Genomic DNA, 72,089 nt, shown 5'->3' with positions numbered 1-72,089 from the left:
CAACATGGTGAAATCCCATCTCTACTAAAAATACAAAAATTAGCTGGGAGTGGTGGCAGGCACAAGTAGTTCCAGTTACTCAGGAGGCTGAGGCAGGAGAATCACTTGAACCAGGGAGGTGGAGGTTGCATTGAGCCAAGATCGAGCCACTGCACTCCAGCCTAGGCAACAGAGTAAGACTCTGTCTCAAAAAAAAAAAAAAAAAAAAATCAGATGGAAATCTGACCCAGTATTATTTTTTGGTTAACTGATTTATTTTGTTTATTTTTTATATCAGTATTGGCTTGGATACTGAGACTTTCCGTTCAGGGTTCAGAATGCAAGAAGGTGCATTCTAGAAAAGCTTACGTTTTGACTTCTTCAAGAGACGTGGTAGCTATTAGAGAGATTTCATTATAATATTCCTTTTTCCTCCCACATATGCTTTTAAAACAATACAAAGAAAATATAAGATCAAAGCCAGAGTTGTTTAAGAGAAGTCCTCCACATCCCTGGTCCAGTTATACCCTGATTTTCACATTATTGCTTCCAGCTAATTGTAGTGTTTTCAGAAAGACAGTGTAGCAACATACTTGGTTGCAAGCAAAAGGAATAGATTCTGGTTAACTTACATAAAACGGGAATTTACAAAGGATGGTGAGAAGTATGACTTAGGAGGACTCACAGAATTAAAGGGAAAACTGAGAAATAGGACTGACTGAAGAAAATAAAGGAACCAAATCATTTTAGTATTCTAGTTTCAAGATTTACCTAACTATCTCACCAGGCTCTGCTGCCAGGATGGGCAAGTGCTACTCTCAAGATGTATGGGATGGAGGCTCCTTTGACATGGAGAAGTTTATGAAACTGCCTTTGCAAAAATTATAACTGAGACAATTATGACAGTGAAAGACATCTGACCTAACTGACTCCACCTTGCTTCTAACCTCCAAGTTGTCCTTGTTCACTCCTGGGCATAGGCTGAACTAACTTTCGGAGGAACTTAGTTTACAGTTTAATTTTGAAACAAAGACAATAACGGCCCTTTCCCAAAACAAATCCACTTCCTGCCTGGGGACTGGACTGCCTCTAAAGGACTAACAAGTTAGCCACAAGATTAGAAAATATGGTTTAGGAGTCATGCAGGTGGAGACAACAAGATTCTGAACCTCCCCAAATTGCTCCTGGGGATAAATTACTATTATAACACCTAAGATCAGTGCTTGAGATATTTTGCAGATCCTGTACTCGATGGTTCCGCTGGCATCATCCAGATCAATAAACTAGCTCTTCTGGTTTTGTGACCCCTACCCAGGTAGGAACTGACTCAGTGCAAAAACAGCTTCTACTCCCTAAAATTTCATCTCTTACCTGAGCAATCAGCACTTCCCATTTGCCAACCCCTTATGCAACAAATTATCCTTAAAAATCCTGATTCCTGAGTTTTGGGGGAGATTGATTTGAGCAATAATAAAACTCTGGTCTCCCATACAGCCGGCTCTGCATGAATTGTAATTCTCTATTGAAATTCCCCTGTCTTGATAAATTGGCTCTGCCTAGGCAGGGGGCAAGGAGAACTTGTTGGGTGGTTACATTTCCACCACTTATCAAGGGGATGGGGAGGAGCCTTCATTTATAGTCCTACTCAGACTACACACCTTGTGGGAGATATATGTCCGCTAAAGGGAATTGGCTTTCTGTTACTGAAAGAAGGGAGGATAATTCTGGATAATCATGAAAAAAGAACAATTATCCACTATACATCATTCCCAAATGCATTTTAAAGCTGGATATTTTATCTATCTATCTATCTATCTATCTATCTATCTATCTATCTATCTGTCTATTTTTGAGACAGAGTCTCACTCTTTTGCCCAGGCTGGAGGGCAGTGGCACTATCTCAGCTCACTGCAACCTCTACCTCCCCAGTTCAAGCAATTATTTTGCCTCAGCCTCCTTAGTAGCTGGGATTACAGGTGTGGGCCATGACGCCCAGCTAATTTTTGTATTTTTAGTAGAGACGGGGTTTCATCATATTGACCAGGCTGGTCTCAAATGCCTGACCTCAAGTGATCCACTAGCCTTGGCCTCCCAAAGTGCTGGAATTACAGACAGGAGCCACTGTACCTGGCCAAAGCAGGGGTATTTTAAATCAAAAAGCCTCTTAATGAGCCTATGACTGAGTTTAAAAGTCAAATGTTGACAAATCATGACTTAAAATTTTGTATTTGAATTATTGGGACTATTTGAGGAAATGCCACCATTTTTGTAGATTAGATTAAAAATAGGAGTGATTTCCCTGAAGAAAAATATCAGGTAGGGAGAAAGGATAGTAGTCATAATGGTGAACAAGTGGACCTTCTGGGCTTCCATACTAACCTACTTTGTAGTCAACACTGAGTAATTACATTTACCCAGGCTTGCAAATCATTAAAAAATAAATAAATAAAGGGCTTGCAAAAAATCTGCCTGGCCGGCAAAGTGTGTTTGGCTGTCATCCACATTTGTCAATACTCCTCTTGATCCTGATGGCTTCATGGACAATGTAAGAACGTACAAGTTTTGAGATATGTAGCAAGCGTATGCAAACCTCTCTCCAACATGTCTCCCTGAGACCCGGGTCCCCTACCAACACACACAGAGCACAAGCAGAAACTTCAAGGTGTAGGGAGAAGGAGGTGATCGTTTTCTCATGAGGCTTGACATATTTTTGTTCCACCCACAGCAGGTGGCAGGAGGTGCTTTTTGCAAATAAATTAACCTTTGTGCTCTTCAGGGTCAATAACACTTTTTCATTTTACTGGGGAATTTGAATTATTGACTAGCTTGTGATTTTACTCCCTAGAAGGTGAATTAGAGGAATTAATGTTTTTGGAGTTGTGTTTAAAAAAAACCCACAAAAACTCACTTACATCTTTATACCAAATAGTATTTTGGTAGTATTATTTTATTAACCCTGGCATCTATTTGCAGAATGAGATAGTGACCAAAATTTCTACTTATCTCACGATTTAGTGAGGCATAGGGAAGGTAAGTGATTTTCAATGTCACAGAGCAAACTGGTTTCAGCCCATTCATAGAATCTTCTAGCACAAGTTGGCCCAGGATAGGACGCATCAAGTGTCCTCTAGTTCAGCATCTATTTTCTCATAATTGCTAATTGCTAAGACTGTGGGTGCCAATCTTAGCTTCCAAACTGAGCACATGCCAACTTTTTAGGCCTGTTTTAACTAATTGTGCCTTTAAAATCAAACTTAAATATTTAGAGAACTCTGAAAAGGAGAGAATAAATGATTAGATATTTCAGTAATTTTTGAGAGCTTTGAAACCTATTTAACTCAAGAAAAATATTTTGGAAGGCCATATTTGAATTCTTCATTAAAACAAACAGCAGCAACAACCAAATACCTCTGCAAGTTGAAAAAGGCTGGTGACGCAGAATGCAAAGTGGGAGGCTTAGAATTCTCGATGAAAAATTCCAGCTCTGTCTCTTGCTAGCTGTGGACAAATTACATGTTTTCTGTTAAAGCTTCACTTTATGCATCTATAAAATGAGGAAAATATATATTGCAGGTTTTGTAGTGAAAATTAAATAATGTTAATGTATGCAAAGGACTTGAGAACTTCCCTGCATATACTATGGATTCAACAAATGTTAGCTATTAGAAAAGAGAATACAAATCTTGCCTACAGACTAAAATGACCTGGGACTTAATATCTGTTTGGTTTTTTACAGGAAGTAGATCTCCAAGTTCTTTTCCTTTTTGTGTGAAAAGGAAATTGGTTCAAAATAAATCTCTGGTTCCTCATACACTCTAAGACAACTCTGCAGGAAAGAGATTTTTTCCCTCCTTTCCAAGGTCAGATTATTTTCCTTTCCCCCCCAAACCCCTCCCCCAATACATACTCTCTTTTTTATATAAAAAATTTTGTTACTTTATAACTTTTCTCTATAGTGTGTGTTTTATGCCTTCTTTCCTCCCATGTAAGAAGGATGGTTTATTTGATGATACTTTTCATTCAAAGAAAATGCTAAGTCAAACAGCTAGAGGGTCTGAAGAGGTGACACTCCTCCTATCAGAATAGCCAATGGCTAATAACCATCACTCTACGTTTAAGTATAGATTATTATTATTATTGAGCATATTGTACCTTGGCTGTTTGCCCAGCATGTCCTTGCTAACTCAGGGTCACAAAAAAGAGTAATTCTCTGCCACAACTCAATAAGACATGAGATCTGCATGATTAAAATGTCCTTAGCATTTGGAATCCTGAAATAATGGCACTCCAAATTAAATTAAAAATGGGTTAGATTGCTTTCAGTGAATAATTGCCATTACCACACACCATTCTTCTTGCTCCCCTCCAAAGTCTTTATTGATTTCATTGTTGCTCAGATGCTGAAGATATCTGTCCTATTGTTTGGAGAAATTTAAGATCCTTGGGAGGACTTACCAAATTAGTGGAGAGAGGCTGAAGGAACAAAGAAAATGAAGTGTTTTACACACACACACACACACACACACACAGACACACACACACACTAAAGAGAGGTTGTTGCAGTGATACACACTTTCTCTGATAAAGCCAGAGCAGAATTCTTTGTTCAACCGCCCCTTTCTGGGTGAATGTGCTTAGTCAAGACATCAGGCCATTGGCCCTTGGACAACTCCCAGTCATTTGCCCAGCAGTGACTGCAGTGCCCACACAGACCACTTTGATAATTAAATTCCAGAAACTCCTGTTCTGAATCACCCAATAATTGACTACATTTGTATTTGGAAGTCGTTGCTGATGAGAATAAAGCAGCATGCAATAATGCTTTCAGTTTCACCATGGTTTTATTACCCTATTGGACCACAAGGGACCTGGTACATCCCGGGGGTGGGGGGGACGCTTTTCTATTTAATTAACCTGCAGACATTTAACCTAAACAGCAATAAATAATAGACAAATACTCCCGTTCCCCCTATTTGTCTCTTATGGAGAATTACTACTACTAATAACAAAATAATTGAAATCCAAAATAAAACCACACAGCCAGGGAGGTGGGTAGTTGATGGAGAGGGAAGAGAAGCTTTAGATGTCTAGTTGGGGACAAGCATATACTAGATATGGTGAAATAGTGTTTTCCTTTCCTTTAAGCTACTAACTTGGAGGCACAGAAGAGAGGGTATTGGATACTTTTGTGGGGAGCATTTCAGGAGTTCCAGGAAGGGACCCTGCTAGGCACAGCCTCCTTCTAACCAGCACACTGAGCCTTTAACCAGAAACAAAGCCATTCTTTCTACTGTGACCTAGAAGGCCTGGAATGTGAAGTCCTCCCAGGCACAAGAAGGAGGGGATGATGTAAACTTAACAATGAGAGGCAAAGGACTGATGTCACATCCTCTCCTGAGAGCCGATTTTGATGATGAAAAGAGGAAAGAAAGTCTTGGGCTTTGAAGAGTTGTGGGAAGAAAAACCGTCCGGCATTTTTTCATACTTTCAATTTTACCTAATACTGTTTTGCTTGTAAAACATCAACCTTTCATCCTTTGAAAGGAAGGCTACAAATACATGTATATGTATTAAGCATTTTTTGTATGCTAAGTTCTTTCCCACACAGTATCTCAGAACACTACTGCAAGATAGCATTCCTAATCCCCTTTTGCTGAAGAAGAAATTGAGGCTAGGATACATAAATTAACTTGTCCAAAAGATCAGCTGGCTTCTAGGTTGCAGAACAAGGACTGGAATAAAGGTCAGCCTGATTACAAAATTCAGATGCTTTTTACTCCTACCATGATAGCTCATAATACAGCTTGATCTAAACTTTGAGGATGATTATTTTCAAAATGCAAATCAAGTCAAAAATGTGTCATTAGGGCCAGGCGTGGTGGCTCATGCCTGTAATTTCAGCACTTTGGGAGGCCAAGGTGGGTGGATCATTTGAGGTCATGAGTTCGAGACCAGCCTGGCCAACATGGTAAAACCCCATCTCTTAAAAAAAGTGTCATTAACCTTGGAATATTTTGGTGAAAGGAGTCAGAAGGATTAAATTCATTTTTATAGATGAGACTGGAAAAGGATATGCAGGGACCAACCCAAGTTTCTACTGCAAAGCAGAAAGTATTACTTTCAATGGCAAAAACCTCCATTACTTTTGCAACAACCTAATAAGGATTTAGTGAATCTGAATGTTATGACCAGCTGCCTATTTGACCTCTTCTTTTGGGTTTCTCTTAGGCATTTAAACTCAATCCATGCACAACTGAACTCATCGTCTTTTATCAGCACATTACCTGTTCGCCTTTCCTGTTCTAATTTATTGCCTGTTGTATTTTTTTTTCTGATTTAATAGGCACTGTCATTCATCTTTAGTCACTCAAGATAGGAACCTAGAAACACTTCTACATTTCCCCCTCTACTGTACTGCCTTACTCTGCCCACCATGACTAATCAGTCCTGTTGTACATACTATCAAACTTTCTCGGAGTTTTCCTCTTCTCCATTACCAATGTCAACTCCTTGGTTGATGTCCTGGTCATTTCTCTTCTGTACTAGTGCTATAATAAACTAAACTGAACTGGCCACTGCATTCCACCCTCCCATGCTTCCCTATTTATGTTCAAATTAGTAACAGGTTGGTTTCTCTAAAACCTAAAAGTTAGGGATGAATGAATGAATCACAAAACAAAAATGAACAATTTAGAAAGAAATCTACTCTCAAACACATATAGTACAATAGCAACAAGTCAGCTAGAAAAAAATACAAGCCATGTGTACTACTTTAAACTGAAGTAAAATATATACACAGATATAAATCTTAACTATAAATTTCAGTGAGTTTTGTGAAAATGTACACCAATGTAAATAACACTCTTACCAAGATATAGAACATTTCCATTGTACTGGAAATTTCCTTATGCCTTTCCCTAATGACTAATGATTTTGAGCATTTTTTCCCATGCTTATTGGCTGTTTATATATCTGCTTTTGTGAATTATCTATTCATGTTTTTCACCTATTTTAAAATTTGGATATCTTTTATTTGTGGATTTATAGGAGTTTTTTGTTGTTGTTTATAAATTATGGGTGATAATTTTTCAGATACAATTAATATGATTATATTTTCCCAGACTTGCTTTTTCACTTACTTAATTGTGTTTTTTGAGGAGGAGAAAAATTTGAATTTTGATGGCTACTATTATTGCCATTATTTTCTTTTATTATCAGTGCTTTTGAGTCTTGTCTAAATTTTTGCTGACACCTGGATTCAGTGTTTCTCTTCTATTTTCTTCTAGAATACTATGTAATTAAGCCCTTTTGTTTAGTTCTAGAGGCTATTTTAACTGAATTTTGTGGAGAGTGAGAGGTAAGGATCACGTTTATTTTTCTTTCCTATAAATAGCCATCACCATTTGTTGAAATGATTTTCTTTCCCTATTGAATTGCCTTGGTGCCTTTGTTGAAAATCAGTTGACTTTATGTGTCTGTTTCTAAATTCTGCTCTGCTCTAGTGACCTATTTGTCTATCCTGATACCAGTTCCACACTATTGATTATTATACCTTCATAGTGAGTTTTGAAAACAGTACAGCTGTTCCAACTTTTCCAAAATTATTTTGGCTATTTTAAGTTTAAAAAAAAATTCAAATAATGAAAAAAAGAAAAATCAGTTGAGGTTTTGATTGATATTGAGTAGAATCTTTAAATTTGTTTGGGCAGAATTGACATCTTAACAATAGAGATTTTTCCAATCCATGAACATGGTATATTATTCCATTTTCAGAAGGTTTTATTAATTTTCTTATAGGTAGACGTCTTGTAGATCTTTAATTAGACTTATTATTACATTTTAAAATGCAGTTTTAAATAAATTTTAAAATAAAATTTTTACTTGTAATTGTTGCTAGTATATGGAAAAACACCGAGAATATTGTACATAATCATGTGAATATGTGAATATATGACGTTTTGCTTTTCTTTTCTTTCTAGTCACTGTGCCCTTTATTTCTTTTTCTTGCCTTAAGACTTCTAGTTCATTTGAATAGAAGTGGTGAGAATCTGCATTGCTTTCAATATTAAAGTCCAGCGATTCACCTTTGAGTGTGATAGTAGCTTTAGGCATTCTTTAGATGCCGTTTATCAGGTTGAACAAATTTCCCTTATATTTTTAGTTGACTGAAAGCTTTTATCATGAATGAGTGTTAAATTCTGTCAAATATTTTACTGCCTCTATTAAGATGAGCATATAGTTATTCTCTATTTTCCTGTTAATGTGGTGAATTATGTTGATTGATTCTTAAAATATTAAACCAGCCTTATATACCTGCACAAAATCTTACTTGACCATGATGTATTATTTGTTTTAGGTTCCACAGAATTTAATTTGCTCATATTTTACTAAGATGTTTTACTACCATATTCATTAGAGATATTAGTCTAAAATGCTCTGTACTTGTATTTAATGTTCTTTGATAAGTTTTGTGTCAGGGATATGTTGGCATCGTAAAATGAGCTGAGAATTGTTTATTCCTATAGGCATCTTTATTACTCATTACTCTCTATTGCCTTAGACAGATGTCTTTTATACATGTTTCTGTTTTTTTGTTTGTTTTGTGTGTGTGTGTCTGTGTGTGTGTATGTGACTCTAAGGCCTAGTGTTTCCCTAACCATCTGGGAAGTTTATTAAAACAAAAATTGATGGGACCCTTACCCAGAGTTTCTAATTCAGTAAGTCCAAGTAGAGGCCAATAATTTTCATTTTGAACAAGTTCTCAGGTGTTGCTGGCACTTGGCCTGTGAACCGAACTTTGAGAACCACTTTTCTGGGCATTAAAACATGCATTTTTAATTTATCAAAGAGTATGGAAATAGTAGTCTGAAGCAGAATAGCAGTTCCCTTCTTTAGACAGGGTGTGTATTTTCTGATCTGCCCACAGTCTCATGCCAGTTCATTTTACTCAATTATGTTGCATGTCTGATCCCTGTAGCTATTTGTATGTATGACTCCAGCATATGGGCAGAAAATTTTACACATACATGATGTCATAGTCCATTTTGTGTTGCCATAAAGGAAAACTTGAGGTTGTGTAATTTATAAAGAAAGAAGATTATTTGGCTCACAGTTCTGCAGACTGTAGAAGCAGCATAATCTGCATCTTGTGAGGACCTTGGCCTACTTCCACTCATGGTGGAAGGTGCGTGGAACCTATGTGTGCAGAAATCACATTGTGGGAGAGGAAGCAAGACAGAGAGAGAGAGAGAGAGAAACAGAGAGAGAGACAGAGAGGTGCCAGCCTCTTTTTTAACAACCAGCTCTCAGAGGAACACATATTCTAGAGGAATCCACCCCCAGGATTCAAACACCTCCCATTAGGCCCCACCTCCACCTCCAACACTGGGGATCAAATTTCAACATGAATCTTAGAGGAGACAAACATTCAAACAATAGCTGGAAGAATGCTCACAATGTTCAAAATGATACACTCTATCACTACCACATTCCCCATGATAATTTTATTCCATGAAAGCACTCAGTTTTCCTAAGCTCCTTCAGGGGATGTAACATCTCAGTAAGGAAATGAAATAAAGGGACATGGAGCAGAGATACAGAAGGGAGTTAAATCTGACCAGTGTACCCTGGTCTTCATGCAGGTGGAAGTTCATTAGTAAGTTGTCAGAGGCCTACCATGCTGTCTGCTTCCATTCTGATTCTGAGGTTGAGATGTGTTTATTATGCCTTTCAGCCAACAAATCTTGCTCTTCTTTAAAACTTTCTCAGATATTGCTATCCTGGAAATCCACTTTGGCCCAGCTCTGAATTTTATACCCATAGTTTTGCTTGAAAACTCAAAGAAATGAAAAACCATACTTGTTTTGCTTATTACTTACACAATAGGGAAATTGGTCTTTGTGTTTATAATCAAAACTTTGCTTTTAAAAAATTTATTTAGTATGTGTGTGCATGTGTGTTTGAAGGGACAATGATATTAATTAACATGTTTTATTACCAGGCACTCTGCCAAGCATTTCATATGAAATATTTTTTTATCTTTGACAACAATCCTTGTCGTTATGGACATTATTCTCTTTTTACAGAAGAATGAACGTTATTCTCTTTTTACAGATCAGAAAGGGAAGTGCAGAGAGGTTAAATATCTTGCCTGAGATCAAATGGCAAATAAATAGTGAAGTTGGAATTTCAATTATCTGCATTAAAAATACCTAAACCAAGTGCTAACCAGGTTGTGTCCTCTGATACTCTTAACAGTCCTGAGCAGCAGTGTCAAAATCTGCTACAGACTGTGCACCACACCATCCTCCCTGCCCCCCACCACTATAGTAGGCCCTCAGGTTGCACAATCCAGAGGTGTCTTTCACAACTGGAGTTGTGCAGCCTGGAGGCCCTGCTCACTCGATTATTCTCTGTGAAAAGGAACCTCTTAAAGTACATGCCTTTTTAGAGTAGATGTCAGCAAAACATGCGGAATGAACCACAAAATGTCACAATGAAATGTGCAAATCACATGGAAAGTGAATATCATCCGCTGTGCTGTTCTCTGTGTATTGACTTCACATCTGTTAGGCTCAGAAAGCAGGAAGAACTAGGACTTGAAAGAAAATCCCATTAGTATTCTCAGGGCCAAAAATCCCTGGAAAGGATTAGGTACAGAGACCAGGTAAACCTTGATGAATGTTGTCTCTTCTCAAGCAAGTTGACAAAACATTCAAGCTGGAAGGAGCCTAGGAAATATTTTTCTCTATCTCTCTCGTTTTACAGATAGGGAGACTGAAAGCCAAAGATAGGATCTGATTCCCAGCCACTAGGCTGGTGATGGCAGAGTTGAGACTTCCAGTCCAGCCCAGGTCTTGTAACTCTCCAATATAGTGCTTTGTGCATAGCTCTAGGGTGATTTGGCTGGGAAGAACTTGAGGGTCTGCTTGGAAGGTGACCCTACTCCACCTTCTGGCTGCAGAAGAAGGGAAGAGCAATGAATACAGAAAGGAGGAACTGGCAGTGGGAGAACAGTGATGATTCAATCACGAGCCAAAATACCAAGTTATTAAAAATAGAGCTAACTTTTTCCCTTCTATTACCACCCAAACTTTCATAGACATCTCCAAGCTGTCTTTAGGAACTGAAAGTCAAGGGAAACAGAGGATGCTATTTTATTTTATTAGTTACCTCTCATACTAATCTGATGATTAGTGATAGGAAGCAGAGAGATTAACATTGTAGGGATCCTGAGGAGGACCCACTGTCTGGTTTGTGTAACACTTCATTGTTTTGGTACTTTGACATGGCACCTGTCACTGGAAGCTCTTTTATGTGTAGTTCCCATTAGTGAAGAAAATGGGTTTGCAAAGGTGAACTGATTTTCCTAAGGTTGTAGAGTTACTGATTTCAGAGGTAAGACCTTGAACTTCTGTGCATTTTATTATTCTTTCTGTGGATATGCAAATCATATTTTATATATATATATATGCACACACACACATTTAAGGGAGACATCAGTGTGGGGAGGCAAATTTTGAGTGGTGGACAGAAGTGGGTTATTGCACCCATCGACAGATATAGGCTTACTAGCTGTGTGACTGACCAGTCACTCAGCTTTCCTGGGCTTTAGTTTTCTCATCTGCAAAATAATAACATAAATATCTGCCTCATGTACTAATATAAGAATTAAGTGGTCATCCTTACATTAAATAAAATGATTTACATGTAGCAAATGTTCAAGAAGTGTTATGATTTGTTCTCTGCATTGATAATCAAAATATTGAAGAGTAACAAAAATAAAAGATCTATAACTGGTTAAGTATACAAGATATTAACAGAAATACCTAACCATGACTGCAGTATGACCTATGATCAGACTTCTCTTTGGCATAATTATTTGTTTGCCTCCTTTTTTGATTTTTCAGATATTCCTATTGGCATACAATAGATAGAAATGGCTCTTTAATCTTCCCCAACCTCCTTATTTATCTAGAATTAGAAATCCTTTCGGTAAAACTTTGCCTATACTAATTTTGATATGCTAAGTGGGTATGTGTATGGTTCTAAATAGAATAGTTGAAAAGAATAAAGATTATAGATAGGACTTTATTCTAAGGGTACAGACTTTGGGAAACACTTATGTCAACCATGGTCTTAAGTTTTAGATATGGGACATAGAGATCAAACATAAATTCTACTTAAGAATAAGGATATCTCTTATGGCTTGCAACCACAGAAATGATCATAAGTGGAAGAATTTAATACATTGCCAAGAATGAATATAATGAGTTGGAACAAAGTTAGTAGTAGAAGACCTTTTGGCATGTCTTCCCAGCCCCTTTTCTGGGAACTGTTCACCTACCAAAATGGGTGGACTCTTGTAGCTATTTTTGTACTGACCAATAGTTACTTTACTGGTCATAGCTGATTGGAGCAGAGATAGACACTTGACCCAATTTGGGCCAATGAGATTCTCTGCTAGGAGTTTGGACCTAGTATGGTCATCAGTTACTTGGGGGTCTTTATGCTAGGAAGCAGTATGATTCTAGGGCTGTGCCAGTAATGTCTCACCATGTGCAAAAGGTATGAAAAGAGAGAAAAATAAAGTAGGCACATGGAGGGAAGTAGAGGCAAGGAGCCCTAGTGCCATAGAAAGATTTGCAATAGCTCCCTTTGTTCTTACTGATTCTACAGGCTCTGATTTCCTGTTTCCTAGAGACGAGGGTTGTTGGTTGTCGAGTTCTCTGTGGTACACATGGGTCCTTCCAACAAATTCTAACTTTCACACATCAGAGTCCATTACTTGTATCAAAGATCTCTTTAATAAGATAGGGTTTATGATGATTTAGTGGTAACGGTTATTATTCACCCACTCTGTATTAGAAATGTCTTATTGGGAAGGATGAATTTCTCATGCAGCCATCTGAGGAAGCAGGGCCTCAGCCAGAACAGAGCTACAACAATCTCTTTATTCAAGTTCACCCACTGTGTATTTCTGTTTTTCTCTCCATGTATGTGTATTCTCTCCAACTAAACTAGAACCTTCTTCTGGAAGATGACTCTTCCCACTCATCTTGTCATCCCCTGTAGCACCTGCACTGTGATTTTATTGAATTTGATGATAGTGTTTATGTAAAAAGAAATTAAAAAAGAAACTTTCTACTTCAATAATTTTCCATTTGGACAAAACTTCTTTTGCTTCAATTTAGGAAATAATCACATTTCTTTCTCTTGTTGTAACCAATCTCTCTTTGCAGCTTTGTGTCAATGAGGAGATAGGTTTATTTAGCCAGTAATTTCCACTGCAGAAAATCTTGGGCCCAGATTGCCCTGCAAAAGCAATATGTTCTGTTTTATTTTTATATTACATTATATTTATTTTAATTGCATTCTCCATCTGGTCAAAGATGGCATTAGGCACCGTAAATGGAGAAAAGAAACAAAGAGATATCTAACTATGATAATAACTGGGACTATTATTTTAAAAAATCATCTAGTCGCATTAGAACCTCCAGGCATGAAGCAAATTCCACAGCCCTCATAGGAGAGAGCTCTAGAAGGGCTGTAGAGAAGAAGAAAGATGAAGAGAAATGGACCAGATCATGACTTGCCATGTCCCCTCTGCAGCCCTCAGTGGACTCTTGTACCCAGCCCAGGCCTGGAATCAGTTCTAGGACAGCATAGGGCACAGAATGAAATGATACATGTAACTCCTAAGCTGTCTTGAGCACTTTCACTTTTTCCAAAGTAGTTGCAGAAGGACATTAATGCACAGTTTCAATCAAATGTTTTATTAATAAACTTTCAAAGAGACCCCCACGGGAGAGGTCATTTTCTTCTTATTTCAGGGAGATGTTTCTGCAAACCTCCACTAACAATTGGAGGTCTTCCAAATGAAGCTGATGTTATTTCAATGGCTTAGTATACCAGAAACCAGATCCTAAAATCAGATGCCTGCAGTGGAAGGCTAGGCACTCAGCATTCAGGCCAGGATGCTTTATGAAGGGTTATCAGGGATGCTGAATCGTCTGTTCCGGCTTTTAAATCTGAACAAATTATGAGACTTAAGAGGAGAGTTTACACATGAAAGTTTGCCAAAAACAAGTGGGTGGTGACATTCCCCGACTGTAATCTATTCCTCCTCCCACTTGCTGCAGTCTGTCACTTAGGATAGTTTATGTTTCAAAAAACAAAAACCCATTTGAAACTAGCTTAAGCAAATAATGGAATTTGTTGATTCACATACTGACGGCTTCAAGGTATTTGGCTTCAGGTATGGTTTGAGGCAGAGATTCACCATATTCTCAGGGGCCCCATGGATTTGAGAGGCTTTCATCCACTTTGGGTGTCAGATCTTTTCTTCAGGCTGGTCTCAGGCTGAGGTTCCAGAAATGGTTGTATGGCTCCAAACATCATATACATTCCCATGCTTATCAGAAGACAAGAAAGCATTTTTCCTTAGTTTTTACTAAGAGCTAGGAAGCATTTTCCCCCTGAAACTTCAGTGTCTTCTTGCCTTTTATTGGTTCAAATTAGATTATGTGCTCATTGTGAGGCCTGGGAAGGGGTAGATGGACTTTGCAGATCAGCTTTTGTCAATCAGAGGTCACCCCGGAACAAAGTCAGATCACTCCTATTGAGAGTGGGGCTTTTCCCCAAAGGAAATCTGGGGTGCTGTCATGATGAAAGAGGGAGAAATGGACATAGGCAATAAAATCCCAGGTATCCACCACAATATGCAGAACCATGATGGGCACCACCACCCACCCCTGCCCTAATGGGACCCTTTCATATAACAGCTTCTACTCTTGATACTAATTTCAACATATTTTACAGGATAATAAAAAGATAAATATAATAGAAAAGCGTAGAAAAGGACCACTGGGATCCATCAAGTGCATTTTCTCCTGAGTGGTCTGAGAGGACCAGTCTTTGAAGTGGCATGCTGGAAGAAGGAAGATGATGGAATAGTTAGAATGAAGAAAGCTGTGGTAGGCATGACCGGCACCCCACCCTCATTCTTTTCATCAGGCTACAGGGCCCTTCCCCAGCCACTGGAAGGCTGCTGGGGAGTTGCTAGTAACTGACCGCACTGCCTTGCTCACCTCCCTTCCTGTCCCCTAGTCAGTTATTGACTGAAAAGGCACAAAAATCCAGCCCCCTTCCCTCGAGCTGAGGCTGATCTGTGGTGCATTTGTCTTCCCTCCTGGGCCTCGAGCCAAGTCTAGACTTCACCTGAAACCACCTCCTGGCTCAACCCTTTCCCTTCCTTTTGCTCCCTTCACTCCTGTTCAGCCATTTCCTGAAAAGCACCCCCTCGATAAATCAGATCACCTGAATCTCTGCCTCAGGCTCTGGTTCTAGAGAACCCAACTTTAAACAGAGGCTCCTTGGTATAAAGAAAGAAAAATCAAAACATAAGCTAACAAATAAATGGAATAGAGGTCACAGCCTTCGTTCAAGGTGGATTTGATGAGTAGTGGATTATAAGAATCGGAAGATCCTTCAATTCAATAGGACTCTGTGGTTTCCCAGTAACAGACAGCCCTCTGACGTGACTGAATGCAAAAAGATGATGTGTTTCAAAGAATTAGGGTGCAGGCTGTGTGTGGTAGCTCACACCTATAGTCCCAGCACTCTGGGAGGCCAAGGCAGGCAGGTTGCCTGAGATTGGGAGTTCAAGACCAGCCTGGCCAACATAGTGAAACCCCATCTCTACTAAAAATACAAAAATTAGCTGGATGTGTTTGTGTATGCCTGTAATCCCAGTTACTCGGGATGCTGAGGCACAAGAATCGCTTGAACCCAGGAGGTGGAGTTTGCAGTGAGCCAAGATCATGCCACTGTACTCCAGCCTAGACAACAGAATAAGGCTGTCTCAAAAAAAAATAAAAAAAAAATAAGAGGTTGCCACAGAGACCTATGGGCTGTAGGCCAGGCCAGCCACAGTAGAAGATCATCCACATTCTCCTCCTCTCTGTCACCTCTGCACCTGCTTCACTGTTTTCTTCTCTACCCGCTAAGTCCCGTGGAGGAAACACAGTCATGATAAAGCTCTGAATATTTCACTATCTTCTGCTTGGGAGATTGAACTGGACTCCATCGTCCCACTTTTCGGTTCCAGTAGAAGGAATTTTTATTGGTTCCCTGTGTCAAATAAGCCCTGGACCAATCTATCTTAGCCAGTGTAGGGTAAATGCACCTGAGAGCTGTGAGTTAATCACGGCCTTAGAATGACCCTGGATAGCAGGCACATCTGGAAGTGTGCTCCAAGCTAGGGAATTAGAGACTGGCCAACCTGGAGATCGTTCCCTGTCTATAAGAAACATCTGAGCCCAGACTCATACTGGGAACACAGGCTTTATGGGGATTGTGGCCCTGAGTTTTGGGTTAAATGAAGGTTGCCAGTGGAGGTCATTTAGGGGAGGGTGTTAAGTGAAAATGCTATATAAACTGCATGCTGTTTGCAAATGGTTGCCCACTGGGCCATACGGATATCTTGTCCAGCACCAATCGCTGTAGGTAAGGCAGATATCCTGTCCAGCTCAATCACTGCCACTGGATTCTCTCCGCTGTATGTAAGCCTGTAATAGAAACCTGTCTTGTTTGCTGATTCTGAGTCTCTTCTTTATCCTCTTGAATGTGCCGCCTTCCTCATTGAGCTAAATAGGAGTTTGGCACAGCAGCCGGGAGCAAAGGTTTGGGGCAGATGCAGCATTGCACAAACACACCCGAGAAGCCTACTTTTAGGGCCATATGAAAACGAAAGACAGTTGTCCAAGAAAGGCTATCGGCAGGTAACACTGTGGGTGCCCACTATACTAGTGAAATAACATGCCCAGGGGAATGTTGCTTTATGAATTCTACCACCCTGAAAGTGATCTCTATCTTTGCCCAAGTCAAAACAGTTATTGATGAGGGCAGCATACTGATTAGATTCAGGGGACACTTCAAATGGGGAGGAATAGCTAATATGTGAGGTGACAGAAAAAGAACGCTGAAAATTTGGTAGGCTTTCCTAGTGCCCAAAAACAATAATATTATATACAATGAGATAAAGACTCTTTAATTAGGTTATCAATTGGCTTGGCAATAACAGCAGAGAAGAGCTCTGATTTGACAGTGATTCATTTTTTAAAATCTCAGAATTTTAGTTTACCATGAGCTGGTTGTGGCATGACTTGGCTTTAAATAAAGGATTTGCTATCCCAAGCTGCATTTACAAGTACAGTATCCAGATCGGATCAGAGTAGGGAGCAGGGAGTGTGGGAGAAGGTGGCTCCCTCTGTGATCTGCGCTTATTAGACCAAAGGTGCATTCAGCTCTAGGCACCATATTAAAGGCCTCAGAGATCTGAACTCAGGAATAAAGGAATGCATATTTGTTTAGCACCTGCTAATTACTAGATACTACAGAGAGATTTTAAAACACAGCCCCCAGGTTAGATGAGTTGTCTAGAAATTCAATTTTATGAAAAATGAAACTGTGACTGTTTTTCTGAGAGGAGAAAAGACCTCTAGAAGGAACAGGATAGCTGTGTTCAGATATATGAAAAGTTGTCATGTGGAGGAAAGAATAAGACTGGTCCGTGCTGTTCAAGAATGTAAAAGAAGCACACCAAATGTCTAATAGAGAGAAGCTAAGGCAGATTTATGCTGAATAAGAAAGAGTTTGCTAGCAATTAGAGATGTTCGGTGTGATGAAACTGGTTTGTTACCAAGTGATGAGTCTATGCTGCCTCTGGAAGTGTCCAAGAAGAGACAGAAGGTTAACAACCATCATACTAGCTTGCTATATGCCATGTTCCATGATACGTGCTTTATATACACTATGTCAAATGCTCACAATAATCTGGCAAGGCAGAAAAAAATACTGGCAGTATTTTACAAATGAGGGACCTGAGGTCTAGAGGGGTTACATCACTTGCTTAAGAGCTCATTACTTGTAAGTGGCACAGCCTGAATTCAAACCCATGTCTTTCTAGTTTCAAAGTAGTGATATAGCCAAGTAAATCCTGCCTTAGCAGGTATATTAGTCTGTTCTCATGCTGCTAATAAAGACATACCAGAGACTGGGTAATTTATAAAGGAAAGAGGATTAATTGACTCACAGTTCCACATGGCTGGGGAGGCTTCACAATCGTGCTGGAAGGTGAGGAGGAGCAAAGTCACATCTTACATGGCTGCAGGAAAGGGCACATGCAGGGGAACTGTCCTTTATAAAACCATCAGATCTCATGAGACTTATTCACTATCATGAGAACAGCACGGGAAAGACCCACCGCCATGATTCAATTACCTCTCACCAGGTCTCTCCCACCACACATAAGAATTATGGGAGCTACAATTGAAGATGAGATCTGGGGGGAGACCCACAGCCAAACCACATAAGAAGGAGGCTGGAGAAGAAAAATATTAAGGATTAGTATACTAATATTACTAGTTTACTGAGCCTCAATTTCTGCCCAGTAAAATCTCTGTATGGGTATAATTCTAAGTATATTTTTGGAAGAACAAACAAGATATTCTCCCTCTATGAAGTCAGAGTAAAGGAAAATAGATGCATCAGTAAGGATCTGCTAAATTGCAGAAATAAACAATCCTTGACTCTCAATGGCTTAACCCAATACTTCCTGCAGGGGTTGGCAGGGGAGTCTTCCCACCATAGTCAGGGAGCCTGGCTGGTGGAGGCTTTATCTCACCAAGTACTTACCTGATCACAGCAGCTGCAGACAGAAAGCATCTCAAACTATGCATTGGCTCTTAACACTTCTGCCTGGAGGTGATGCACAACCCTTCCGCTCACATTTCTTTGGACAACACCTGGTCACATCTAACTTCAAAGAAGCTGAAGAAGTACAATCAAATCATGAGACCAGAAATGGAAAGCCATACAGATTTGAGGCTACTTTAGTGATTTCCACAATCAAATTTTGATAACAGTCAATATTGAATTGATATTTAAATTATAACTATGATCATTAAGAATTTTTGAAGGAAAGGTTGGCAGAAAGATAGTGTGGAATGCATGGCCTGAAAATGAGGGGAATAATAAATTAGGTCTCATGATACCAAATCTTTTGAAGACAAGTCACGTTAGTGGTTTCCATTCTGTGTTGTGAAATGTCCCAGACACTTTTATAACAGGTAAGGGGTGAGGCTTCAGGCTCCTCTTCTTTAATCTCCTCAACTTCGTTCATCTGTTTTATTTGGTGTGTGCGGTCCATGTTAGTGTGTGTGGGTGTCTTTGATGAATTTTGGTTTCTCAGCACCCATTTCTCTCTTCTAACAGCTCCCAAATTTCCATTTGAAGAATTACACCCTTCATATTGTATAAAGCTTCAAGATGTCCTGATTACCAGCCACACAGGCTATTGGCTTCTATGAGAAGCCATCCAGGTACAGCCAAACATGTGACCCCAGCTTAATCAGATTCTCTCCCCTTGGATTTTTACCCTCAGACCAGTGACTACAATGGCAAAAGAAATGGTGAAAGTTCATTCATTCCCCCTTTGGAGCTCAGTATTAAATTATTTTCCAAGATATGGCTTATGTTTGAGCCCCAATCTAAGGAATCAAGCATTTGCCTGATGCTCAATTATCTGAATCCAGATAGTTCCTATTGACTATCTGGCAGGAGTGTTATATCATTAGCTGTATTTAAACTCATAAATATCAGCCATGAAGATTGAGGAGGTGGCGCCAGTGTGATACAAGTTATTCATGGAAAATGGTGTCACTGTTGTGCAGAAAGGGCACAACCCTAAAAAGTACCTTATTCAAAGTCAGTGTGTGAGACAATGTTCTTTCTCTTTATCACAGGGAGAATTACCTGTATATTCAAAGTCTCATGCTTACATCCTCCCTTTAAACATGTGCAAGCATTAGTATCTTCCAAGTGAATTTCCTTATGCTTTGGTTAGCTCATTAATTTCTCTTGCCTACAATCAAATAACCCTAAATGTATAAAGTTTTATCAAGATATGTTTTTGTTTTCTTGTTTGTTTTCTTGCAAAGAGTTCCATGCTAAAATATTAAAGTTTGGACCAAATGATTTTAGATGTTGCTCCTAGTCTTATGCTTTTAAGCTTAAAAAACAGCAGAAGAAAATGCTTTTTGCATATCTGGCAGCTGACTCAATGCAAATGTTACCACCAGCAGGAACCACAAAGAAACCTAGGTCAGTAATATGATCATGCAAAAGATGTCTCAATATCTTTCCCACCAATCTTTTTGCAGTGGCTTATGAAGTTTAACTCTTTCTTAATATCTAAACACTTAAGAGCTGCAGGCTTGCTGCATGTTCTGGAGCTGTGTGATATGGGTTTCCCTTGTAAACCTCACTGTGTACTTTTCTCTGTGATGAAGAATAGAAGCATTATGTACTTACTGACTTCGAATGAGGTGGTTTTTAGGATTGCACCTTTTCTGCACAACAATAACACCATTTTCGATCAATAATTTGTATCATCCTGGTACCACCTCTACAGTCTTCCTGGCTGATATTCCTGAGTTTAAATATGGCTAATGATATAACATTCCTGCCAGATGGTCAATAGGAAATACCTGGATTTAAATATTTGGGCATCAGGCAAACACTTGATTCCTTAGATTGGGACTCAAACAAAAAGCTATCTTTGGAAAACAATTTAATACAGGAATCATAAACATCATAATGAGATGAGAATAGACCATGCATTCTTCTCACTAGAATGGGTAGTTTGTATCTCATTAGGACTGCTGCATGTCTCAGAGTTCTAGCTGTGTGTTCTGTTTGGGATTTCTGTTATTACATAGGTTGCAGAGAGTTAACATGCATTTTCTCTGTGATCTATCCAATATCTGCTTATTTTGTTTACATCACCATAATGTTTACAGGTAATCTTGAAGATTTCATTGCCTCTAGGGAAAGTACTGCCTCTCACCTCTTGTACATTACTTTTCTGTGGGAATCTGAACATTCTGTGTCTTGCACTGCCCAGAGGGGTCTACATTCCACTCCTGCTTTCTGCTGAGTCCCCACGCTGAAAGCCCACCTGCTTCAGTAATTTTCCAGTATCCCCCTTCCTGTCCCCCTCCCTTGATTATTGATGAGCTTTCTTGAGCTGCCATCACCCCATTAAATAACCCAGTTCTGCGCTTAGCAAATGATTTCCCACCCTCTGCAAAATAGGCACTTCTCCCTGCTTACCCAGAAAGCAGTCTGGTCTCTGCTAGGAAGGCCTGGCCTCTTGGCAGAGGGCCATCAAAAGAACATCAACCCAGCAGTGAAAACCAGTATTTTTGTGTGTAAATGTTTCGTTTGTCTGCTTTGTTTTCTAGCTTTAAAAACATCACTTGGCCATCAAAAAAGCAGGCATATTTTGAGTGCTATCAGTAAGGCATAGAAACACTACTTCTGTGCATTCTTAACATGGATCATTCTTAGAATTAGGTAAGAGAGTTGAATAAAGAGAGTTTTGCAGAAGAAAGGATTTTCAGAGAATATAGACAAAGTTCCAGTGGAAGAGAGTTGAGGAAATCAGAAAGCAACTAGTTTTCTAAATTAAAGGGAAACCACATATAGACTCTGGATGAGTTCAAAGGCATTTAAAGGCTGGGCTTTTGTTCTTTAAGCATCATTTTCATTTGCACAGATTTCCAAAGCAATCCACCTGGCTGATTTTACTCTTCTGTCATCCATATGGAGGCCTCTGGCTAAGACCAAGGAGCTGTAAACAAAAAAATACAAATAAGAACGGTGTAAACAGAAGTCAGGCTTCCAAGCCAGGAATGTGTCTAGTAAATGATGTGACAATACTAAGGGGTCATTGTAGCACTTCTTGCTCTGATCTTATTGGGCTCTTTCATTTCTGTAAATGTGCCTGCGTAAACCAGCACCCCAGCCAACAGCCTCTTGCAGGGGAAAGACACCTGGCTAGCCTCCCTCTTATTCCTCCATCGCTTAGTCTGTCCCAAGATGTCACTGTCAGGTATTGGGAATTACATAGTTCATCTGCCCTGTCTGTGAATGGACTCCATGTGTACATCTCTTATGTGTGTTTCACATGCATGCTCTGGTCAACAGCCAGTGTTCTTTTTCTCCCTGTACCTCCCATCGCCATCATCCACACGTGGCCATTCCCCTCACTGCCTGGTATCTGGGGCCAGCCTTACCTCTCAGGGGAGAGACTGATTTGCTTTGCTCTTCACCCTGAACAAGGAGACCTTTCATTTAAAAAGGGAAGATGCTTTATTTCCCTGTGAATTAGAATAATGAAACATTTCTTGTAAACCTGGGAATTAAAATGCAGACAATACGAGTCCTTCAGTTTCTTTTATTGGTCTTCAGAGGTGAACCTGGGAGTAGTTGTAAATATGCATCAGGGTAGCTCCTGGTCTGATGGTATTGAAACTCCACTCACAGCAATGCTAAGTGTCATTGCCTGATTCGTCTCAAAGAGCTCCCTCTCACTTCTCCCCACCCTCTACCTCACTTCCAGCTCCCTACCCTGGTTACAGTGACTTTGAAACTAGTAAGAAGCATTTTGAGGTGACACTAGAGTAGCTGTGTGGTTTGGAATGCATTATAATGTTATGTCTCAATTACAATATTCTTTGGTTGATACAGAAGGCAGGCACAGCCAGGATCCAGCCTTAGGGCGCACTGCCACCTCCTGGAAAACCCTCTGTGTGCGGCGCCTGCTATCATCCTTCCTCCAGTGCCACCAACCAGAAAAAAAGCACTTGCTCATGGCCTTCTGTCTTTAGAACCCAAGATCTGGGCACACCTAGCCATCTTCTGCCCCTTCAAAGTGGAATGCACTAATTCCTGAAGGGAACGAAAAGGTATTGCATTGCCTTTTTTTTTTTTTTTTTGAGATGGAATCTCGCTCTGTAGACCAGACTGGAGTGGTGCAGTGGCATGATCTCGGCTTATTGCATGTTAGGTGAGACGTTGTCTCACTCTGTCACGAGGCTGGAGTGCAGTGGCTGCCATCTCAGCTCACTGCAACCTCTGCCTCCCTGGTTCAAGCAATTCTACTGCCTGAGCTTCCTGAGTAGCTGGGATTACAGGCACACACCACCATACCTGGCTAATTTTTTATATTTTTGGTAGCGATGGGGTTTCACCACGTTGGCCAGGCTGTTCTCCAATTCCTGACCTCAGGTGATCTGCCCACCTCAGCCTCCCAAAGTGCTGGGAGTACAGGCATGAGCCACCATGCCCGGTTGCATTGTCATCTTAATTAAAAATAAGTAACTAGGTTGGGAAGGCCACTGGTGCAGAGATCTGTGATCATTACTCTCACCTTCTGCTCCTGAGGCTGGTAACAGATGCTGCTTACTGTAAATGAGTGCCTGGCACCAGTAGGATCCTGCCCTCGGGATCTCTGGAAGAAATGCCCACATTATTTATACCATTATGCCTATTGTTCGATTATTGGAACACTAAGCATATGGAAGTTATTTATATTGCACTTCTCAAGGTCATCGCCAAGGTCTGATTGCAAAAATTCAAAAAATTGCAACCTGAGGCATAAATGGGCTAAGGACTTGGCCAAGGACTTGGGGCAGCGGTCACACGTATGGTCAGAGTGGAGGAATCCCTGAGTTCTTCAGCCCTATTGCTATGTGGTGATTGTTTGAGATCCCGCCTTACCGGCATATTGGGATCACTAATGAGATATTTTTGGAAAATACCAAAGACATAGAAAAGCACCTATAGGTTTCCATTTAGACTCACAGCAAATGAAAACCAGTGCACACAACTGTATCTTTGAGGCATACCCTTCCCTGCTGACTAGAGGAGGTTAGCTGTCAGGTTTTGACTAGAAAAGCAAAAATACATTTGGGGAGATATCAGGCTCATCATCATGAAAAAGAATGGGATAATAGATTTCTCTATCAGCAGCTTTCCTTTAAAATAACAAAAATATGATTATCAGGCAAATAAGAACATAGTCTCATTAACTGAATTGATTGATTTAAATTAATTACCTGAATTGCTTAAGTTCAACTAGTATCCTTCTGAGTCAGTAGTTCTTATCTTTTGAAAGGGGGGTTATAGACTCTTGAAAAATATTTAAGAGTCTGTATGCTTCTTCCAGAAAAATGTATACACATTTTTTTCTATTATCTAATAATGTCTGTGAAACCTCATCACCACTGCCAAAGTAATCTTAACAGCACTTAATTTAAAATGCCTTTGTAGCTAGCTTTCTTTGCAAGCCTGGGTTAAAGTTTTGGGCATCTTGGTTAATTTGGGAGGAAAGGAGGGGCCACAGGAATATTTGCAATAAACTGATCCTTGGGTTGGGCACCAACAAGAAATGGCCAAGGATATTTCCACTTCTCTTCTGTTCCCTGGCCTTATACTGAAAGTAGATTTAAAGGTTCATCCTTTGAAAATCCTGGACCTTCAGAGGCACACATCTGAAAAGCTCAGATAACACCTTGCTTCAGCCCGGGCCCCAGGAAAACAAAGCTGAATCAGGGTTCTGCCGCACCTGTTTGGACATGCTCTTTGTCTTTACCCCTAGAGAGAAACCCTAATGAAAGTGATTTGGGAACATAGCCTTCCTTGTGGCAGGGGCATCAGACACCACATTTTCCGACAGTATCATGGTTGTAGTCCCATAGCACTCCCAGGGGACTCTAGATTTTAAAAAATAAAAATATGGGATGGCACAAAGTGAGATGAATTGCAGTAACTGCATTAAAATAGTGGTAAAATACTGACATTCAGCATTGATTCCAGGGTTACAGATTCTTTACCTTTGGATCCTGATTTTTAGACAAAGGCTCTTGTCTTCAGCTCCTTGTTTTCATCTTAATCAGCAGCTCCTGGAAGGAAGGCTTTTGTGTTCCTTTGTAATCTTTTGGCAAAGGCCATGAGGTCGCATGGATGTTTTCTGATTTGAGTTTCCAAAAAAGTGGTCACCCATCAGCTTCTCTTCTTATCTGCCTGGGCCACTTCAGCAGGCCATTGGGAACTGTTTTTTTTCCTATCTGAAAATGATGGAAATGACAGTTTCATATGTATATGGTACTTTTTTTCTTTTGAAGTTTCGCTGAAGCACGTGTAGGTTAAGAGAATGAGCATAAACTCCTGGCACACAGTGATAGTAGTAACAGGTAAGTACCAATTGGTTCTTGTCCAAGCATTTGCTTTGCACTTCATATGCATTGTTTCACTTACTCTCGCCCCAAACCCTATTACATTATGATCCTTTCTTTCCAAGTTAGGAAATTGAAAGAAGATTCAGTTAGCTATTGATGCAATAATGCTGTGTAACAAGCAACTGCAAATTCTCAGTGGCATACAACTAATTATAAGCGTTTATTTAGGTCACACATCTGTGAATTTATAGGAAGTTGGCCACACTAAGCTGGAGTCAGCTGGGGTGGCTCCATTACATGGTTCTTTCATTGCTCTTGGACCAGTGGGCTAGCTGGGGCACGTTCTTCCCATGGTGACAGTAGAGATGAAAGCAGGAAAGTAGAACACATGAGGCCCACTTAAGTCTTAGGCTCAGAACTAGCACAGGGACACTTCCACCCATGCAAAATCAGTCAAAGCAAGCCACATGGGTGAGCCCAAAGTCAAGGAATGGGGAAATACACCCTGCTTAAGATGAAGCAGTGCCAAAAGTGGATGTAAAGAAGGGAAAAGAACTAGAACCCAGAATAGCTAAGGGGCAGGGTTGGAATTGAAGCAATGCTACTTGTCTTCAAGATCCAAGTTCTTAACTGCTATGTTATGTCACAGGGATTTAACAAAGGACCACTATTGTTATCTGAAAAATTCAGCTGGAATAATGTAGTCAAAGGAGAGTAGCAGAAGAAAGCTGTAAGAAGAAATGATGGAAGAATAAGAATTGGAACACAAGAGGAGGATGTAACTGAATTATCTCAAAATTGCCCAATGTTTGCTATTTACAGAATGTTTGCTTATATTTTATTTCACTATTTGAGAGTAAATATCCCATTTCATCTTCCCAGAGTCTCTATTAGCATGTGTCAAATGTTTTGAGACTCGAAGTCAATTTTAAGTAGTGATTTGGGAGACGTGTCCCATTGTAATATTGTGTCTGACTTTAGACACTTCTCTCTTGGAAAGGGCATAGGGGCTAGCTCATCAGGGTTTGACCTCAAGAGGAACAGCTATTGTGCAAAGCCAACCTTCAAGAACCAGAGGAAGACAAACTAAGGAGAGGGGACAATGTCTTAAAATGACCTTTAAGGATTAATAAGATTGAAATAAAACAAAATAAGGCAATAAACAAATAATAACTGAACATATAAGAAACCTTTGCCTACCAGGGGACAGATAATCTACCTTCTGTAACTTTGATCCTTAACCTGGAGCATGATTGCTTGTGTCAGCCCCATATAATCTCGTGGGATAATAACCAGGCATCCAAATGCCACCCTCCCCCAAGAAGCCAGTGAAAACTTAGAAAAAAAGTCATTGCAAAAGAGGGGGCCGACTCCCCAACTATCCAGTAACTTCCACTGGATTTATGACATTCGCCCCTTCTCTTTTGGAAGTGATTTATTAGGGTAATCTCAGACAGTGATCCTACTCTCCATCTCCTTTTTCTCCTAACTGAAATGCGATTTAAGGAGCTGTTGACAACCTGCTCTTTGCTCCTTACTGGACAGGTGAATGACTCTTGGCTGTGATTAACAAAAAATGCCTTACACAGGGAAAAGAAGAGAGAGAGAGCTCATGGAAGACAGAAGTGACTATGGAAAGGCAAGGAAAAAGGCAATGACAGGGAGAGGGACAATAGAATGTTTTCACAAGAGGAAGGAGATAAGCCCTCTTTTCCTGGTGACATCATTGAGGCTTGGGTCCAAGTGTAAGTTCAGAGGCCCAGCAGGCAGCCAAGACGTAGGGGACTGCTGTGATGTTTTGGAAAGAGTCATTCATCCATTCCTATTCCACTCTCCTGCCTCAGACTTCCATACCAAGTGTCTTTCTTGAGGAGCAAAGTCCTCTTCAGTGATGCCACTGTGAGACATCTTTACTGATTCCAGAATAACAGACTGCTGTGAAAGTGAAGCTAAAATAGGGAATACTGGAAATATTTGGTCACTGACAATCACATCAGAGTTCCCTTCCTATATTTGAGAATTTCCCATGAGATCTGGGGCTGTGGTAATAAAAATAGTCTTAACTTCTAAGCACTAAAGTTTACTGAGCACTTACATTGTGGTTAGACTAGGTGGTCTAGGGTGGACAAATCACTCTGCCGTGGAAAATCAACATCATTCAAAGCACTTTACAAACATTAACCTACTTAATTTCCCCAACAGCGGTATAAGGCAGGTCCACTTATTATCCGCATTTTATCAATGAGGCAATTGAGACACAAACATGTTCTGTGACTTGCCCCAGGTACACAGCCATGAAGTCACTGGGGGGAGCTTTACCTGGGCAATATGGCTTCAGAGTTTTGCTGTGAACACTTCCCTACGGTGTCTCTCACGTACCTGAATCCTGGGAATGGTTCATGAAAATAGGTTCATGAAAATGAAGATTTTGTGTAAGGACACAGAGACATGGTTGCTACAATTAAGTAGACACTGTGAGTAGAATGGACTTTGGCTTGGTCTGGGGGATCATGAACCTAATTTTGGATGTATGCTCAGTACACAGTTGAGAAATAAATGGTTTTATTTTCTTTTTGAGTATATGACACTCAGAATCTGCTAGAGTGAACTCTGAGACTTGTAGAAAGGTCCTGTGCTTTTTCTGAGATAGGGTACAGCTGTTGCTTTTTATCTGACCAGTGTCTACTCACTCTTCCTCCAACATAAGCAGCCTGATTTTACTTCCTATCTCAATCTATGTGGTTTGGGAAGCTGGTCTTTGAGTGGACATGTAACCTGGGCTGGGACAATAGTATATTCCAACTTCTTGACTCAAGGAGGCCTATTCAGTCCCTCTTTGGGAATTTTATTGGAACCATTACAAAAGAGAAACACTTTTTTCCAGGGTTATGGAGGGGCTAGGATCCAGGACTAGAGCTGCAGGGGATGAGTGGGAGTACAGCAAGGCCAGGGCTTGTATTTATGCCCCCACATGGAAAGCACCTGCTTCAATAAAACCATCAGAAAAAAGTCTGATGCAAAAATAAAATATGGAAACTCATTAGACTCTAATAACATCTTTGGAATCCCTGGATTCTTGTATTCTTGAACTCCCTTCAGACCTTCTATTTAGATGAACCAATAAATTTGGGGACAGGAGCTAACATCAGATGCTTGACTTTCTAAGAAGTTAAGAGCCAGAGACAACCAGGTATTTCTTGACTGTGATTTAATTCCAGCCTCCTCTTCCCCACTCTGAGGGAGGGTGTGTTTAGGTTTAGCCCCTTCTCCATTGCTTCTGCTGCAAACCCCCGATTTTCAACTCTCCTCCCCAACTACCTCATCCTGCCTCAGAAAAGATGTTGAGATTATTTGTAATTACAAATGCATAATTAAATGGTATATCCATGGCTATTATCAGGATCTCAAATTAAAGATTGCATCTTGCACAGAATGCGGATCATTTAAGCCATCTTGGAAGTAAGTAGTCTTACTTCCAAGTTCTTCTCACGTTTCTAAGACAACTAGTGAACCCTTCCCTAGTTTGCTCCCATGCCCACCCCACTCAGGCTGAGTTAATGGCTCTTCTCAGTTAGTTGCTTGCACATGGTCTTCATTTTAGTAGTTATCATTTTGTGAGGTGTTTGTTTACGTTTTTGTATTTTGGACTAGGTGCTAAGATCCTTAAGGGCAGAGACTTTTGTCTTTTTTGTATTTTACTTCCTTTTACTCAAAAACTAAATCAAGATACCTCTGCTTACGTAGTGGTAGCTTTTCCTAATTATGAGTGGAATGCTCTAGTGCGTTCCCCAAAGAAACGGCATCAACATCGCCTGGGAATTTGTTAAATATGCGGATTTTCCACATTCCCTCCTTCCACCCAACTACTGAATCAGAAACTCTGATGGGGAGATGGGGCCCAGCAGTCCAGGTTTTAACAAGCCTTCCAGATGATGATGCCCACTAACATTGGAGAATCTCTGCTCTAGCTTCTTGCCACTTGATATGTGGTAGTCTGAGGACCAGCAATATCAGCATCAACTGGGAGCTTGTTAAACATACAGACTCTCATACTCTACCACTGATCTATCGATGTGGACAAGAGTCTGTGTTTTCACAAGCTTTCCAGGTGATGTCTGTATGCTAAAGCTGTGCTACCTAAATTTTCAAGAGCATCAAATGACCTAGGGATTTTGTTAAATGCAAGCACTGATGTAAGAAAATTTGAATTTCTAACAAGCTCTCATCTAAAACTAATGCTGTTGGTCAGGTATCACAATTTGAGTAGTAAGTGCTTCAGGACTGCAGGGAAACTGGGGGAGGAGGAGATCCTTAGACCCATTACCTAGCCTTCTCAAATCAGGCAGAGCAGTTCTGTTTTATCTGACTTATATTTTAACCTTCAAGGTAAATTTTTATTTGAAATAAGAATTCTCCTGCAAAACAAATCTTTGAGGCAACAGCCTTTGAGAAAATAGTCAACCTTTAAAGTGATAGACTTGCAAACCTAATTATAAAGTAAATGTCATAGGGTGAATTAGCGTATGTGTAAGAAAAAAACTGATGGAGATTATAGTTTTTAATTTTCTTAAAACTTTTTCAAGTTTCCATACTGAATGAAGTTTGAAATATGAGATTGAAATGAAGGTTGCATGTGACTCAACACCTGATTATAAGATAGAAAACTCACCCTGAATTTCAACTGACACCTCAGCGTGACAATTCTGCATTTCCTACTCCCTATCTGAAACCACATGGCTCCTCATTTTTCCATTCTGCTTCCCTTCTGGCTCCCGTAGATCTATAAGTCAATTTTCAGCATGATTATGCTTTCTCAGGCAGGGATGAAACAAAGATGATTGAAGACAAGTTCTCATGATCTTATAATACTTGAATCCTTCTGAATAGCCTCTCTGATTTCTGTCCCTTTGTGGGGAAAGAATGGAAATTTCTGTGGCGATCAACTCAACTTAGTTGTTATTTAATTCATGTGTGTATGAAATCACCTTTGCAAAAATCATAACAATGAGAAAATTATGACAGTGAAAAGGATCTCATCTAACCAACTCCATCTTGCTTTTAACCTCCGAAATGCCCTTGGTCATTTCTGGGCATAGGCCAAGCTAACTTGGGAAAAGTTTAGTTTATAGTTTAAATGATAATAGCTCTTCCCCAAACTAAACAACCTTTGTAAAACTTATGGAAGGCCACCATATTAGGAGGATAATAGGGGCCTGATTTATGCTAAGATGTAGGTCTGGTTAGATTACCAGACATTATTTCGAAGGTCCCATGATTTGCAACTTCAGCAATTACTCCTGTAAATAACAATTCTATTGTAAAATTTAAGATTGGCCCTTTGAGCTGTCTTTTCAGGCTTTTGCATTTCTGATGATGCCTCTGGACTAGGACTCCTCTGTGGCCCCCACCCAGAAGCAGACTCAGCACATGGGGGCCATTTTCCATACCCCTATGATTGCATATCCAACCAATCAGAATTTCCCCGTCCTAGCCCCCTGCCTCCCAAACTGTCCTTGGAAAACCCTAGCCTCCAAATTTTCAGGGAGGCTGATTTGAGTAATAATGAAACTCACATCTCCCATTTAGCTGGCTCTATGTATATTAAGCTCTTTCTCCATTGCAATTCCCCTCTCTTGGTAAATGAGCTCTGTCTAGGCAGGGGGCAAATGAACCCACTGGGTGTTACATGCCCAGTGTAATATTTTCTGAACTGTTTTGCCTGACTTCTTCCCTCTAATTATTTCACCCTAGTTCATCCTTCCAGAGTAATCTTTACTTTTTACTCCCTCTGCCTCTTTACTCCTTTACTACCTCTGCTAGTACTCCCCATAGCCCATAGGGAGAATGTTTAGACTCTGGTCAGACATTCAGGCTCTTCAACCACCTGATCCTAGCCTGACCTTCCACTTCACCTTCTCAGGATCCTGTATCTAGTGAACAGGGTTTTCATGGGTTCAAACTCATAGTGTGAAGACACATTACTCTTTGCCTCCTTTGTGTCTCTGTGGTTGCTTTTGCACCATCTATGTAAATAAAAAGGACTGTTCATCTTTGTTTGGAAGCATCATTTTACAGCTGACTTTCACAAATGTATTTTTTTTTAATTCTCAGCAAATACATAATAAGAGCTCTGTAAGAAAGGAACATGTTGGCAGGATAAGAGTTAATACACTCACCATTAAATCTCTTTGGAGCTTTATTTTTTAATTATTTTAAATGAATAAATCCTGAGACAGAAATAAAAGTTCTTTTTCAGAATAGCTGAGAAAAGACTATGCAGTCTTGATTACAGTAGAGTGTGAAACTGTAATAAGTGGCCATTGTTTTCTCATAAAGTCTTATAACACCAAATACTTTAAAATTTACAAGTCTATAAAGACTAATATTTTTTTACTGTGCCTTCAATAAGTAGTTCAACTAAAACTGCATGTTATCCTGAAATAAAAGTCTTATCTGGAATAAGACTCTTCATGTTCTAGAATGATAAAATATTAAAAATAGAAACATTTCTGTTCGTACAACATTTGTAATCTCCAGGCATATTCTGAATATTTAATAATAGTAATACTTGTATTAAAGATTATTTTAGGAAATTAAAAAGTTATGATGCTTTGGTAATAATTCCAAAACTTTGACAATTACATTGGGTTCCCTAGAGACAGGTCCAGATGTGAAGATTCATGCATAAGTGATTTATTAAGGAGGTACTCCCAAGAGAAACTAGTAAGAGAGTGAGGAAGCAAGACAAAGAAAAGGAGGAAGCCAAGCAAGGATGCAACCTCAAGGCAAGCTCTTTGGAGAGTAACTTTAACCTTATCCTGCAGTATCTTTGGAACAAATTACACTTCCCACTGCAAGAGAACTGGGCTTTCATACCCTTGGACTCATCAGTTACCCTCTAGGCAGAGACTGGAGGTTTCTGGTCCTTTTTAAATCAAATCAAATTTAGCCTAAAGCCGCCTTCTTACATATTTTAAGTTCATCCTAAAGGTTTCTCTGTACACAGTGAACAATAATCTAAGTGGAGGTGTAAACGGACTGTAACCTACTCTTGTGCCAATCACGGAGTTTTGACCAATCAAAGGGGGGCAACTATTTAAACTGTGTTCAAATAAGGCAAATGCCAAGTTGTAACCAATTTGACTGTTACTGTACCTCACTTCCGTTTTCTATATGTCACTTTACTTTTTCTGTCTATAAATCTTCTTCTACCATGTGGCTGTGCCAGAGTCTCTCTGAGCCTACTCTAGCTTGGGAGTCTGCCTGATTCGTGAATCATTCCTTGCTCACTTAAAATCTGTTAAATTTAATTTGGCTAAGGATTTCCTTTTAACAGGTGTCACTGTCACACACTTCCAACTCTCTGTGGCTACAGGCAAAGTACATGCAGTAGCCCAAGAGTGGACACTGGAAAAAGCCACGTACGTATGAGCCACTGAAGGCAAAAACACATCAAAGATGGAGAGGGATGCAGAAGTTACCTGAAGGAGTTTGGCAAAGCACTGGCAGTATCCATTAGAGAGTACTTCTGGCATCCTAAAACTGGAAAATTCCCATTTCAATAAAACTAATCAATCATTAAGATTGATTAGTTACCAGCCGGGTGCAGTGGCTCGCACGTGTAATCCCAGCACTTTGGGAGGCCAAGGTAGGAGGATTGTTTGAGGCCAGGAGTTCAAGACCAGCCTGAGCAGCATAGCTGTCTCTACAAAAAAATAAAAAATTAGCCAGGACTGGTAGTACACACCTATAGTCACAGCTACTCAGGAGGCTGAGGAGAGATGATCACTTGAGCCCAACAGTTTGAGGCTACAGCGGACTATGACTGTGCTGCTGCACTCCAGCCTGGGGCAACAGAGTGAGACTCTGTTTCTAAAAACAAACAAACAAGCAAACAAACAACAGTGTGCCCATGAATGGGCATATTTCTTAACTTCTCTTTGTCTCAGTTTCTTCATCAAATAAATAAAAATATCTAACTCAAGATTCTTATGAGCATTGTCAGAGGTGTGTGAACCAGAGCAACTCCATCTTTAATAGGGTCTGGGTAAAATAAGGCTGAGACCTACTGGGCTGCATCCCCAGATGGTTAAGGCATTCTGAGTCACAGGGTGAGATTGGGGTCAGCACAAGATACAGGTCATAAAGACCTTGCTGATAAGAACAGTTCTCAGTAAAGAAGCTGGCTGAAACCCACCAAAACCAAGATGGTGATGAGAGTGATTTCTGGTCCTCACTGCTACACTCTCACCAGCACCATGACAGTTTACAAATGCCATGGCAACATCAGGAAGTTACTCTATATGGTCTAAAAAGGGGAGGCATGAATAATCCACCCCTTGTTTAGCATATAATCAAGAAATAACCATAAAAATGGGCAACCAGCAACCCTCGAGGCTGCTCTGTCTGTGGAGCAGCCATTCTTTCATTCCTTCACTTTCCTAGTAAACTTGCTTTCACTATACTCTATGGACTTGCCCTAAATTCTTTCTTGTGTGAGATCCAGAAACCCTCTCTTGGGTTCTGGATCGGGACCTCTTTCCAGTAACATCTTCACACAAGAATACACATAAAATATTTCAATAGCTGCACATCATAAAATAAATTAATAATTATTAATTTTAGGTTTTAAAAAAAACTCCTTTGTATTTGGTACTGCAATTTTATAGCCTTGGGCAGTGGGCTTTTCTTAGTGCCATAATCCATTTATACCAGATTCAAACTGTATACATAAAATATGAATAATACTGGAGTGATATAAAGAATGTATTTTTAATAACATATCAGGAGACTGATAAACTGCATGAGGAAGAGAAATAGGAGTTTGGTCATACATAGTGAAAACAAAAATATAACTCAATTTGACAGTGCTGTAAAAAAAACCTAAAGCTCGAAGCTTGTATATCATCTGTACTTATTATTTAGCATCATTTTAAACTCTGAATTCACCTGTAAGTCAAGATCTAGATCCTTTGTAAGAATAGTTATGAAAAAAAGCACTGATAGAGTTTGGTAGAAAGAAATAGCAAAAGAAAAGGCAGAATAGTCAAACTTGCTAAAAATAAAAGAGGAGGCATTAAAATACTTGGATTAGCACTGAGATAGTCTTAAATTGAACTATGTAAAATCACCAATACTTGAACTTTGTTGACCCAAGAAAGCAGCAATTTCATAGGATTCAACCTGACACGTAAAACCTATTGGAAGACAGACGTTTATGAGCCTCTTTTTCTCCTGCATGTCTGGCCAAGGATGTGAGGCCCTGACCACTTTTACCTGGGCCATTTCTCAGTTTTATTTACAGAAAGCAAGCAACCGTGAGTGATGAGGACATGTCTTCTTCTGGGATGAAGATCAGGCCCACTTACTGCTTGCTGTAGAAGCTGCGAATTTCAAAGCTGAGTATTTCTCTCCAGTTGCATAACTCGCTGCATGTACACATGGCATCTGGGCTCTTTGCATCATCCTCTTGGAGCTTGGGGGAAGGGGGTACCCCTGTAAATATGCTGATGCTCATGCTGCTTCATGTACTGCGGGAAATAGTGTTCTTTGACTCTGACTGGGAGTTTCATGCCTTCTACTAACATACATGAAGCATTAAAAAGCTAACTTATTAGCTTTAAGGTAGGATAAAATCAAATTCGAGACCTAACCAAGCTACAAACAGGATACTCTCAAGATTGCATTAGTAGCATCAGCTGTGAAGTTTTCCCAAACAAATATCATTTTCCACCACAAAGCCGAAAACATTCTTAAGAAAGATCAGTGTGGTCATTCACCATCTTTCTATCCCTGTTCTTAGGATTCTTTCCCAGGAATTTAAAAAATTCCAGAAGCAGTAAACAATGTGTTGTGTTTCCCAGTACCCTATTCCCCCAGAGACATGTGAAGCCCCTCAAGGAAGCTATGATCACATCCTGGAATCTGGAAAAATCCATGTGGGAGGTTTCAGGCAAGCTGATTGAGTTTCTATCTGTTCACTTCTGTCTTTATTTGCACATGAGGTTCATCTCTAGACATGAATTAAATTTTGTAGATCAGAGCTCCCGTAGTACTCAGAGGTCTGAATTATTTTAAAAATAGCCTTGGAGACTAAAACACAGGCTGGATGAACACCGATAACTGGTGTCTCTAAGCACAGCTCCCCTGCTTTCTTCTTGAATATAGCATTGGGTGGTCACACTAGTTTTCTTTCCTTCTAGGCTGAGCCTTGATGAAACCAAACCATTTCCTCCTGACAATGCCACAATTGTGGAGTTGGCATTTTTATGTAAATAGCTGTTCTCTGATTCATTAAACCCTATTGCCCCTGACATTTTCCTTTCTGACCCTTATCAGCCGCATACTAGCAAAACATGAAGAAACAAAGAGAGGCAATAAAAGGGTTACAACCAAGAAGTGTATTGTGGCTGTGACCAACAAGGAAATTTGGCAATGGGTGACTGAACACCCAAGGATGCCCTGTCAGCCGATCACAACTACATTTATTCGAAGCCTGACAACTACTTAGCACCATTTCCAGGTGTCACGTAGAGATACATAGGAAATGACAGTCATGGCTGCTATTTTAACAGCACTTACAATTTAATAGATGAGATAGCACAATTAAATGCCCAGATATCTGTACACGTACAATGTGGGCCTTCCTCTCCTCTCTACTGACTTTTCATTTCTTTCATAGTATGTGTCACAAACTGCAATATTTAGTTTATTTATTTGTGTTCTTGCTTATTGCACTCCCCTAGAGCTGGGATTCACCTGGGATGAAACAGCATGTCCATTCCAATGATTTATGGCTTCTACTCCTGATCTCGCCCACTGGAATATAAATTTCAAATAGTCAGGGACCATGTTTATCTTATTCACCATTATAACCCCAGAACCTATCAAAATGCACCTAGTAGATTCTCAAATTTTTTGAATGAATAAATAAGTAAATAAAACCAGCAACAGTTATCTAGAGAGATTGTAGAACTTATCCTCTGCATGCTGCTACTAACTTATTACCACGAAATTAAGAAAGCAAGAACCTGGTTCAAAAGCATAAGCAAAATTATTGAGCAATATAGATGAGAAAAAAGTCCCCAGACCCCAGGGCAGAAGAACTATTCCTACCATTTTCCTTAGTGAATATTAAGATCATAAATCACAAAAATTAGTAGAGTACAAAAGGCCCTATAAGAATCTCATCATGTGACTTTTAATTAGATTCCAAGAGCAGTGGGGTTCCACTGGAACTCACAGGCTTCTCCATGTTTAAAGCTGAATAGAATAATAGCCATCTAGTTGCCTCGAATTGTAGCTGAGCTACCGACTATGAAGCTAAACCAGTAAAGCTCAAGCGTATGATATAAATGCCAGATAGAGTCATTTCCCTGATGGCCCCAGTTCTTCATTCACCACCTTCTGCTCTGCTCCACCCCTTGATGCAGAGCTCAGCCATGTGACTTCCTTTGGCAAATGGGATGTTAGCAAATAGGATGCAAGCAGAGGTTTGAAAAGTCCCTGCACATTGAGACTTGCTCTCCTGCTGCTTTTGCTCCTTCACTACCCCCATGAGTGCATGGTGCTAATGTGCTGGAGGAGAAATACATGGAGCACAACCCCAGTTTCTCATTGCAGCCGAGGCTATCCTAGACTAGCCAACCCCCAGCATAGGTTCATCTGAGATCTACCAGCTGCCCTGAAACTGACCATGGATGCATACGCAAGCACAACCAAGATCACCACTTGGTTTTAGAGAGGTTTGGTTTGTAGCATTATTGTAGCAATCACTAATTAATATTAACTAGTTCCTCGTATAAGGAGTAAAGCTCAACTAACAGAAAAACAAAAATTAAAACGTGGACATGATTTTTCTTTATTGAAATAGGAAGTATTTTCAGTTAAATTATTTGGTTTCTCTACAACCATAGCACATGGTTCCTCCAGTCATACCCATGCCACTGGGGTTGAGCAGGCCTGGGCACAAGGCACTTAGAGAAGAGACATGCAGGACGTCAGCAGGCCCAGCAGGACCACGGCAGGTGTCACCCTTCCACCACTGTCTGAGGGCCAGTGTTTTGCATACACATCATCCAGGACTGATAGCACAGCCTCCATGGTCTCATCACAGGTGGGCTGGATCTGATCTTCCGGCAGAACAAACCCATATGTTCCTGTGTCCCTCAGCTCAAACGTGTATGAGAAGGGGATCCCAATGTCTCGGGCCCAGTCTCTTGAAGACCCTGATGAGGAATCTACAGGTGAAAACATGAAGGCAGAGGTAGAAGTTGTACTTTGAAGAAACAGATTTCTATAGCCATTCCAAGAACTAAAGGTTCACTTAGTAAAATAAGGAAACTCTTTCCGGGTCCCAGAAATAGCTGACTTCTTTTTCCCCTTGCTTGTAAGCCCTGTAGGGTGGGAACCACATCTTATTCAGTATCTCTGTCCCCCATCATACCTGGCACTGTGTCTGGCACATAGGGAGATTTGGCTAAAGTTTCTCAGCTGAGTCAATGACTTGGCAACCTAATATTGCCTGGAAAGAGTGAAGTGAGTCATATAAAGAAAAAAACAGAAACAAAATGACCCACAAGAAAAATATTGTACAAGTATTATTTAGAGGGGGGCTCATGAAGGGTGGAGAAGGTAGAGGTTGGGGTCGGGAGAAACAGTGCACTCTCCTTTCAACCAAACTCTTGCCTTTAAGTTTTTTTCTCCAGGGCTTTCTTAGCCTTATGGGTCCTCTGGGAACTGAATGGACTGACCAAAGGGCAGTGGACAATGTCCTTCCTGTTAACTCCTGTGCCTTCTGGCTTGCCAGCTCTTTTTAACTGAAGCCAGGGGAAGTTCTGGTCTGAGCCAGCACATTAATTCTTTTCCTTTTAGTTCATACCTTATCCCTAGAGAGTATAATTCTGGATTTGTACAGACTCTCTTTTATCCTTGGTCATTTTGATTTGTACAACTCCCTGTTGATCCCAGGAACTCTTCTGTTCCTCTCCTGCCTATCTTACCATCCAAAGTCTACTGACTTCTTTTGTGCCTTAGATACTATTGAAAAGGCAAAAAAAGATACTTACATAAAATATCTGCACTTGATCCAACTCTATAATTGGTTCCATACTTTGCTTTCAATGCATTTGCTGCCTTCTGTCCAACTTGAATCTGTAGGTGGGAAATGAAGAGACAGATATCTGGTGTTTAAAATAAATCCAACAATCCAAGCTTTTGCTGTTTTGTCCAGATTCATCTCCAGAGTTTTTGGGCCACCTTTCCAACTTCCTGTTGGATGTCTACACCTAGGTAGCCTGCTGGTACCTCAGATATAACACATTCAAATTCAATTTCACCATCTCTCCCACTAATAAGGCTGCTTTGACTTTCATATTTCTGGGCTTGCATGCTCTCCCAAACACACGTGTAGAATTCTGCAGACATCTCTGATATTCCTTCTCTAAAACAGTTGCCAAGTTGCATTTCCAGTGCCATCATTCTATGTCACACTCATTATCTCTGAACTGGTCTGTTGCATCTTCTAACAGATTTCCCTTTCTCTCACCAATCCTTCTTCTAAGTGATCCCACCTGGCTTCCAGATGAAATTTTGCAGTGTACAGCTACGATCATGATCCCCTGGAAAAGTCTTCACTAATCCCTGGTTGCTCACTGAACTAAGTACAAACTTCTCAGCCTAGATTTTGAGATCCTCTCTAATATGACTCTAACCCACCTTCCCAACACTGTATTTTGTCATCCACTCTAGATGATAGTAAAAAGCTCATTTTCCCTGTTGAAATTCTGCCCAGCCTCAAATGACTTTTTCAAGTGCCAACTTCTTTAAGAGGCCTTACCTGATCCCTCCAACTGAATTCTATCTCTCCCTGCTTTGAATCCCTATGGCCCTTTTTTCATACCTCTCTCTGACACCCCCCCCCTTCCTTTTCATTATAGTGTTTGATTCTTATCTCTCATAGAATTTCAGAGCTGGAAGTCATACCCATCCCTACACCTACCACCACTTCACTTCCGCAGCCCCTTTCCTGAGATCAGCGTCACTAACTGAGGCCTAAGTCTACTGGCTGGGCTTAGTGACCTTCTGATGCATCTCACCTTGGTTTGCCAACAGACCCTCTAGGTATTCCCCAGCCTAGACATGTGTGTTCTACCCATCGGATGGTATATCCCACTGTTTCCCTTGACAGTCTCCCTTCCTGCCTGCACTGTGATCTGCCATAGCTTTGCCCCTCAGGGCTGCCTGACTGCGCTCCAGATGCACCAGCTCCCCGAATGCCTGACTAGGGAAGGGAGAGGCCTTGTTTTAGATTCTGTCTCTTTCTCCCAGCTTTGTATTGTCCAGCTGAACCCTGAGATGTTGCAGAGTAGTGCTTGTGTGGAGAGGGAACTGGCCCAGTGAAATTCAAAAGGAAGAATATTTCTGTTGGTAATAAGGCAATGGCAGTAAAGAGGTTGGGAGGATCATACTGGACAGTTGTGGGCAGCATTCTTAAGGCCCTTGGGGCTTTCTGTATATGACTAAGATCAAAGAAAAAACACTCAGTCAAACATACGTGCAAGCTCTTTGCCTTCTCTCCACTCACTACTGAGCATTCCATCTTTGGCCATTCACCTTCTCCTCCCTCAATTCCTAAAAACGGATTCTGTGTCTGCCTCAGTTCCTGGGTTTGTGTTATCCAGAATTGGGATAATGGGTAGGAGAGGCTAAAAAAGCTGGTTTAGGCCGGACGCAGTGGCTCACGCCTGTAATCCCAGCTCTTTGGGAGGCCGAGGCGGGTGGATCACTAGGTCAAGATATCGAGACCATCCTGGTCAACATGGTGAAACCCTGTTTCTACTAAAAATACAAAACATTAGCTGGGCATGGTGGCACATGCCTGTAATCCCAGCTACTCAGGAGGCTGAGGCAGGAGAATTGCCTGAACCCAGGAGGCAGAGGTTGCGGTGAGCCAAGATCGCGCCATTACACTCCAGCCTGGGTAACAAGAGTGAAACTCCGTCTCAAAAAAAAAAAAAAAAAAAAAGCTGGTTTAATAGTTTACACTGGGAAGAGGCACAAGAGCAGTCTGCTGGAGAGAGAAATTCTGGTAAGGAAATGAGAGTGAGTGGTGGGCAGGATTCAGGGTAGCAACTGTATGTAATGAAGTTGAGAGAAGGGGCCTGAGAAAAGTGTTGGGATTTACCAACTACCCTCCCTTCTGAAGTTCTTTAAGGTCTCTAGCAGAGCTATGAATTTCTTTTAATTATTTTAATTCTCGTGTGTGTGTGTGTGTGTGTGTGTGTGTGCGCGCGTGCGTGCGTGTGTGTTTTAAATAGAACGCCATGCTAACTGGTCCATGTGGGGCCTTACCTTTCATTTGGAATAGGTGCATCAGACCCACCCTACACTTGCTATCCAAATGGTTCCTTGCTTTTTTTTTCTTTCCTGCAGCTCACCCTATACAACAATTTTTTTTTCCTCATTGCCAGCCATCATTTATTTTATCTGATATCATTCCCTTCCCTCAAATCCTGGCTGTGGGGTAGGAAAGAGTCTTCCCAGTTTATCCTTCTTTGTTGATAAAAGAACTTTTGAGTTCTATTTCAATAATTCCATGAGCAATTACTATGGGGAAGCAGACAGGAGTAAGAAATAGATATGAGAGGCATTCAGTTGTGATCCTCAGCTTAGCTATTTGGGCCTTCCTGAGAAGATAAAATGGAAATCCCCTAGACTTCTGAATTCAACTTCTGTCTCTGGAGGTGGAGCTCCTGATTGAACTTCTCTCTCCTTCTGATACTATATTGCAAGGCTATAATAGAGTCAGTTTCTCTGCTGCCGTTTTTTCTCAGCTTATGGGTACTTCTTAATAAAAATAATAAAAACTCCTTTGCCAATAGTACATAACATGTGTTTTCTAAAAACCTCCGGCCTGCTTAACAACTCCTTCTCTGGGCCCAGAGAATTTCCTGTAAGCATGTATTCACAGGCAGGCACACATAATGGTTGAATAAAGCCCTGGCCTGATGGGGGTGGGGGCAACGGAGCTTGGGATGGAGTACAGAGGTTGATACAAAGAGAGTTCAAATGGAAAGAATGTAAGCATGTAAAACATTATAATTCTTATAGCTATTTTAATTTCCAGAGCAGTTTAGGAAGAGGCTATATATAGTTACGTTTCTTCTACATAGTGATTGCCAAGCTGTCTATCATGTAGTATAATATTTACCATGATTTCTATAAACTTTTTGTTTTGTAAATAATAGAGATTAATTACTGGTCTCTGCTGCTTGTAAATAGTACTAGAGATGGAAGTCTCCTTAGAGCAGTTGGCTTGATTCTGTGTCTTTGTGTACTCTATTAAAGCTTGCCCCCAAGAACCTGAAAACACTGCTAAGTAGCTTCAATAAGGTAGACACATGGTGGTAAAATATTCACACTGTCTTTCTACTGCACAGGCTGGGAGATGACTGCTTATGTGAACCCTTCAGCACCTGGACTGTAAGAGATACAGAATTGAAGCCATCTTTCTCAATTTGACTTACTGGTTTCTGCATATAGTGCCATGGAGTTGCCAGTTATTCCCTTCTTAGAGTCACTGTCCAGCAGTGGTGGTGCCGTTGCCTGAGAACCTTCCTGTTGTCTTGTTCCTTCTAGCCTGTGGCCACATAGCACAGGGCTCTAAGCAGACAGCTATCTGCAGCAGAAGATCCTTTAACCTTTTGTTACAAACTTTGCAAAATGGTCACATAGTATCTGTTTTCCTGAACTAATTAGAAATGAAGTACCCAAGAAAAATACTAGAATATATTAGCCTCCTTTTTCTGTTGGTGGAAGACCTCTTTCCATCAAAGATCTCTAATTACCTGTCTTTGGAGATTCATTTGTGTTTTTCACAGATCCCTTTAAGCAGAAAGTAGGAAATCTACAACAAATATCTGGGGGGGGAAAGGAGCATTCTGGGCTTCTTGATTGAGATGTCTGTTTCTGTAGATTTCTTTATTGAAGAATTAGAACTTCCAGGGCTCACAAATAAGAAGGAAATAGTGCATAGTTGACTGGGAATCTAGCTGATAATAGCTCCTAGAAATTGCACATCCTTTCTGAGCAGAGAGAGGCAGTGTGAGGTGGTGAATGTGGCCAGCAGAGGATGATGAATGTGGCCTCTGGAGTCTAAAGGCATGAGTTCCAATCTGGGCCCAACCACTTTCTATCTATAGAGTTCTGAAGATAAAGTTAACTCAGGTTTCCATTTCTACACTACAAAGTGAAGGTAATATATTATCATGAGGGTCAAATGAGATAACAGCTGCAAATCTCTTTGTAAATTGTAAAGATCTAGGCAGATGTTAGTTATTTCCACATGTTACAAAATGATCATGTAACACAAATGTTCCTGGACAAAGAAAAGAAAAAATAATTGCAAGAAAGATCCTTGGGTATTATTGGATATTTTTGACTGTTGGGAGACCCTCTGCTGGGGGCTCCCTCCAACAGAGATCTATAGTGGTTTTTCTTTTAGTGTTCAGGCCTTGTGGGTCATCCTCCAGAGGGAGATGTGCAGGAGGTGTAACCTAACCAAGAGGTCATCAGGGCTCTGTGATATTAAGAAAAGAACGAACTTAGCCCACTCCTTCTCAGCATTTGCATATAAAGAGGAGCATTTTTTTAAAAAAGATAAACAGAAAATAACAAGTGTTGGCAAGAATGTGGAGAAATCCTTATGTACTGTTGGTGGGAATATCAAGTGGTGCAGCCTCTATGGAAAACAGTATGGTGGTTCCCCAAAAAATTAAAAATAGAATTGCCATGTGACCAGCAATTACAAGCACAGTCTTAAGAGAGATTTGCCCACCCATATTCACAATATTGTCATAATAGCCAAAAGTGGAAGTAACCCAAGTGTCCATTGACAGATAAATGGATGGGATGAACAAAATGTACTGTATACACATGACGGAATATTATTTGGCCTTAGAAAGGAAGAAAATTCAGACACATTCTATAACATGGGGAAACTTAAGGATAATATGTTTAATGAAAGCAAGTCATAAAAAGACAAATACTACATGATTTCCTTATATGAGGTATCTAGAGTAGTCAAATTCAGAGACACGAAAAGTAGAGTGGTGGCTGCAAGGGACTCATGTAGGAAGAAATGGAAAGTTGTTTAATGGGCATAGTTTCAATTTATGCAAGACGAAGAAGTTCCACTGATTGGCTGCATAACAATGTGAATATACTTAACACTACTGAACTGTATACTTTAAAAATGGTTAAGATAGTAGATTTTGTTTATTTTGCTACAATTAAAAATGGGAAAAAATTAAAAATAAACGGAAAACAAATATTACAATTTGCAATTCTAAATTTACCCTCTCTGACTTGTGTCTGTTGTCCTCTGGTTCACAAAAGGGCAAAGAGCCCAGTCCTTCTCAGTAATTCTGCCCAACAGTGCTTGGGTAAACACAGCTTCAGAGCAGGACCCGGATAAAACAGAATACAGTTTTCCTGCTCCAGCTTGCATTTCACTGGCACTTCCCCTTACAAATAATCCTAGGCAAATACTGAAGGAAGAGTTTAGAAGAAAATAGAGCATTGTGTTTAGCAGAGAAGAGAGCAGATATTATTTAGCTGTGTTATTTTAGATATGCCATATTCCACTAACAGCTGGCAAGTTCTTGAAAGCACGGTTCAAAAGCTGTAATTGCTGAATGAAGCTTCAAGAGAATTTACAGAAATGAAAGTGCATTCCTACAGATTATTAACATAATCATCTCATTTATATTATAGATGAATACCTAAGATGTCTCCCAACTTGACACTTTATGAAACAGGTAGTTAATTAATGTAGGTAAAGCAGCATTTAACCTGAAGCCTTCCCAGCAGGCTTCTGGCAAGGTGCAAAAGCAGGAAAAAGAATGTAAGGATAAGCAGAGAGAACAAAAGGGCGGCTGGAGCCAAAATCTTGGAAATGGAAATCAAAAAAAAGGAAGGCAGAGGTCTTGCTGAGATTTTTCTGGAGGCCTTGGTGCTGTGGACTCACCATTTCTGGGTGGTTACTTGATTTATTTTTGGTGTAGCCATAAGGTGTGAGAATTAACTGCCCATAAGAGTGGATGGTCAGGAAGCACAAAATATCATCCTTTTTGCTCTCTACAAAGCTGGCGACAGCTTTAGTCTCTGGTTCAGACAATGGCCCTGTCCCACAGAATGTTTCATCTTGGCAGTTTTTAGATGCGCCAATACCTAGAATATGAAAGAAACCACAAAGAAGGCTTCATGATCTCAGTTTGGAAATGACCAATGGCAAGGAATCATCCAGACTCAGGGCATCTGTGAGTAGAATCCGTGCTTCCCCTTGGTTGTCTGTGTTAGTCCTGGCTAAATTAGTCAACTTGGATAGTTGCTGAAGGATTACCAATCTAGAAGGAACTCAGAATGGCAGAAGGGATAACATTAGGATTTAGAAACAAACTCCATGCTTCCATGGCCGGGGAAAGAGGATGCAAAATCAAATGGCATTTTAGTAATCTTTTACTTAAACCTGTGGTGGGCCCTGAAACAAATGTCTGGAAAACAGTTCTTGGGTTCCTAGGTAAGGTTCTGACATAGTCTGTTTGATTTAAGTCTCTCCTTCATGTCTTACTAGCTTGAGTCTCATTAGAGCTATTTGGCAAGAACATAGTAATCTGTAATCCTCATGAAGAATAATAAGAATGATCAGTTGAGCACCTCTTACCTTCTGGGTACTGTGCCCAACACTTCCTATGTAGCATCCCATTTAATCCCCACGACAACCTACTGATAAGGTAGGGTTACTGTGACCCACATTTTACATAAAAGAAAACTAAAGCAGAGAGATGAAGCAATTTTTCAAGACTACACAGCTGCCAAGTCTCAATTTTAACCCTTCCCATCTGGTTAATGGCAACGTTCTCAGCCATTCCTCCTTATTTGCTTCCAATTCACTGGGCATATTGAGATTTGGAAAGATGAAAATGCCATAAGGAGAGAAAAATGTTTGCTTTGTTTACTGCCCACCCCCTGCTATGAAATCGTCTTCAAGGATAAGTCTCTGATATTTCTTTTCTTTATGATAATTCATATATTTAAAAACAAAGGGATGGATTTGAAATATATTCACGCTGGTCTAGCTCTACTGTGTTCTTGTATAGCCAGTCTCACTTGAAGAGAGTCCTGTACTTGAATGTTGATACCTCTTACTATGTAGATAATATTATCTTGTTAGAGGGAATAAAACTCATCAGGAAGCCCAGAAAGCTGTACCAGATTAGGTGTTTATTTTCGAAAATTATATATTTAGTAAGTCACCTCTTTTCTTCTAAGCTTTATTTATTTGTTCATAATTCATCTAAGCATGTACTTACTACACCAAGATGCATTGAAATTTCGATTGAGATCCGTCCCAAAACATGTGCCATTGTTATGGGGTGAACGGGATTTCCTCCAAAGACGATCCTGTAGCAGAGGAACATAGGGACGTTGCTGTTCTAAGATTTCATAAATCGCAGTGTTAGTGATGATAGGTGGTCCTTGAACATGAAAAATGTTTCCTAGGATGATCTGGAAGAACGTCCCTTTAACATTAGGCAGCTCGTGTGTGTAATTTTTAGTCTTGCAGTTGGGATAGCAGCCCCCAATAATAGGAACATCTGTACAACCCAAAGTATGCATACATGTAAACAATTAAATTGGAGGAAGTAGTTTGGCCTTTTCTTCATGAGCAGATTAGCAGTGCCTGTGGACGTGGGCTGCTTACTCAGGGAATGTTTGTTTTGGAGTCATTTGTTATGTCCAAGTGATACAGGATGAAAAGGAAATAGCTTGACAGATGGAAAAAGGCTGTTCCAGGTGTGTCAGAGATGGTCTCTGCACATTTCTGGAAGCTGAAGACTGATGAGTGGAGATGCAAATAAAGACAAGTGTCATCAGAGAAGCTCAGAGGGAGGACTCGATTCATACACCAGGCCAGAAAGGCTGTTCCAGAGAAGGGGGCCCCTGAGTTCCTTAGGGGAGCAATGGGTAAGGAGAGGCAATGAATACTCTCTAGAAATAGGGGCTCTGATTTGAGGAGTGATAAATCTTTAGGAACATTTTAAAGAGACAGTTGTCTGGTGCATAAAAAGCCTTTACGTGATGTTTGCCCGCGTGTGAATGATTGCATTAAAAAATGTAGGCTGGTTTGTATTTATACATTATTCATTCCCTTCATGCTTCTAGAACTGATTTGACATGGATGCAAGTTGGTATGTGAATTTTTATTAATATAATCCTAATTGGGTGGCAGGCAAACATTAAGAAGATGGAACAGGAGAGTAAAAAACAAAGAAAAAACCTATAATGGACTTCAACTCTAAAAAGGCTTTAGGCTTCCTCAAGCCTAAACTTAATGTAGATGGTTTGATTAAAAATGTTAAGCTGATTTTTATCCCAAATAGGGTTCCTTTCTTTACATAGGTGAAAAATATTTTTAGAGCTGGAATGGCTAACATTGGAAAAATTAACGTGAACTGAGCTTTAGTTCATGAACGCATTCCAAGACCAAACATGGTGTACTCACAGTTGTCCAAGTGTAGATATAACCATCTATGTTAAGAACTGGAAGGACATAGAAGTCCAGGTTTCTAAGGAACTTGTGTATCCTTGAGTTGTCTTTGTAGTTTTGCAGAATCTGGGAATTTAAGAGAGAAACACTGAGGATTATTTTGAGAAGGGATCTTTTCTCTTAATTTTCTACCAATTTCAACTTAACTATAAGAGGTGACTGCACATCACACCTCCACCCTCCAGCCACCAAGCCCTCCTAGTTGTCTTATTACGGTAGTTGTTCCCAAACTTTGTCATGCATCAGAATCACCTCGGACTTATTAAGACACAGATTGCTGACCTCTACCCTCCCTTATCCCCATTCACCTCCTGCTGTCCTTGTCATCAGGCATTTCTGATTCACTATGTTTGAAATGGAGCCCAAGACTTTGTATTTCTAGTAAGTTTGCAGTTGGTATTGATGCTGTTGATCCGGGGACAACACTCTGAGGACTACTTTCTATGGGTTTCTCTGTCTTTGGGTTTCTGAAAAGACTGGCCAAGAAAGTATTCTATATTACTTTTAAAAGTTTCTTATTCTCTCAAGGGAGGAGTGTAAGGAATACACAGAAATTCACTGTGCTGGGTATTTTCCATATGCTAAATCTCTTAATCCACACTACAGACCCATGAAATACTTATTTTATACTCTTTTTATAGATGAAAAACTAGAAAATTTGCCAAATACTATCAGAAAGAGGCACAGCCAGGATTAAAAGTCATCTCTGACTCTGTAGACATATTGTCTTCCATATTTAGATATGTTTACCCTCCAATAAAAATTATTTTGGATGCAAAAGAGATCAGAATATTAATTCAGTTTTCAATGAAGTTTCTCATTAATTTTATTTCACTCGAGGTTAAGGATTAGCAAAGTAAAGAGTTGCATCACTAACATGTGAAAGAAGTGTGGTTTGTAAGTAGCCAAGAAGTGAAAGGTATTTTATGGGGGTGATTTACCAGTATGAGGAAGCTAAAGACACTTACTTCTTTGACAAACCATTGGCAAAAAGCAGGGGCAATCCATTCTCTGGCGTGAATTCCACAGTCCATCCAAACAATCTTTTTGGGATTATCAGACGGTTGGCTGATCTAGAGAAGACATCCATGCCCCAATACCAAACAACTGCTTGTTATTGTAAGCCACTGTGCAAAGTTATCAGATTTTTGATTCCCCTACAGGTCCCTTTTTTACCCCACTCTGTGGTTTCAAGAGGGAGGCAAGTATGCTAATGAGACACCCATCAATATGATTCTTTCCTCCGTCACTCTCGTTCTCCTGCCAGTTACCTTGATGGTTGTTCTCAGGACCACGCACTGACTCCCCATGGTATCCACCCAAAGAATGATCTTCTTTATACCTTAAATTATTCCCTAACTGTAGATAACAGCATAACCCCTAATCCACAAGCTAAGAGGCTAAATATGTATAAATCTTATAAAACCTTTGCACTTAGAGTTCACTTAGAGTGGTGAAGTGTGCAAGAGGTAATATTCAAGAATCATAGGTGTTTAAAAATGAATCCCAGTCTCAGAATTTTTGAAATTTCGAGTGGATTCAAATACACAAATTCCCCTTCCCCTCAGAGACTCCCTGACTCTCTGCCAGCCCGATCTTCCTTCCTTCTCCCCATTTGCTATTCTTGTACATCAGTGCAGCCTCACTGAGATTCCCCTCTTTCAGAGTGGTGGGTGGGTGGGAATTAATCTGCTAATTGTGGATTCTCTTTGGTGGAGAAGAGGCTGTTAACACTCCCATGCTCGGAACAGTCACATCTGTTTTGGATTTGTAAATAGCCTAGACCAGGGCTATTTGTTGAAAACCATTGGGAGGTGGGCAGATGAAGGCTCTCTTCCTCTCTATGAGAAACTTACAAATTGAGATAAATACATGGCTGGGTCTATCATATTCAAAGAATTTGCTCTTTTAGCCCTCACCAATTTTTCAAACTGTCAGGACAATTCCTAAGCCACCTCTTACCTTAATGTTGTCTTATAATTAGCCTTTTTATGAGTACATGTATGCTAGTTGCGTGTTTATCTTTATCAACTCTTTATTATGTGCACATTCTATTTTGTATAATATGCCCCAGGCAGAGGATATTTAGGTATCTTTTTGGCTGCTTTAGTGTAGACTTGGATGGCCTATAGAAATTCAGGTAGGCAGGTGCCCCATGTTTAATACATCAACCAGTTGCTCACATAATCCCTGGTAAATCCTATTTCAGAGCCAATATTGTTTTTGGAGATGTAGTTAACTCTCAAATTTAGGGCTGTGCTTTGTAAATTAACATACCTACACTAGGTAATAAGAGCTAAGTAATGCTGGTTCTTAATGTCGTAGTACGTTAGTAGTGGTTCTTCAAGAGTGGTCCTGGACCAGTGGTATCAGCATCACCTAGGAACTTGTTAGAAATGCACTGTGGTATCGCTACGCAACCTTTTGGCTATTAAGTGTAACAATGTCGTGTGGTTCTGAAACTTGAGTGTGTATCAGAATTGCCTGGAGGAAGATCTGTTAAAACAGATTGTTGGGCTGTAGCCTCCGAGTTTCTGATTCAGTAGACCTTTGCAGGGACCTGAGAATGTGCATTTCTAATGAGCCCTCAGGTGATGATGCTGCTGATTTAACTACTGCCCTTTGAAAACCATAGGTTTGGTGCAGAGATTGTCAACTCTGGCTACACACTAGGATCACCTAGAGAGTGTTCGACGTATGTCCTATCCCATCCTGACACAATTGGGTCAAAATGTCTAACCAAATTAGGTAGGGTCTAGGCATAAGGATTATTGGAAGCTCCCAGGTGACTTTACTGTGCAGCCAGAATTGAAAATCACTAGTCTAGAACCAGGAGCCCAGAGGTACTTCCTATCCCTGTGGAAAAATGGCTTTTTGGTCCCGAATACTTTTGGTCATGTTGTATGCAAAAGGGGTAGGAGACCCTGGAGACCTGGTTATAGCCCCTTGGCTACACTGACATCTGGCTGCATGGCTTTTCACAAGTCACCTCACTTCTCTGGATCTTTGTTCTCTTAACTGTAAAAGGAAGAAACTAAAAGTGAAGGTTATCTGTGATTTTTAAACATTTTTGTTTTTTTAAAAGAACATTTTAAAATTTAGAAATATAAACAAAATAACAACTTAAAATACAGATGAAAAGTGAACTGGCTCTGGTTGAACCATGAGTGGACATTGTCCACTTCTGGGCCCTGTTGTTTTTCAGCCCTACCCCCTTAGTCCCACCCAATTCTCCCAGTTTGCAGCCATCTCGATTCTCTTCACTCCTGAACTTGATTTTACCCAGATGATTAAGGCAAGAGCATCTATGAGTTTTGAACTTTAACAATCCAGTTTGGGGTGGAAAAAGCAAAGTCATTCTTCATGGCCTCTTTTCCATAATTCTGATTAGATTCCCTACATGGTAAACACATATCCTCAGATTGGATAATTGTCCCAGTAAGTTAATTGTCAGCCTTTTCACTCACCTTCAAATAATACATGGGATGGGTCTCATAGGTCACTCCTAAGAAATGCTGTGTCACCACTTCCTTGTACTTCTCACTGATCTCTCTCATCCACTGATAGATCTGAAACAGCCAGGGAAGACTGTTGCTATCAATAGGAAGATTGTTTCCATGCTTCTGATTAAGATAACTGCTTCTTTCACTGACACATTGAACTTTGTTATCTTTTCTCTAGATTGCAACAGCTGTGTGGTAAAAGAAACCGAAAACAAAACCTCCCGCCTTTCCTTTTCTTTAACAATCTACTCTGTCACCAAGTCTTAGGATCTACCATTGCACTTTACAAATAAGTTATTAAGAATTAACAGTTTGAATAAACTTCCAATAGCACTTCAGAAACATTGTAAACAGTACATCCTTCAATTGACCACCAGCCTTAGCTTTCATGTGGGACACAATCATGCCAGAAATTTCAGGTTAGGCTTATTTTGTGAGGTTTTCTTTCATCTTTACGGATCCCAGTGATATCTTTTGCTGATGTCCATGTGATATGATTTGGCTGTGTCCCTACCCAAATCTCATTTTGAATTCTATAATCGCCACATATCATGGGAGGGACCCTGTGTGAGGTAATTGAATCATGGGGGTGGGTTTTCCCTGTGCTGTTCTCATGATAGTGAATAAGTCTCAGAAGATCTGACACATTTAGAAGGTGCTTCCCCCAGCCCCTTTCACTCTGTACTTCTCCTTACTGCTGTCACATGAAGAAGGACTTGTTTGTTTCTCCTTCCACCATGATTGTAAGTTTCCTGAGGCCTCCCCAGCCCTGCTGAACTGTGAATCAATTAAATCTCTTTCCTTTATGAATTACCCAGTCTCGGGTATGTCTTCATAGCATTGTAAAAATGGACTAATACAGTAAATTGGTACCAGTAGAGTAGGGTGCTTCGACAAGGATACCTGAAAATGTGGATGTGACTTTGGAACTAGGTAATAGGCAGAGGTTGGAACAGTTTGGAGGGCTCAATAGAAGACAGAAAAATGTGGGAAAGTTTGAAACTTCCTAGATACTTGTTGAATGACTTTGACCAAAATACTGACAGTGATATGAACGATAAAGTCCAGGCTGTAGTGGTCTCAGATGAAGATCAGGAACTTGCTGGGAACTGAAGCAAAGGTGACTCTTGTTTTACCTTAGCAACAAGACTGGTGGCATTTTTCCCTGCCCTAGAGATCTGTGGAAATTTGAGCTTGAGAGAGATGATTTAGGGTATTTGGAGGAGGAAATTTCTAAGCAGCAAAGTGTTCAAGAGGTGACAGAGCATAAAAGTTTGGAAAATTTGTAGCCTGACAATGCCATAGAAAAGAAAAACCCATTTTCTAGGGAGAAATTCAAGCCTGCTGCAGAAATTTGCATAAGTAATGAGGTGCCAAACGTTAATCACCAAGACAAGGGAGGAAATGTCTCCAGGGCATGTGCCAGAGACCTTCACAGCAGCTCCCCCCATCACAGGCCTGGAGGTGTAGGAGGAAAAATTGGTTTCATGGGCCTGGTTCAGGGACCCCCTGCTCTATGCAGCATAGGGGCATGGTGCTGTATGTCTCAGCTGCTCCAACTATTGCTAAAAGGCGCTGAGGTACAGCTCAGGCCATGGCTTCAGAAGGTGAAAGGCCCAAGCCTTGGCAGCTTCCATATGATGTTGAGCATGTAGGTACACAGAAGTCAAGAACTGAGGTTTGGGAACCTCCACCTAGATTTCAGAGGTGGTATGGAAATGCCTGGATGTCCAGGCAGAAGTATGCTGCTAGGGCAAAGCCCTTATGGAGAACCTCTGCTAGGGCAGTACAGAAGGGAAATGTGGGGTTGGAACCCACACACAGAGTCCCACTGGGGCACTGCCTAGTAGAACTGTGAGAAGAGGGTCACCATTCTTCAGACCCCAGAATAGTAGATCCACTGACAGCTTGCACCTTACACCTGGAAAAGTTGCAGACACTCAATGCCAGCCAATGAAAGGAGCCAGGAGTGGGGCTGTACCTTGCAAAGCTACAGGGGCAGAACTGTCCAAGGTTATAGGAGCCCACCTTTTGCATCAGCATGACCTGGATGTGAGACATGGAGTCAAAGGAGATTATTTTGGAGCTTTAAGATTTAATATCTGCCCTATTGGATTTCAAACTTGCATGGAGCCTATGGCCCCTTTGTTTTGGTCAATTTCTTCCATTTGGAATGAGTGTATTTACCCAATACCTCTATCCCCATTGTATCTAGGAAGTAACTAATTTGCCTTTGATTTTACAGGCTCATAGGGAAAGGGATTTGCCTTGTCTCAGATGAGACTCTGGACTATGGGCTTTTGTGTTAATGCTGAAGTGAATTAAGACTTTGGGGGACTGTTGGGAAGGCATGATTGATTTTGAAATGTGATGACATGAGATTTGGGAAGGGCCAGCAGCAGAATATATGGTTTGATTGTATTCCCCAAAAAAACTCGTCTAGAATTGTAGTTTCCATAATTACCACATGTCATGGGAGGAACTTGGTGGGAGGTAATTAAATCATGGGATGGGAGGCAAGTTTTCTTGTGCTGTTCTCATGATAGTGAATAAGTCTCAGGAGAGCTAATGGTTTTATAAAGGGCAGTTCTCTTGCACACACTCTCTTGCCTGCTGCCATGTAAGACATACCTTTGCTCCTCCTTCACCTTCCACCATGATTGTGAGGCCTCCCCAGCCATGTGGAACTGTGACTCCATTAAACCTCTTTCCTTTATAAATTACCCAGTCTCATGTATGTCCTTATAGCAGTGTGAGAACGGACTAATACACCATGGTTCCAATATTAGAGAAGACCTGAGTATGGCCTTCTCACAACATGCCAACAGAAGTCTCTGTATCGAGTCCTAAGTTTGTTGTTTTGGTTCAACTGAATAAACCTGAATAGCTGCTGATTTAATTACAAGTCTTATGTTGTGCTTAGAAAAAGTCTTATACCTTGGACTAGAAGTCCATAACATGAGGTTCTGTAACAGTGAATGCAATAAGAAAATTCACAAACATAAGACATATTCAGACAATCATCAGCATTTCACACCTCTTACAATCAATTTCTATATGGTTGATGTCTCTGATAACAACCAAGAGTTATAGTAAATAATAGTTAATTGAGGGATAACAACTATCCTATTTGAAAATTTTTAGATCTCAATTGACATCTATTTTAGCATGGGACAGATAGAGATAAACTGTATTATAACAGTAATAATACTTAAGTGAGGGTATTTTCATTTCAGTCTATTTACTGAAAAGCGAAACAGCTTACTACGTGGGTAGTTGTATCTGTGATGGGACTAGGTCAAATTCAGATGCTTTAAGTCTTGAGAGAGCTACAAATAGCAGCCAGTAGCAGCAACAAATATTCTTTATGTATTGCTTGTGCAGTTCATGGTAGTATTATTTATTTCATTTACTCTCACAACAATGCTACAAGATAGATACTACTATTCCTATTTCACAGATGAGGAAGCTGAAGATTAAAAAGTTTAAGTGTCTTTGTGAAAGTCACACTGCCAGCAAGTGGTCAAGCCAGGTGTGAACACATCTCTAATACCAGGTCATAAACTGTCCATGGGCCATACTCAACCTTTTCAAAATTGTAGAACTTTCAGTACTTTGGGGGTGATTTCTGTACAAGAAAATGTACATCTTTTCTTGTACTTGTTGAAAAAAACTCTGGAAAATATGAATATATTCCCAAATGCTGAGAGAATAAATTGGTAAAGGCCATGTGAAGGATAAATTGCACATTTATATAAAAATGTAGACATGGATATTCTTTGACCCAGCAATTCTATTTTTAGAAATTTATACCACAAAAAAGATATGTGTATGTGTATATTTGTACATCTACACATACACATACTTATGTAAGTAGAAACTAATTTTTTACTGTATCCAATTTTGGAAACCACCAAACTTATCTTAATAGCAATACAAATATTTCTTTAAAGAAACAGTTTTTCCCTCTTAAGAACTGCTGCATGTGTCTCATAAATCTTACAAGAAATACGTTTTCAGCTACATATGATTCAATCAGAAGGCTTCTCCACCTCACACCCATATAAACAGCAATGCTGCCTGGCTTAAACTTGCTGAGAACTTGAGAAACAAAAATGACAGTTAATTCTGGTTCATGTTCACAACAGCAGAACTGGCTCATTGGGACGTTCTTGTCCATTTTCTTTTTGTTATTAGTTTTTCAACATTTCATATCATCAGCTTTTACAGCTTCAATGGTGGTGGTGGGTGAGGACATGTTCAGGAATCCCTTGAACTCGATGTACTGGCAGATCTTAACGCCACATTTTTAGCCTGTCCAATGCATGGACATTAATAGTGAACCATTCTTTGCCCATTCTAAAGTAGGTTGTGACACCACCAATCTCCCTCCACGGGTCCTTCCTTACCTCTGCCATGGGGTGGTATTTGTTATAGGAATACATCTCCAGGCTCCGTGGACTCACTGACTTGTCCACAGTCTCTTGTCTGTGTTGTGCTAAGGATCTACAAAGGGAAGAAAGTAAGATGAAAAGCAGTGATGAAACTGGGATATCCTGAGAGATGGAGGGTTGATGAAAAAGGTAGTAGAATCAGTGTGCACAGGATTTGGAGGACAAAGGCCTGTGTTGGCATCTTTGGCTGTCTGACTTACTAATTGTGAGACCTTGGGCATCTATTGAGCCACTCTGAGATGAAGTTTCTTCATTTGTAGAGTGAGGACAATTATTCCAACCTTGCAGGGAGGCTAAGATAATTCAATAAAATATTGTAGATAAAAATACTTCTAAGTTTGTAAATGAAATAACAACTAAGATTTATCAAAGTGAAATTTATGAGACATGCACTGTTCTAAGCAATTTAAATCTCATTTACTTCTCTCTAAAACTCTGAGATAGGTACTCTTATTATCTCCATTTCAGAGATGAAGAAACTGAATCACAGGGAAAGTGTTATTAGGGATTTAAACCCTGACTGAAGTCTGACTGAAGACCCTGGAATATTAACTACTGTACTGCATATAATGGCGAGAACTAATTCTTTTTGCAATGGCTTATCTTTTTATGCAGTGGTTTATCTTTTTTAAAATAAACTTTATTATTTAGAGCACTTTTAGGTTCACATAAAAATTAAGCAGAAAATGCAGGTAGTTCCCATATATCCACTATTCTCACACATGCAAAATCTTCCCCACTGTAGACATCCCACACCACAGTGGTACATGGGTTAGAATCAATGAACTTACTTTGACACATCATTATCACCCAAAGTCCATTGTTTATATTAGAGCTCATTCTTTATACATTCAATGGATTCTGACAAATGTTTGATGACACATATTTACTATTATAGTAAAATACTAAATAGCTTGTTTTGTTTTGTTTTTGAAACAAGGTCTCACTTTGTCGCCCAAGCTGGACGGCAATAGCATGATCATAGCCAACTGCAGCCTTGGACTCTGGGCTCAGAGTACCCTCCTATCAGTCTCTCAGGTAATTGGTGCTACAGGTGCAAGCCACTACACTCAGCTATTTTTAATTTTTGTAGAGACAAGGTCTCACTGTGTTGCTCAGGCTGGTCTGAATCTCTTGGCCTCAAGCAATCCTCCTGCCTCAGCCTCCGAAAGTTCTGGGATTATAAATGTGAGTCACTGAGCCAGGCCCAAAATTGTTTTAATGCCTTAGAAATCCTCTATATTCTTCCAATTTATCCCTCCCTTTCCCTAACCCCTGGCAACTACTGCTCTGTTTACTTCTCCATAGTTTTGCCTTTTCAGAATGTAGCATAGTTGGAATCATAAAGTGTGCAGCCTTTTCAGATTAGCTTCTTTCACTGAATAATATGCATTTAAGTTTCCTCCATGTTTTTTCATGGGTTAGTAAGCTAATTTATTTATTACTGCTGTATAATATTCCATTGTTTGGATATAACACAGTTTATTTATCCATACTTATCTACTGAAGAACATCTTGGTTGCTTCCAAGATATGGCAATTATGAATAAAGCTGCCGTAAACATCCTTGTACTGGTTTTTGGGTTGACATGTTTTCAATTAATTTGGATAAATACTAAAGAGTGCAATAGTTGGATCATATGCTAAGAGTTTATTTTATAAGAAATTGCCAAATTGTCTTCCAAAGTGGCTATAACATTTTGAATTCCCACCAGCAACAAATGAGAGTTCCTGTTGCTCCACATCCTTGTCAGCATTTAGTGTTGTCAGTGTTTTGGATTTATGCCATTCTACTAGGTGTGTAGTATTACCTCATTGTTGTTTTAATTTGCAATTCCCTAGTGACATATGAAGTAGACTGTTTTATGTTTACTTGCTATCTTTGTATTTTCATTGGTGAGGTGTCTGTTCAAGTCTTTTGCCATTTTTTAAATCAAGTTATTCCTTTTCTTGCTGTTGAGTTTTAAGAATTATTTATATATTTTGGATAACAATCCTTTAAGAGATATGTGCTTTGCCAATATACTCTGTCAGTTTGTGGCTTGTCTTCTTGTTTCTTGACATTGCCTTTTGCAGAGTAGAAGTTTCCAATTTTAATGAAGTCTAGCTTATCAATTCTTACTTTCATGGGTTGTGCCATGTGTGTTGTATCTAAAAAGTCATCACCATACCCAAAGTCATTTAGGGTTCTCTTATGTTATCTTCTAGAGTTGTGTAGTTTTGCATTTTATATTCAGGTCAATGATATTTTTTGAGTTAATATTTGTGAATGTACAATGTCTATGTCTAGATTCACTTATTTTGCATTTGGATGTCTAGTTGTTCCAGCACTATTTGCTGAAAAGACTATTTAGTTCCTTTATCAAAGATCTTTTGACTATATTTATGTAGGTATATTTATGGAATCCCTGTTTTCTCCTTTTGCTTTGTTTATTTTGTTGCCAATAACACCTGTCTTGATTTCTGTAGCTTTATATTAAGTCTTGAGGTTGGATACTGTCAGTCCTTTGACTTTGTTCTTCTCTTTCAATATTGAGTTGAATATTTTGGGTCTTTCACTTTGCCATAAAAACTTTAGAATCACTTTGTCAATAACCACTAAATAACTTGCTATGAAGTTGGGAAAAACTGACACCTTAACAATATTGAGTCTTCCTGTTTATGAACATAGACGTTCCGTTTATTTAGTTCTTCTTTGATCTCTTTCATTAGAGTATTTTAGTTTCCCCCATGTAGATCTTGTACAAATTTTGCTAGCTTTATACCTTTATTTTGAGGAGTGCTAATGAAAATAATAACTTGTTTTTAATTTCATATTTTATTTGTCCATTGCTGTTACATAGGAAATCAATTGACTGTCTAATATAAACTTTGTATCCTGCAACTTTGCTATAATTGCTTTTACCAGGAGATTTTTTGTTGTTGTTGATTCTTTCTGATTTCTACATTGACAATAATGTCATCTTCAAAGACACTTTTGTTTCTTCCCAATTTGGGTACCTTTATTTTCTTTTCTTGTCTTATTATGTTAGCTAGAACTTCCAGTACAATATTGAAAAAGAGTGGTGAGAGGGAACATCCTTCCTTAACCTTAGGAGGAACACTTCTAGTTTCTCATCATTAAGTGTAATGTTAACCGTAGATTTTTTGGAGAAGCTGTTTATTAAGTTAAGGAAGTTCCCTACCACCTTTTTAATAAAAAATGGGTGATAGATTTTGTCAAATGCTTTTCCTACATCTATTTATATAATCATGTTATGTTTCTTCTTTAGCCTGTGGGTAGGATGGATAATATTAATTGATTTTTTAATGTTGAACCAGCCTTGCATGTCTGGGACAAATTCCACTTGATTGTGGTGTCTAATTTTTTAATGCATTGTTGGATTTGATTTGCTAGTATTTTATTAAGGATTTTTCTATCTGTGTTCATGAGAGATATTGGTCTGTAAATTTCTTCTCTTTTAATTACTTGTTAAGCTAATACTGATCTCATAAAATAGGAAGTATTCTCTCTGCCTCTATTTCTAGAAGAGATTGTGGAGAATTGGTATAATTTCTTCCTTGAATGTTTGGCAGAATTCACCAGTGAACCTATCTTGGCTTGGTGCTTTCTGTTTTAGAGGATGATTTACTATCCATTCAACTTTTTAATAGATATGCGCTTATTCCAAATGTCTATTTATGGTTTATTTTTTAACAAACAGCTTACTAAAGCAACTCAGTGTCTCCTCTTTACCAGATATTGTGCTCACACCTAAGAGAAACATTCATGCACAGTATATAATTTTATTCTCACTACAACTCTGTAAATTGTTATTCTCTATGTGTTACAAATGAGGAAACTGAGACCAAGAGAAATTAAGTAATTTGCAAAGAGTCGCAGAGCTAGTAAGTCACACAGCTAATATTCTATCTCTAAGCTGCACAAATATTCATTGAATGTCTTAGTTTCCTAGTTTAAATTCTGTTTGTAAGCAAGAAATGGGGTTATATTTTTATTGTGAGAGCATATTAAGTGGTAATTCATTTACCCAGCAAATATGTACAGAATCACTACTATGTTAATGGCATTGGAGTATGAACTTTTGGAGCTGCTGGTGTACAAACTTGTATAGTGATTCTGAATTGCAATGAAATGTGTTAGAGATCTAAGTAGCTAATGTTTCTATGACTTTTATCTATTCTACATTTTCTTGAGTATTCAAAAGATGCTCAAAATAGTATTGTATCTTCTCTTTCTCTAAGTTTTTATTTCTTTATTTGTAAAATGGGAATAATAATAGTACCTTCCCAAAGGATTTTTTTGAGGATCGAATAAGCTAATCTGTGTTTAACAATGAGCACAATTTCTGTCACAGAGTCAATTCCTAGTAAGTGTTAAAATACAATTCAAAACAAAACAAAAGCCCTATTTAGCTGCATAGTATTAAAAATAATAATTGTACAAAGAATAATTTAGCCATTCAACTAGTATTATCCACAAACAATGCCAAACTACAAAATGTTTTGATAGAATTAATTAAAACTCAAGTTCCAGTCATATCTATGTAAGTCCTAATTTTATTTTTCTTCTAGTTCACTTAGCATCATGTACCCCATTAAGCTGCTCCAATGGAAATCAATTTCTCCACACAATTCCACTTCAAACTTAGAGTTACATTTATTATTGTTAATTATCAGTAATATTAATAATAATTTGAACCTAACAGAAGCTCTTTGTCCTCTAAATTAAAATTATAAATGTTTTTATTACATTGTTGAATGAAGCTTGCCCTGTTAGCTTGTCCAAATGAAAAGACAATCTCAATGTCTTCATGAGATAGGATTGTCCAAATAATTGGTTAAAACAATAAAAATGAATTTTAGAAGAAGGTGTTATTTACATTGTAATAGTTGAGGAACGATTTTCTTTTTCATGTTATTCACAAATCTATTTCTAATATTTACCATTCATTTGATTTTTTAATAAACAAGGATGCATCAAAGTGAGAACTTTTAATATAAATATATATACTGGTACAAGCAATATGTTGAGGCTGATTGCTTTACAAAAGATGATCATTTTGTAAAGAAAATACATGTATTTTCTATTGTAGTTAAAATTCATAAAAATTCATTTTTAACATACATTTTCAGGAGCACATCTCATATCTCTACAAAGTAATCAGCAAATATATATGTTTTATAATAACAATAGTTAACCCCTACTGAGCACTGTATGCTAGGCAATGGTCAAAGCACTTTATATTACTATCTTATTTAATTCACTCAGCAACCCAATGTGTATATACTCTTACTACTCTGTGCAAAAGGAGTAATAGTAGTAATCGAAAAGCAGATATTTTTCTTGCAGAATTTAAAATCTACTTAAGACAATAAGACATAAACACATGGACAGCAAAATAACTTAGCCATTAAATAACAAAGCAGGAGGTGTGATAAACTAGTGCCTGATTAACTGCCAATTAAATGGTGCACAAAGTATATTAAGGTCAGGAGAGGGAGAATTACAAATTCAAGCATAGCCAATAATAACAACCAGTATTTTACTAGCAATTATGTATGCAGGAACTGTTCTAAAAACTTGGTATCTATATCATGTCTGTCTGTTTATCATCTATCCTCATTTAATTGTAAAAATAATTCTTAAGGTAAATACTATCATCCCAGTTTTTTTTTTTTTTTCTGAAGACTTTGTTACGTAGGTTTAACTATTCTTTTATTACACCCTAGAAAATAAAGATGAAGTATTAAGTAGTTTACTTTTAGGAACTAAAAAATTATCCAAATTGTCTACCTCTGTTTGGGACTATAGAGAATAAAAGTAAGTATTATAAAGTGACTAGAAAATCATTTTAATACTTTCTCAGAATAGGAAGAGGAGTGGGAATGATGCAAATGAAGAGGATATTCTTTTAACTGCCCCCAACCCCCAACTCCCTGTCTCTTATTCCTCATACTGGCTGTTTGACCCATCCTATCCTGCCAGGAAATAACATCATTGACGATACTTCCCCAGCAATGTTGAGAACAAGGTTTCTGGCTCCTCTTCCTTTCTTCACATAGTTTAGCAAATGTTTGGGTTTTTCCTTATCAGTTATCTACTCAGTGGTCTAGGAAAGTAAATATACTAAATAGCGGGGTTTGTACCTAGTGAATTCCTGTTTCAATTGGGCTGGGATTCCCTGGCAATGCCATAGCACTGAAGGGAAAAAATTAAGTAAAGATAACCTAACACCCTCAGGCATTTGCCTTACTTTTGGCTAATGTCTACAAAATGTGTCTGTTACTTCCTAAAAGCATTGACCAACTGGGTCCATTTCATATGCAAAAAAGTGAGTGGTCTGGGATTTAAGTGAAAGTCCCTGATGTTAAAAGTGCGCATCACTTGTAGATGAAACTAAAACACATTACTTAAACCTCAGAAACTCTAATACTTTGTTCAAATGAATGCTTAAACCATATACTTAGAGAAGGCTATTCTCTGTTTCTAGGCAATTTCTTAGGTGATGCATAATACATGTAGAGAGGGAGGAAAAACCTGGCTAATCTCCCAAATTAAAACCAGTCTTATCTCACTGATCAAATGAAAAGATTATTGTACTTTGTGTATTCTTTTTGGACAGGAATTCATAAAATGTTTAATAGAGAAAATGATCCTTTGGGGTACATTATTAATAAAGTCTGCAGATCAAAGATGATGGTCTGAGAGTATTTTGACTGGAATGTATAAAGAGGCAAAAAAAAAATCCTAATAAATATTGAGTCAAATTTTGTATTTTAAATACTTGGTGAAGAAATCGTTACATGAATATTTCATGATAGTTCTGTATTTTCAAACTTTATTTTTCTGCTTACAAAATTAACATATGTCTAACATGGAAAATTTAGAAAGTATGGAGAGGCAAAAAAGGAGGAAAAAAATAGAAAAGAGAAGAAAGAATTATCAATGAATCCACCTCCCTGCGTTAACTACTACTGATATTTTGGCATGTCCTATTTTTCTTAAATGCAGGGCAGATTATATCTATATGTAATTTTGTATTTGTTTCTTTGTATTCTATATTCTACCAAAGACATTTCCTCAAACCAGTAAAAACTCCTTAATGGTTACACACTATTTGACAGTAAGTATATGTTACATAGTATCATTTATTTAAATAGTTTCTTCTATGCTGGATATTAAAGCTATGTCCCTTTTTGTTTTTATACCATTGTAAATAATTCGAGAAATAATAACTTTTTGTATAAATCTTTGTTCTCATTTTCTATTGTTTCCTTGAGCTACGTTCCAGAAAGAAGAACTAATAGATCAAAGAGGATGAACATTTTCAAGCCATTCGAATGATACTGCTATCATTCCCACATGATTATACAGAGTAACACTTTCTTAGGATGTATGCAATGCATAATATATCAGAGACCACCTTCCTAAATGCTTAAGAGAAATATTACAAAGCTTGTAATCTTTATTAATTTTAGATTATCTAGACTATTATCATACGTAGTGAATAAAGATTATCAAAGATTGCAGCTAACATATGTTTTGAGTTGGTGAGAGTTACATAAAAGTGAACATATTTTATATCAATAACTAGTAATTAAAATAAAAACAGCCAATAAAGACAAGCATGGTCAAGTGCAGTCATGAGGAACCATCCAATGGAAGCCGCTAGTAGAGTCCCACTGCCTGAGTCCCACTGCCTGAGCCTAGTCACTTCCATTATTTAACCTGGGCTTGGAATCTAATTTTTTAAATAAAAGTTTTTTATAACATTCATTGTACAATATTTGCAAAATGAATAACAGTTGAGGGAAGGGAAAGAATATCATCTACCAGAGATAACAATTACCATTTTAGTACATATTTTTATTTTATTTTTCAAAGTACTCCATTACATTTATATATTGCCTCTTTCTTTTAGCCTAAAACATACATTACCTATACTATTAAAACATTTTATACTTATTTTTCTATTGTATGAATAATATTCCATTGTCTTATATCACACATCGGCATTTACATAACCAAATATAGACATTTAAGTTGTTTCCAAATATTAGAATATATGTAGTATAAATAAAGCTGCATCCCAGAGCTGCATAGAACTCGTTCAGACCTTAGCTTATTTTCTCAGTATAGATGTCCAGAGGCAGGGACACTAGGCCAAAAGATTTATGTTTTAAGGCTCTTGATATTTTTAAGCAGCCTAATTTTTTTCATGTTTTCCCTGCAGAATATGTAAGAGTCTTTGTTTCCAATTTATGGGTGAGGAATTTCAGAAAGGAAAATAAATGCACTATCTATAAGAAACCAAGTAAACTAATGGAAAAAATGAGAAATAAATAGTCAAACTTAAGTTTTCGATATTACAGAGATCCTGGACTCTGCACATATCTGAAATTGAACTGTCTATAAACATAAGGAACAAGCTGAGGTCACACTATTACTGTGGGACAAAAATTGGAGTGGGTTTCTATGTTATGTGAGAGCAAGTTCATTGCAAGATTTCTTTTAACCATGAAGCAAAAGAGGAAATACTTCATGAGACATGCCAAATGAGCAAAATAATGAGTTATGTATGAACAAGGGAAAAACACACTTTATAAGGAAACTACACACACACACACACACACACACACACACTCAGAGAGAAAGAGAGAGAGAGAGAGAGATTTCAATACAATGTATTCAATGTATTTAGAGAACTTATAATTCATTAAGAATAGGGAGAGATCACAAAAATGGGCAAATTACATTAATGGGCAATTTGTAAAATAATAAAATGAGTAATAAGCAAGACAAAATATTTACTCTTATTGTACATCAACAAAATACAAAGGAAGTCAACAGTGGGTATTTTTTGCTTGTCAATTTGCCAAACACTTAAAAAGTGCTTTCATACACTGTTGCTGGAAGTGTAAACTGATACAGTCTTTCTAGAGGGTAACTGGGCAATGTATAGCAAGATCCTTACGTTTTTCTCAGCCACTGACCCAGTAATTCCACTTCTTAGAGAAATAATCAAAGATTTGCAACAACAACAACAAAAAAATGTAGCTGGTTGCTCATCACAGCATTATTTATAAAAATGAAAGAGCAGGAATTGACTAAATGATAGAATGTTATTAGTGATTTCAACTATGTTTTAAGTAAATTGTTAATGCCATAGGAAAATTTCTGTAATACAATTTAACTGAAATATTTCAGAAATAGTACTGCATATATAATTAGCTAGCTGTCTGAAAATATTAATAGTACTTATATCTAGGTGAAATTATTTGGTCTTTTTAACATTTTTCTTAATAATTAGGATAATTTGATTCACCAATTAAGAAACTATGAAAATGAGGGATATATAATTTTTATTACAATTTTCTTTTTCCAATTACAAAACATGACATGTCTATTGGTATATGTCATGCATTGTGTTAGGAAATGTTTGATATATTTATTCATTTATTCAAGGATTATTAGAAGATTATTACCATTCAATGATAAATTTCAGTGGTCTTTATTATTCTCATCTCATGGTGGTATACATGAGTATCAAGGAAGGAGAAGCCAGCTGCACTGATCCCGAAAAAAGCATTCAATTTAGACAATCTGAATCATAATAATCAGTCCCTCTACCCACTTTACACTCACCTATCATATCCCAGCCCTCCAGGAAACAGCATTCCCAAAAGGTAAAGGGTTTCAAACAGAGGCTTCATTCTTCTACAGAATAAGTTAGAAAATTCTAGACCTCTCTGGCAGTGGATCAAGTGTCCTTAAGAATGCATCATCAATTCAATTGTGGGAATGGCTCCCACAATCAAGATGAGATAAGTCAGTTAGATGTCTCAGCAGAAAGAGACTTGAGCAACTGCTTTATTAACTCCATCATGTCCTCAAACACCTTTTTCAATGGGGGAAATGCTGTACCATTCAATCTTTCATTTCTTCTCTAAAATCAAATTTACAGGGGCTCTCAACTCCACCAGATCCAGAAATAAATTTCCTCCTATGTAAAGTCACCTTGGAGTATTTCTAGGAATACCCATCACTTGTACTCAAGAGCAATCATTCCTGCTCTTTCCCTCACACAGGTAGGCTGGGAATAGTAGGCTCATCATTCTGAATCATGACCCTGTTCATAAGACCAGAAAGAACACTCTGCTCTGGTCATGATGGACATGGTCATTATTCAGAATCTCCACTTCCTGCTTCAATCAAAGGCTTTGAAATGCCTTCTCTTTTTTTGATGAACCACATCACCAGCTTCTTAAACAAACCCAGGTCTCTTCAAGTCTGAGCAGTGACAACAGTTTCAATCCTTTCTCAATTGGATTTTACCCGACACGCCTCTTACATGAAGGATAATCCACCATGTTTTCAGACATAGCCAAGTTATGCTTGAGTCTCAATGACAAGTAAAAGTAAAGACTCACGTGAAGACCACTGCTAACAGTCTAATTGAGCAAGGCAAACTTTAGTGCAGCACAGGTAGAGTGTTTAAATAGAGTCCTTGATATTTGGGGACCCAGTTTAAATCTTTTGCCCTGTATTCATGCATTCATTCTGCAAAAATCTCATGAGCACCACTGTATACCAGGCACTATTCTAGATACTGAGGATACAAAGGTGAACAAGGCAGAGTCCATTCGTTTATGGAACTCATGGTAGAGTCGAGAGAACAATAAACAAGTATACAAACAAATATTACAATTTCAAGGGAAGAGAATGCAGTTAAGGAACAGAGGAGATAGGTGCTTCCATGCTCTCTCCAGGCATGCCATCTGCCCAGTCCCTCCATGTGTTCAGCAACACAGAGGCTCTCCAAACTCCATTCCCTTGGGTTTTTATGGAAACTTTGTTACATGCACATGATTGAGCATACCATTCGTCACTGGTGATTAAATAAATCTGCAGTCCCTCTTTCCTCCCCAGAGATGGGAGGGGATTACTAAAAGCTCTAACTTTCTAATCACATGGCTGATTCTCCTGGCAACTGCCCCCCAAATCCTTAGATACTTTCCGAAAGTTACTTGTTAACTTAGACATAGTCAAAAGGGGCATCATGAATGACAAAAATGGCCCTTTCACCTTTATTGATCTTCTCACTGAGGAAATGTCAAGGGTTTTAGGAGCTCTGTGACAGGAACCAGGGACAAAGACGAAATATGTACTTCCTATTATATCACAATAACACAAAGGTGTTTAAAGCCACTGGGCTAGAGGAGTTCATCTAGGGTGTGGATATAGACAGAGAAAGACAGACTAAGTCTCAGGCTGACCTAGCATTTAGAGGACTTGGTAGAATAGAGGAATCCAGTGAGGGAATTGTGAAGAACAGCCAGTGAGGTAGTTAGAAAACTGGGGGACTATTGTGTCCCAGAAGCCAAGTGAAGAAAGCATTAAGAAAAAATGGGAATTACCACTGGTTAAATGAGGACGAAGAACTAACCAATGATAACCAGCAGGATAGAGACGCCCAGAGACCTTGAAAAGAGCAATTTCAGTAGATACGTGGTGGGGAAAAATGCCTGCCTGGAGCTGGTTAAAGAAGGAAAGGGAAGTGAGAAAGTGGAGGCGGTGAATATAGAAAACTCAGCATAGCTTGCCTACGATAATGGCACCTTAAGGAAAACTGTATTGTTAGGATTTTACATCCTTCCCTTAGGATATAACTAATTCAAAAATCATGAATTTGAATTTTGCTGTTCAGAATGAGGGGTAAAATGCAACACCCATGTCATTCTCTTCTTCACCCAAGTGAGGGGACTGGCAGGCACCTTGGTAGTACTAATTTTGGAGCAAGGGTTCTAATGGATTTGTCAGTTCCACAGAAAGAGAGTGGGACCTGGAAGTTAAGGGTATCTTCTTTCTGTACTCTTGCTAATTGGAATGGACTGAGATGGATTCACGGCAGAGGGACACATGGGTAGTCTAAGTAAAACGGAAGACTACAAAAGCCTTCCCCCCTACAAATATTTAGATCCATACAGTTATTCTGAAGCAAAAGAATGTAAATAAAAGTTTAAAAACACATAAAAATGCAGTCAAATGACACATAAAAATTGTTAGTAAAAACCTGCAAATTTTTAAAATGTGTTGTGAGGACATTTGGTATTACTTCACAGGATTTTCTTAACTGTCACTGATAATTGGATTTTCCTCAAGCCCCATGTCCAATTTCACTGTAATATGTGGTCTCCTGCCAACCCCGCTGGCCAAAGATTATCTTTCTGTAACCTTATGGAATGCAAGCAGTAACCCAGGCAACTCAGGGCCAATGAACTGGAACCATGGGCTCCTCACTAACAAGGGTGAATTATTATCACATCTTTCCTGGTGATTAGATTATTTCTTATCATTGTGTTTTATAGCTTTCTAGATAGTCATCTCAACACAATTTATTCACAATAATAGTGTTTTATTATTGCTGTTTTATAGTTCCCATAATAGTAAAATTTATCCTCAACACCATTATTACAATATTCGACTACTAATGGAATTCTTATTTTTATTTGATTGTGTTTTAAAGCCATAACAATAAAATTTACTCCCAAAAATATTACTGTAAATTTTATGCTCTTTAAACTACTTGATAGAATGCCTGCAAACACATGTGGTTCTTTAAACCACATGAGAGAAAGACTGCCAAAACATAAACATTGTTCTAGGGAAAAAAGGAATTGGTTTCTATTATGGTGAAACTTGTGTTCTTTGATAGAGTAAGTAATGCGATGAAAGAAATGAAAGGACCTTAGAGATAGCTGATTTCAAAGAGAATTATATTCTAATTGGTAGAATTATTTGTTTAAAAACCCAACCTCTTTTTATTACCTCCTGCCAAACCCTACACATTTCCACTGTCTTCATCCTCCAAAATAATGTGCTCTCAAAATGATGCCCATGATTTCTCTGGGCTCAAAATTGCATGGCTTGTTGTCACATTAGTTGGATAGAGGCTGCTATGAAATATTATTACCAAAAGCCAGGGTCATGTTGAAGGTGAACAGCTTCAGTGACTTAAGAACTGGAAGGCATACAGCCAAGTCAGCTCACTACCTCTGCTGCTTGTCAGTTGCTCTCATTGACCGTGAACCCAAGGACATTGCAATAAACTTCATCACTTGCTTGCTTTGCATTGTTTGTGGCTGCAACACTGAATCAAAGGGACTATAACATGAATTACGATCCATCCAGTGGAGCAAAGTACCAGCGGGATTCAAATAAGTGGTATATCAGACTGGCAGCAATTAAGGTGTGGTTAAGGGCTTGGTCTCAGATGGATGATACATTGAGTTACAGTCACAAGGAGAGCTGGAGGCAGGTTGGGTGGAGATATAAACTGGTTGACACTCTGAACTTACAGCTTTATTAGCAGAAGTGGCAAAATCTAGATTTGATTTCCGAGGCAGCACCAAGCAGAGGTTCTTCTTCTGACGGAAGCTTCAGCAATTGCTGCCATCATCTAAAGCAAGAAATGAGTGGATGGATGGATGGATGGATGGATGGATGGATGGATGGATGCATGAAGGGATGGATGGATGGATGGATGGATGGTTGGATGGATGAAGGGATGGATGGATGGATGGATGGATGGATGGATGGATGGTTGGTTGGATACATGTGTCCACAGATGCATAAATGCATGGATGAATCTGTATCTATGCTCTGGTCAGATGGGATAAATCCACTGACTAGATGTAGCCACTCACATACACAGGTAGGAACTTAGCTTGCTGTGACCATCTTCTTTCCTTTGCCCAGCTGTGGAAGTGTGCAACTCAGCTCTACCATCAAGAGAGAAACCACTGTCAACTTCTGGCTATGGGTAGCTTCAGAATCTGACTCTGTATTCAAGCTGAGACTATGTGCTACCTCGACAACTCCAACCAATGACTGAGCACAGAATTGGCATAAGTGCTCACCATTGAACCAATGCAATGTGCCTCTAGGAGCAATCTTCTTTTGGCTGTACCATAGTCTGAGGCCCTACCTGGCCAATTTTCCTTTCTTCCCTCTATCTTTTCACAGGTGTCAGATCTGGGCTTATGCCTCGCCTTGCTTTTTCTCCCCTTTATCTTTCAAAAGAATTGCTCCCCTAAAATCTCTTCTACTTTCAACTCCATCTTAGTATCTGCTTTTCAGATGATCCAGCCAATACACCAGCCAGATCACAGAAAACATGAAAATAAATGAATGTAATTGATCTTGAGTCACATGGATCTTTCTGAAACTTTGTGGATAATTAAATGCAGAAAAAAACCCTCAAGTTTGGAAGTAACAGGGATAATCCTACATGGCTAGGCCTTAACAAGCTTACAACACACAGCCAGAAAGCTACAGAAAATTACATGGCAGCTTAGTAACATTCCTTACCAGTTGGCTTTCTGAAATGTTTTCTCTCTCACTGCTTGCTCACCCTGGCTAATGTGTGGCACGCGCAGGGTCCTCAACCTTTCCGTGAAGATGATCAACATTGCTCTTTCCCATGTGCTGATGTATGTTCTATTTGGATCATCTGGGGAAGGAAGAGGAGCAAAGATGAAGTGCATGCTCTCGAGTGCTGAGAGTGGAGGTGGGAGAGTGAGGAAATGGAGGAGGTTTTAAAGAGGAGTTGGATTTCCTCCAGAAACCCTAGCAATCTGCAGGGCACTAGGTGGGGACAGAACTGAGGTGAGGTAGGGCCATCAGCTTGGGAATTAGCCAATGGATACTTTTCCATCTCTTTCTCAGCTGGACAGTATTCATTCTGCATAGACTACCAACTAGTTTTCAAAGAGAATGCTTCCAAACCATCACCCTGAATCATCACGCTGAAAAACTTGATCAAGAGGGTTACCATTCTGAGTCTCTGCTCAGGTACTTAAAAGAAAGACAACCCAATTAGGACCGTTTCCTTTCCTTCTCTGCATTTTGCCCCAGATGTTGTCCTACATCTTCTCATTTCTGCTTAATATATTCGGCAAGGACATCACAGATCATCACCTTCGTTGTCAGAATCTCAGTGCAACGTTAGATGGACTGGGTGCAGAGTAATCAGTTAGAATTCAGAAGCCTTGGGTTCTGATTCAGGTTCCTCCATTTCTCAGCCATGTGATTTTCAGCAAATCTCACTTGTCTTCCTTTGTAAAAAAAGAAAAAAATATTATACCTGTTCTGCCTTCCTCTTGGGCTGTGGAGCACATTAACTAAAGTAATGTAAAGAAAAGCCCTCTGAAGACTGTGATGCCATCAAAATGTATGGTATAATTATCATTGACACTAATAACAATGATCTGTAACTAGATTACAGTGCTATCTATACAGGATTACTCTAACATAAGACCACACAATACAAAAAAGAAAAACCAAATTCCCCATAAAGCAAAATGTCGAGCTTTTTTTTTTTTCCTTTTACTGTGAAATATCTTAATGTAAAGTTCATCAGAGGATTTTCCTAAAAAAGGGGGGTGGGTGAAGTTTCTCAGCTTTATATATATTGAAAAAACAGATTTCTGAAATGCATTTCTGAAATACAGCATCTGTTTAAAATAAGCTATATGTTAGCTTCTAAAACCAACTGTATATAATCTACATAATCCTAGCTCTCTGTTTATAAAATAATAACATTTTCCAGCATAATTGGCTTTTTAAATAAAATATACATAATTTAATGCAATTTGTATATTCCTATTCCTGTGGGTTTACCCCATATCTCTAAAATAATTTCTATAAAAGGATAGGCATGAGATTTCTACTTTATTTTATACATTGAGATTAATTTTACACCCAGAAAAGTAATTGCTGCTAAAATTATTATGGGGTTTAATAAACCCAAATGCTCTACATTCAGAGGTCCAATTCCCTGTGAAATCTGAGACCTCCCAGATTTCATAAGATTTCTACTTGTGATTACCATTCCTGGAAATAATATTGTCACTGGATGGTGGATATCCTTTACATTAACTTTCCTATCTCCTTCTTCCTTCTATTATTGTTTTCTTAACTCCTTAGAAGGATGCCATGCTATTCTACAGGCAAGTCTTTTAAAATTTAAAGTAAGCGATAGAGTTATAAAAAAAGTATCTATGTCCAAGATTGTACATATTTCTATGTCCAAGATACTGTACTTTAATGTACCAACATCCTTTATGTAGCAGGACCAATTATTGACCCAATTACAGAAAAGGAGACTGAGCTATTTGCTGTGGCTTATATGTCTGTGTCCTCCCCAATTCATTTGTGGAAACTTAATCCCCAGTGCAGTTGTGTTGAGAGGCAGGGCATCTGGAAGGTGATTAGGTTATGAGAATGGGGCCCTCATGAATGGGGATTCATCCTGTTATAAAAGAAGCCCAAGAGAGGCTGTTTGCACCTTCCTCCATGTGAGGATGCTGCAAGAAGGCACCAGCTGTAAAGCAGAGCCCTTACCAAACACCGGATCTGCTTGCGCCTTTCTTGGATTTCCCAGCCTCTGGAATTGTGAGCCATACATTTTTGTTGTTTATGACTTTTTATAGTAGCCTCAACAGGCTAAGGTATTTCTGTTATAGTAGCCCAAACAGACTAAGACACTATCTAAAACCTAAAATCTAAAATTAAGTTAAATGTGGGCTCAGGACCAGCCATGTCAGTATGACCCCAGGCACAGTTAGAAAAGTAGTATCTCAGCCTCCATTTTAACAAGATCCCCAGGTGATTCACATTTTTAAGTCTTTGTACTCATTTGTTTATTGTGGGTCCTATTTCCTTAATGCCCTGATGGAATGCCATGCTACCACTTCACTGGCTCTTCTCTCAGCCTGGAACTCTTCTTTGAGGTAGCCAAAAAGCCAGCTTTGTCTCCCATCATCAGGATGAGCGTGGAGGCTTCGTTCACTATCACTTTTATTCTTAGTCCTTAGAACACAGCCTGACACGTAGTAGGCACCTAGTAAACATTTTCTACATGAATGAATTTTCTTTTCATAATTATACAGTGCAATAACATCATTAAAAATGTAGTGATGAACAGAAAACCAAACACCACATGTTCTTTCTTACTCATAAGTGGGAGTTGAACAATGAGCACACATGGACACAAGGAGGGGAACATCACACATGGGGCCTGCTGGAGGGTGGTGGGCAAGGGGAGGGAGAGCATTATGATAAATACCTGATACATGCAGTGCTTAAAACCTAGATGATGGGTTGATAGGTGCAGCAAACCACCATAGTACATGTATACTTATGTAACAAACCTGTGTGTTCTGTGCATGTATGCCAGACCCTAAAGTAAAAAAAGAAAAAGAATTTTAAAAGGCAGCCATAAGCCACTCACCCCTAAATAAGATTATTTTCTGTTTTGTATTCTCTTACCAGCAAGTCACAGAAACCCCTCAAGGCAAATCACTTAGTCTCTCAGCCTCCTTTTTTTTGTTGTTTTTCTTCATTTGTAAAATAGGGGTTTTCATGCTGCTCTCATTGGGTTATTGGGATGATT

At 39.1% G+C, this 72,089-nt stretch overlaps 1 protein-coding gene across 1 annotated transcript; it reads right to left on the bottom strand.

The window, feature by feature from the left end:
• Positions 1–36,908: 36,908 nt before the first annotated feature.
• On the bottom strand, positions 36,909–64,422 carry CPO (carboxypeptidase O). Its single transcript, XM_017546814.2, has 9 exons — positions 64,280–64,422; positions 54,587–54,683; positions 50,142–50,243; positions 47,643–47,747; positions 46,630–46,740; positions 45,437–45,527; positions 44,092–44,294; positions 38,132–38,216; positions 36,909–37,303 (listed from the first exon to the last, which is right to left on the bottom strand). Exons 1-9 carry the CDS (start codon positions 64,345–64,347, stop codon positions 37,041–37,043), a joined length of 1,125 nt encoding a protein of 374 aa, XP_017402303.1. The 5' UTR covers positions 64,348–64,422; the 3' UTR covers positions 36,909–37,040.
• Between the last annotated feature and the right edge of the window lie 7,667 nt (positions 64,423–72,089).

The sequence above is a fragment of the Cebus imitator genome, unplaced genomic scaffold, assembly GCF_001604975.1.
Source record: "Cebus imitator isolate Cc_AM_T3 unplaced genomic scaffold, Cebus_imitator-1.0 Scaffold191, whole genome shotgun sequence".
Classification (NCBI taxonomy): domain Eukaryota; kingdom Metazoa; phylum Chordata; class Mammalia; order Primates; family Cebidae; genus Cebus; species Cebus imitator.
Note: the sequence above shows the minus strand (reverse complement) of the source record. Positions and strands in the feature narration are given on the sequence as shown.

Coding starts and splice junctions, on each gene's coding strand:
- CPO (XM_017546814.2), bottom strand. CDS start 64,347: ATGAAGCCTCTGTTTGAAACCCTTTACCTTTTGGGAATGCTGTTTCCT. Junction 46,741..47,642: donor GCCAATGGTTTGTCAAAGAA/GTAAGTGTCTTT, acceptor TTAAATTCCCAG/ATTCTGCAAAACTACAAAGA. Junction 37,304..38,131: donor ATCAAGTGCAGATATTTTAT/GTAAGTATCTTT, acceptor TTTCACCTGTAG/ATTCCTCATCAGGGTCTTCA.